Source organism: Nansenia antarctica (assembly GCF_963989245.1).
Source record: "Nansenia antarctica genome assembly, chromosome: 6".
Classification (NCBI taxonomy): Eukaryota; Metazoa; Chordata; class Actinopteri; order Argentiniformes; family Microstomatidae; genus Nansenia; species Nansenia antarctica.
Window position 1 is genome coordinate 6,045,110 of NC_137676.1, and position 72,089 is coordinate 6,117,198.

The window sequence follows — 72,089 nt, forward strand, 5'->3', positions numbered from 1 at the left end:
GTATGTGTTTCATGCACATGGTGTGGCTGTGTGCTTACACCTGTGAAAAATGTGGTCACGGTTTAAAAACGTATTCTCATGTCTTGTGAGATTTCATATTTGGATGTTGGACACTGGTAATCAAACTGATGAGGCATTGATATTTGATATTTTTGTATGCATTATCACCTTTTTTTCTAAACAATTGGTATTCTCAGATGTCAATCAGCTATTTTAACAGAATAGCAGGGAATTCAGTGTCAAACATGTGTGTTAACTGTTTTAAGAGTTGTTTGTTGTGTTGTCGACCAAGTTATGTTTGATTAAAGATATTTGCTTCATGAATTGTATTAGTTGGCTCTTTTTTAAAACCACTATCAAAACTGTGAACATTCCTCTGGATGAGCATTTTGCCATTATGCTCATCCAGTTTCTGCCCAGCAGGTGGCGCTCAAATAATGACTCAGATCAATCTGCAGAAAAGCCTGGAAGTCCATGGATGAGAAATCTGCACTGTCAACAACATTTGTGTTCTCTGAGCTCCAATAAACTCCATTAACCTTAACATTCGCTTCAAAATAAAAGCGCGAGTTAAAACATGAATGAAAAAGTATGGGATCACAATATATATCTTTTTAAATAGTTTGCTGAAATAAAGACAAATCACCCAACAGAAAGCATATGCAATTTTGAAAAAAATAATTTTGATCTTTAAAATGTACATATTGGTGCAATTACATTTTGCACATACCTATTATATTACATTTCAATTAATCTCTGGTACCACTCTACTCAGCAACACTTCTAGAATATACCATCAGACTAGTTTGTGTCTAAAGCGATGTCTTAGCAAATGTTGTTGGCTATTTACTCCAGCCATACACCTCAAAGTGCCCTATTTGCACTTGTAAGGGTAATTTGGATATTAGACGAATTAACAAACAAACCCTTTCCACATAGAAATATATATATATTTAAAGAATACATGAGGATTACATGTCAGTTTCCAGGTATAGTTACATATAATTTGTGATTCCTTTATCCATATTTAGTATTTCTAAATTCTTTAAAAAGTTGAATGTGGGCGCTTTTATTCTAAAGAAATCGTAATTTGCATGTATTTACATTGACCGGAAGTAAGTTTCAGTGGGATTGAGACTGGGTAGAAAAGTAGCCTACAGTGGTAAAGAGGTGCGTGCGTGAACCCTGATTTTCCTGCCACTGTTACCGTTTGTATGACACGAATTACGGGTAAAAAATAAAATACTGGAATCAGGAAAATAGCAATAATGTATTTTAAGCATTTTTCGTGAGTGAGTAAGTGAAACAATGATGGAAAGAGGTAAGTTAAGGTAACACATCTATAAACATGAGTTTTTCATCAATAGAATCGTATAAAAGAATATGTACTATGCAGTCTGATTTACAAGACTACACAAAGTCCCACTGGAAATCAATTAGCTCTTTTATCAGTGTGCACACATGTGGATTCAGGGATGTAGGTTTCTTCTGAACCTTTCTTCCTGCCTTCTTACATTGCACCTTTTCTTGGTATTGTTTTGAGTCTCTCTCTGGGTTAATTCCAGAGAGAGAGAGAGAGAGAGAGAGAGAGAGAGAGAGAGAGAGAGAGAGAGAGAGAGAGAGAGAGAGAGAGAGAGAGAGAGAGAGAGAGAGAGAGAGAGAGAGAGAGAGAGAGAGAGAGAGAGAGAGAGAGAGAGAGAGAGAGAGAGAGAGAGAGAGAGAGAGAGAGAGAGAGAGAGAGAGAGAGAGAGAGAGAGAGAGAGAGAGAGAGAGAGAGAGAGAGAGTGTGTGAGTGAGTTGGAAAATGTGTGAAAAGGTGGTGTGTTTTAGAGCCTCTTTCAATATTAATTATTCAAGACAATGTAAATCAATCAATCAAACACACTTTATTTATATAGCACAAGTCATGCATTGAAGGCAACCCCAAGTGCTGAACATAACAACAATAGTAAATAAAGAACAATACAATAAAACAAGAGGTAGGAGATAAGAAATAGATCAAATAAATACAACACAATAAAACCAGGAATAAAACAAGAAATAGGAGATAAGAAAAAGGTGCAAGTTGAGATAAACACTGGATGAAATCCAGGATAAAAAGGTGTTGTGTGTTTTAAGCTTTCTTTTAAAGATATCCACACTCTCTGCCACTCTCAAGTAACACTTCTACGAAACAAGAAGTTTATCGAGAAGGCAATTATACAGTACATACAGGGTGTGATAAGTGCCAAGACATTTACCTCTGAATGAACTCAACATGCATGCAGCCTCATCTTGATATTGGAGGTTGAAGTTACGTGGTGAAGACCACCGCAAGCCCCAGCACAGGGAAGATTAGGCACTGTAAGGTGTATGGCTGGAGTAAATAGGCAACGACATTGCTATGACATCGCTTTAGATTCAAACTAACCTGATTGACATTGAAATCTTTGAAAAATAGTTCTGTACTGCCTATTATTCAAGGGCAATACTTTTTAATTTGGGTAATTAGGATATACAAACAATTACAAATCCTTCTGAGGCAAATACTATGCCAAATATTATGGTTATGATGATTGATCCCTATTTATCATGTTTAAATTCAAAGTGAAGTTGAACTTGGGAGCTCTTATTTTGAATAAATCCTCATTTACATACATTTACATTTGACCGGAAGTAGTTGGGCGGAGTTCCCCTGTTGGAGCTCAGAGAACACAGATGTCAGGTGTCTGTCAACAACCACGCATGAAATGAAAATGACTGAGCCTAGTAGTGCAAAGTTTAGAATGGTCAAATTCGTGAAAATTGTATCCTTTAGTTTGGCATTTGTTTTATTAGTCTTGTTTATCGTAGCCACTGTAAGGACCCTGTCGTTAGATGTCAATGCAGGACTTCAACTTGCTCGCTGGGAGAAGACGAACAACATTGCGTCTGACATTAATCAACAACGGAGAGAGGAGCTTCTGGCCAATTTCAAAGGTGATATTTCAAACGATTTATTCAATGACAAGTTGTGTAATGTTCACTGAATGAATTGGATATTTACCGCAATGTTTTTTTTTTTTTACCGACGATTGCATTGGGGAGGGCCCGGCGATAGTTATGACAGATCCTGTCAGTACAAGAGATCGACGCTCTTTCATCATCATGGCTCATTATGCAAACTCTAGATAAGCCACTCTATAGTGTACAAGCCTATGAATGATTTGTCAAAATGTGCTTTGGTGCTCACTGGTTTTCCCTTCAACAGAGTCAATACGGATCCCCACTGTGTCAACCACGGAGACGCAACTGAACACCAGCGCACTGCGGGAGTTTGACGCGCTCCTAAGGAAAGGTGCGTCTGCTTGGCCTGTTGCGACATTACATGATGTCGCAAAAATGGGTCACAGTCTGCAGATACAGAAGAATAGGGATTCTTCTGTATCTGCAGACTGTGACCCATTTTTGTGTTTAAAGCTCTTTTCCTGCATCTCTATTTTAACAAGACTCAAGACTAGTCAACACGACTAAATATTGACATCAAATATTTAGCTTGAACATTTTGTTAGCCTTGGGGTGAAACATCCACAGTCAATTCAGTTCAGTTCAATAATGACCTGTAATGTTTACTTGGCAAACCTAACTATTGGGCAAAATCCAAGTCAATAACTAAATATTGACTTTAAAAATGTGGTTAAACTTGAGGCGAGACAGTCCACATGAACTGACTAGACGTTTCACCCCAAGGTTAACAACGTTTTCAAGTCAATATTTAATAATTGACAGCTTCGACTGCTGCCTTTGCGTGCTTTGGTTTAGTTGGATTGGTGTGAATATCTTAAAAGTTGTACGAGGAGTAGCAGGTGGAAGAATTGAGGGCAGCGGTAGCCTAGAGGTTAGAGAGGCCGGCTAGCAATCGGAAGGTCGCTGGTTCGATCCCCACCTCACTTAACCCCTAATTGCTCCAGGGGTGCTGACTATGGCTGACCCTTTGCCTAGAGCAAAAAATACATGGCAACAAACAATTATTATTATTATTATTAATTGGAATAATAATAATAATAATACAACCGTCGAACTTGCTGAAGCAAGGCCCAAAAGCTTGTGATGGCAATACATGAAGTTAAGTGTGCATCTATATAATTTAACCTTTTCCTGTGCTAGCTTTCCCTACAGTGTTCTCCTCAAAGCGGGTCCAGCATGAGATTGTGGCAAACTACAGTCACCTGTTCTGGGTGTCAGGCTCCCAGCCTGCCCTGGCGCCCTACATGCTCCTGGCCCACATCGACGTGGTGCCCGCCTCAGAGAGTGACGGCTGGGAGGCTCCGCCCTTCTCTGCCAAGGAGATCGATGGCTTCATCTATGGCAGAGGGACCATCGACAACAAGCAATCTGTCATGGTTAGGGGGAGGGGCAGAGTAAACTTTACACTGTCATAAGTGACGGCAGCTGCTGAAAGGGGGGGGAACAAGTCGGCAACCGATCCAAATGTTCAGACTTTTATTCAGAACATTTTAAATAAACGTCAACGTTGTTGAAAATCAACGACACACTCGCTAGTCAAGCCAAAATATTGCAATGCAATGGATTCGGTGAGTAATCCCCACCACTACCTAGTTGCTATTTACATTTTTCTGAATAAAAGTCAGAAGATTTGATCGGTTGCAGACTTTCCCCCTTTCACCAGCTGCCATCACATAATGTTTGGTTTTGTGTAAGTGATTTGTTGAATTCATTTTCTTCTTTTTTTGTTAGAATGTCACAATCTAGCTCACACATCTGTTTATTTTTTCACTCTAGGGAATACTTCAGGCACTGGAGTATCTCTTGATGAAAGGTTATGCTCCACGCAGGGGGTTCTACATCGGTCTGGGCCATGATGAAGAGGTATACAGCCGACCACAATCAGAATTTCACATGTTTCCTGTCACATTTGAGGTGGCAATACCAACTGAATTTGGATGTTACTTTAATATGTTTGTACAATATGGCTAGTGTGATGACTAAGTGTGTGTGTCTGTCTGTGTCTGTGTCTGTGTCTGTGTCTGTGTGTGTAGGTAAGTGGCTTCCGGGGGGCCATGAACATAGTCAGGGTGCTGAAGCAGCGTGGGGTGCAGCTGGCGTTCCTCCTGGACGAGGGGCTGGCGGTGCTGGACGGGGTCATCAGCGGTCTGGAGGGGCCTGCAGCTCTGTGAGCCTCCGACACTGCTGCTCTCTCATCATATTCACTTCACCTAATCACTTCCTCTGCAATCACTTCCTCTCCCTAGTATAGTGGTAGTGTTAAGGTTTGTGTGAAACACAAATTGTACACTGATAAAAGTGTTGTTTGTCTGTGTGTGCCTGTGTGTCTGTGCCTGTGTGCCTGTGTCTATGTGTGTGCTTTCTGTATGTCTGTGTCTGTGCCTGTGTCTGTGTCTATGTGTGTGCCTGTGTGTCTGTGTCTGTGTCTATGTGTGTGCTTTCTGTATATCTATGCCTGTGTGTGTCTGTGTCTGTGTGTCTATGCCTGTGTGTGTGTGTGTGTGTGTGTGTTGCAGCATTGGTATCAGTGAGAAGGGGCAGGCCACAGTGAGGCTGAGTGTGTCCACCGCCCCGGGTCACTCCTCCATGCCCCCCCGGGAGAGCAGCATCGGCATCCTAGCTGCGGCCGTCAAACGGTGAGACTGGAACCAAACTCGTCACGGTAAACGGACTGCGCTTACTGTATATAGCGCCTTGTTCCAAAGGCGCTTTACAATGGCCTCTCATTCACCCATTCACACACACATTCACACACCAATGGTTGGCAAGCCACCATGCAAGGTGCCGGCGCCTGGAAGCAATTTGGGGTTCAGTGTCTTGCCCAAGGACACCTCGACACGTGGCCATTCGGGATTCGAACCGCCGAGCTGCCTGACCATGCGATCATTAGACGCCGGCTCTACCTCCTGAGCCACAGCCGCCACCCCTCATCAGGAATCCACAAGATTAAATTATCCTCGATTAAATTAATTAACAAGGTCCACTCGATTTACATAAATTAATTAAATTAATGAATAGATTACGATTTCCCGTAAATTACCTTGACTGAGGTAGCCCGCAGTTTCATAACGAACCGAAAATATTTGTACTTTTCAGAATAACCTAAAAAGATCTCTAACGGTGTGTTTTTTGCGCCGTTGCCTCAGCAAAGCGTCTTTCACTCCCACCCCGCTGCTGTCAGCGCGCACGCTCACACACTTTAGACTACTAGCGCTGCTCGACGCAATATAGAGCTGCTCGCTGGTTTTTCTGTCCACCCACCACAATTCCCACAAAGTCCTGTGGGAAACACTGACTGTAGTTATGGCTTAACAGGTGACAGTCCTCAGGTAAGAGGAGAGAGAGTGCCAGACCAGTTTACTCAACCCTTCTCTGATCACATAACTGTGTTGTCAGGTTGGAGGACAACCCCATGCCTAGGCTGTTTGGCCAGGGGCCAGAGCGCGGGACCTTTGAACACCTAGCCCACAAGGTAAGGCTGTATGTCTGAGCTTCTACAGCTACTGAACATCTAGATGTGTGGAGTACTACTGGGTCAAACTTTGTGTCATTTTTTGATCACCTGCACTTTACTATCCCTCCTCTCTGTTTTGACAGTTTGGCCTCCCCCTCAAGTTTGTCATGTCCAATATGTGGCTGTTCTCTACGCTCCTTGGCAGGTAGTTTCCCCTGATTAGATTTGACTGTGCCCACATGCAGGTTTACACTCCTGTGGAAAGAAGTTGGTATGGCATCTTATGGATGGTTTGTCCTGATGAATGTTCTAGACACTAGCGATTCCTAAGCAACAGTGTTAATATGTTTTTTTGCAGAGTGATGGAAAGGAGACAAGACACGAATGCTTTCGTCAGGACAACAACTGCAGTCACTATGTTTAACTCGGGCGTAAAGGTAGAACATTTTAAACGTTTAAAATAAGTCATAGAAATGTACTTGGTCATGGATAAAAGTTTCTGTCAAGTACAAACATTATTATTATTATTTTTTTTTTTATCTCTTCCCAGTATAACATTATGCCTGCCCAAGCTGATGCTTATGTGAATCTGCGGATCCATTCAGCCCAGTCACTACAAGAGGTGGGGGTTAGCACTTACATGTTCCTGCTAAAGCATAATGCTGGGGCATTTAAATTCCACTCCTACCTGTATTGTACACTAGAATATGACTATACTGAAAATGCATAGTGTGTAGTGTATATCATAAAGCCGCAATGCTAGAATCATCACAGGAAACTGAATTTTCATCAAACTATTCCCAGTGTCGGGGCGCTTAGTGCCGTAGCACACTAATGCGCGTACCATATCATGGCAAGGTTCCTCCTGGTTCAACTCTAATCTCAACATATCCTGCATGTCATCCTCTCTCAACCATCCCTCCTGTCAAATCTCTACTGTCTCTATCCCAACAATGAAGTGGTCACAATGGCGAATGGTGGTGTTTTTCTTAGTGTCTTCACAGGACAGTAATGTTGTGGTGTCCCCTTCAGATCCTGGAGCTGATCCAGGTCACAGTGGCTGACGAGCGGGTAAAGATGGAACTGGTGGACGGGTTCGACCCCCTGCCTGTCAGTTCCTACGACGAAACCTCCTTCGGCTTCCAGATCATCAAGAAGACAGTGCTGGACATGTTCCCACAAGTGACAGTTGCTCCTGGTGAGAAACAGATCAGACAGGGACTGGGAAGGGGATAGTATACCCCCCTACCCCCCCCCCCCCCCCCCTCCCAAAAAAAGAAAAAAAGAGAGGCTCTGTTTACCTACAAAATGGTTCTCGCTTTCAATATGGCATCATGTTAGCATTCTTTGACGATAATTTTGTCCTAATATGATTGTTTTCATGTTCAGGTATCTGCGTTGGGAACACGGACAGCCGCCACTACACTGACCTGACCAAAGATATCTACCGGTTTGCCCCAACCTGGTTCAGACCAGGTGATGCCCAGAGGTACAGTACGGACAACATTAACAACGTTAACATTAACACGGCAACGGAAAATGAGGGTACGGCGCGCGAGTATAGCACAGTGCAGCGAGTCAGGTAATATCAACACCGCCGTCGTCATGATCTCAGCATGGTTTCAGCAGTTTAGATGGTATCCTAACAACAGGATAGATACATGTATCTTTGATGTAGCATGTGACGGTTGGGATTGCTCAGACACAATAAGGGCCCTTTCTTCTGCCAGTCATGAGACTGACTACCTCATGGTCTTATGACTGTGACATGTGACCCGGTTGCACCATAGAGAGAGTCAGTCACCCTTCGACATACAGTGTGCAGGCAGGCTGGGAGAATTATACCCAGGGCCAGGAGGGACCTGAGCAGGAAACCCTGTGTGTGTACCTTAGTTAGGGGTTTACCTGTGTGTGTACCTTAGTTAGAGGTTTCTCCTCTGCTCACTTCGTTCAAGGGAAAGGAGGAAAAAAAAACTCAGTTCTCCAGAATGGCAACAGTGTTTCGCACAGGATGTTGTGAGACTGTGGTGGGTGGACCTCGGACCCTCTAAAGTCTTTAAAGTCTTTCCTCAATGGGGGGGGGGGGTTATTATCGATAGCTCTAAATCATATGGAAGTAGATACAGTATAATCTCAATGATCGTGTCGCTCATGTGTAAAAATTGCAACGCTCGTGTGTACAAGTACTTTATAGGTTTCATTATGAGACTATGGCAGGACAAATTAGATTATGGCGGGCTGCAACAGTCTATGTAATTAATGGGGAACACTGGCAACATTGAACAAATGAGAGGAGGACACCTTACCTGGTAGTGTGGTTTCTCCCTTAACCAATTACTCTCCAAAATCTCTCCACGTGGTCTAGGTTCCACGGCATCAACGAGAGGATTTCCAAGAAGAACTACGAGGAACTCGTGGTGTTTTATTTCAACCTGATCCAAAACTGTGACATCAAGAAGCTTCCGTCCCCGCACGGCACTGACCATGAACTCTAAAGAGAGCATTATGGGTATTGGCAGCACCGCCGCTACATACATGCATGCGCATCACACACTGTGCATAGGGCACCAAGCGCCCAGAGGGGGGCACCAAAACAGCCTAATGGACATCATAACAATCACAATGATGAATTATTTAACTTTAAGATGAACTACAACTACAATAGGCGCCATTAGACCATCATTAGAGCTCCCCCCCCGGCCCGTCCCCATTGATGGAGCATTTTCTTTTGAGATTTTCTCCGAAGGCAACTACTATCCAGTTACGCTTAGGGCACCCAAATGGCCAGCAGCAGCCCTGGGTGTTTGGGGTGGGGTGCGTGGGGTTTGGGGTGCATCCAATCTGGTGATACACTCATTTCAAATCCCTAAATCGACCAGTAGCCCCTAACCCCTATGCACTTGTGGAGATCTGAGAGGATTAGAAAAGTGTTGGCGAGAGGCTAGGGGCCAATTTGGAGTTGAGCGTGTTTTATGGTAACATGTGTACGCTACTGTGAACCGGATGAACAGCAAAACACTGTGATCGCTGGACAATTTTCACTGCGTTGGATTCATGCTGTGCAGGTTGATTTTGGTTTTGCCATAGGAAGCTGCTGGGTTAATTGGTGCAAAATCAATTTGAGTTGAATATGTTTTACTTTGTTACTTTGAACATTCACTTGAAATAGGGGTGATAAAGATAGATGATGATCATAATGATTGATGATGTGTATGTGTGTGCGTGTGAGTGAGAGAGATTATCAATCATTTTGGATTTGTACTGTATCTTATTTTTGCTACACACATTTAGGATAATAAACTTAAGCTTTAGCTGATTTATGACTGGGAAAGTGAACACCAAGAGACATCAATCAAATCTAGGCCAGCTGTTATAACTGAATCAGTTGACAATGCTAGACTTATAGATTAATTGGCTAGCTCACAAGCAATAATTTTAATAATTTTGCCATTTAGCAGACGCTTTTATCCAAAGCGACTTACAATTACGAATTACAGGGACATTCCCCCTGGAGTAACTGAGGGCTAAGTACCTTACTCAAGGGCACACTAGTAGTGGTGTGGCTTCAGGCGGGATTTGAACTCACAACCTTCCGATCGGAAGTCCAACACACTATCCACTAGACCACCACTACCCCACAAGCACTTACCTAAATGTTTGTTGCCATTTTCTTTTTCGTTTCTGCTGTAATTTTCTGTGATATTTTAGTTGCTGTAATTTTTGGTGATATTTTACTGGCGGATCTCTACGAGGTACATGATTTTTTATGAGGTACAATTGTATTTAATTTTGAATTTGGAACATGCTAGTTAATTGAGGTGCAATAGTTGAACTCGACCTAACTGAAATAAAATATTTGTTTCTGTATTTTTCTGTACTGTGCCAACTAAGCTGAATTTATTGATGTGAGAGATTGCTGAACATAATTACGAATAAACAAGATATATGGTAACTGTCATTGACTTATCCTTATTTGTGCATAAATAAATTACTGTAGGTTACATGAAATGTAAAAGATCGAATGAGAGCCACACACTCTTGCTTTGATGCTAATTATTTATTAAACCAATGTTTCAGCAGGAAGCTGCCTTCATCAAAGTTTCAATCCAACATAAAATGTTGGAAATATGTGTTCCACAGTGTGATACAAAGTGATGTAAATGGGGTGGGGGGGGGATAGTGAGCAGGGGGACTAAGCAGGGTATGTACAGTCATGGCCCACAATATTCACACCCCTGCACTTCTGTCAGATAATGCACCACTTCAGAAACAGACAAATGTTGCAATTACAAATGCTTTGGTATTCACATGTTTGATTGGCTTTTTCTTTTCACAGTAAGATGGACAATGACCCAAAACATATGCCAAAGCAACCCATTAGTTTTTTAAGGCAAAGAAGTGGAATATTTTGCAATGGCCAAGTCAATCACGTGATCTCAACCCAATCAAGCATGCATTTCACTTGCTGAAGACAAAACTAAAGGGAGAAAGACCAGCTGCAGTAAAGGCAAAGCACCACAGAGGAGGAAACCCCAAATGTGGTGATGGCCATGGGTTCCAGACTTCAGGTAGACATTGCTTGCAAAGGATTCAAGACAAAGTATTAAAAATGAACATTGTATTTATGATTATGTCAATTTGTCCAATTACATTTGAGCCCCTGAAAATAGGGGACTGTGTATTAAAATGGTGGCTGTTCCTAAACGTTTCATACAATACATACATTCATTCATTCAATTCATTCAAAACCCTTGAATTAAAGCTGAAAGTCTGCCCTTCAATTGCATCTTGATTGTTTCATTTCAAATCCATTGTGGTGGGAAATGGAAATTGTGTCACTGTGCAAACATTTCCAGACCTAATTGTAAAATAATTCTCTGGGAGAAGTTGTGCATTGTCTGACAAAAGAGCAGACGTGGCCATATCTTTGTCCATGACTGTACAGTAGCCTATAGGGATATTATGTATCATGATGCATTCATGATGCCAGTTGCAGCAGTTACAGTTGTCTTGGAAGACTAAGCCAAGGGGGCAGATCTGGACAAAGGTTCTGCCTTCAGCACACTGGTAGAAAGATCCAGGTGCATCTGGTTTCTAGTCCAGTACTACTGGTCCAGTAGTAGGAGGCAGAAGAGGCAGAGCAGGCAGAGGTGGCAGAGGAGGCAGAGGAGGCAGGTCTGGAGGAGAGAAGTATTCAGTTTATTGAGAGTGGCACTTCAGTAGGACAAACACTGGATAAACCAGATTGCCAAACAAAGATGGTTGTATTATGTAAAACTAAGTATTTCCGTTGATATCGGTGCTGTTAGTGTATTTGGTGAAATATAGAATGAAAGGAATTATTGATTTATTTACCAATATCAAGGAGGTATTTAAGATGGTTGGTCAGGGGATAGTCGCCCAGTCCACAGAACTGCCCGGCAAAATCGTCCAGGTCCAGAGTCCAGACGAAAGCTCCTCCAAACTTGTTGTCTTTTAAATAACGGACCTTAGGAAAGGAAGTGAGGGAGTGAGAGGATGAGAGAAAACATGGAGACGGAGAGTCAGTAGAGTCTACTGATGACTTTGATACAGTTGCAACACCTAACAGTAGATTAGATTAGATTCAACTGTATTGTCATTGCAGAGTACAAGTACCAGACAACAAAACGCAGTTTAGCGTCTAACCAGAAGTGTAAATAGTGATATAGTGAAAAACATGTTATCGTAGATATACATGTATATTGTGCAAGGACATGATACTGTAGACAAAATAGGATATGTACAGTTACGAAATGAGAAGTACAGTATAAGTACAGTAGGTAGTAGGTATATATATATATATATATATACAAACACAGTAATTAATCCCTTTATACAAACATGCTAGGATCCGAAACCACTGCATTCTATATCCCTTACTTCTAAGCAATACTGGTACTGTAGGTCTAAATACCTTTGTTGCATAGCTCTCCTCGTTGTCAAATCCAAGCCACTCCTTTGCTTTAGTAGCATAGGGAACCTTCTGATCATCAATCCACTGGACACTGGTTCCTTGGAGGAACGTGCAGATCTAGAAACAAGATGGGCAACATGTTCAGATCAAATGTCATGAAATGAAGTACTGTATGTCACAAGCCTGAATCAATCAATCAATCAATCAGCAATTTTTTAAGCCCGTTTTAAGCTTTCTTTTAAAGATATCCACACTCTCTGCCACCCTCGAGTGGGCCTAGTCTGCCTGAAGTTTTACCTCATAGTAGGACCAGAAGCCAGCCTCCTTGGTGTAGTTGCCGACGGAGGCAGCACCGCTGGTAGGGGCTCCCACCCCACTAGTAGCTTCAGAGGCTAGGCGGAACACACGCCCATATGTAGCAAAGCCCATCCTCAGCTTCTCCACAGGGGCGCCCTGGTCTCGCCAGTACTTCATGGCATAGTCCTGGCAGAAAGATGGAGAGAGAGAGAGAGAGAGAGAGAGAGAGAGAGAGAGAGAGAGAGAGAGAGAGAGAGAGAGAGAGAGAGAGAGAGAGAGACACACACACACACACAGACAGAGAGAGATCTCTTGAATTCGATTTACATAAACATGCAAAACATGCATAAACATGCAATGCTCATATTTTATATGACTTTGAAATGTAGACCACCAGCATGATGTAGAATGTGCAATTTAATCCAAATCAGAAGCTGCTTTCTCACAGTGTTGCTGAGGTCGCTAGTGTCTTGGGACCCTTTGTACAATGGGCTGTTGTGTCCTGTGACAGTCTCCCAGGCACCATGGAAGTTATATGTCATCACACTAATGAAGTCCAGGTATCTAAAATGTCAGGCAGGTTTGGAATGGAATTTAAATGGCCGGCAAGTCCACTGTCACGCAAGCATGTTATGTTACTGGGTCATAAAATGTATTGCATTAAGAATATGAATATGAATACTTTGAAAATGTGTATTTCAGAATCAGAATGGCTTTTATTACATCTTACTGTACAAGTACACAAGAGTATTTAAAAAAATAAATAAATTACCTGCTTATCTCTGCAATTTCATAGCCACCATCGATGTCTCCTTGCCAAGCAGCCACTGCTGCAGTGAGCATTAGTCTGGGGCGGCCAGTGGTCTTGCCCTCAGCCTCATAGGCCTCCAGCAGCTCCTACAGTAGAGAGAGGGGTTTATTACACAAAATAATCACTTTTATTACACCTTACTGTACAAGTACACAAGAGTAAAAATATTTGGCTTTGGCTCCTCAACATTGCAGCATTCAGATACAAAAAATAATAATAACGTAATAATAATAATAATAATAACATAATAATAATAACAATTATGATTATAATCATAATTATAATAATAATAATAATAAGTAACGTAAGTAAGTAAAAAAAGTACACATTGAGAGAGTAATAAAGTGATGGATTTTACAGTGGCTTCAATAGTGCAAAAGATGCTGTGCAGAGTAAGATGATATGACATCAGAGTGTAACAGAGTTGGGAATGTACTGTATGTTGAGTTTTGGTGTGCTTGAGCAGCCCTGGTTGTTGTTGGAGCCCCCTTTGGAGTTTGGGTGTACTGCAGGTCTCCGCGTTCTTTTGTCCTTTTGTTGTTGCCGTACCCCGTGGTCGCGCTAGTATTCCACTACCATCTGAATAGGTATGTCGACGATGTAAAACGCTCCTCGTATTTTATTATTTGTGTGGAGAATCCTGTAATATACGGTGAAAATGTTGGTGTAGTACTGTGCTATTTGTTTTTACATGTATTGTGATGATTTCTGTATAGTTTTATCCACTGATTGTACGTTTGTGAACATTTTGTATTATACCATGTATGTTGGCTAGCATTGTTTCACATTTCAGTTCCCGCATTTTTGTTGCTAGCTCAGATGATATAAAAATGTATTGTATGTTATTTTGAATACGCAGATTTGCAAGAATTACAGACACCAGAGGAACACTTCCATGTCGTCCATACAGGTATGTTGCTCCACATGTTATTTGTAATTGTTATTTGTAATGTTTGAGGGAAATTTGTGTTCTTCTTGTAAACAAGTTATCTGGATGCATACCTGTCAACCCTCCCGTTTTTCCCGGGATTCTCCCGTATTTTACCTTTCTTTCCCGCGGTGCTCCCGTTTAAATATTTCCCCGTAAATCTCCCGTATGTTAGACGTTAGTTGGTGCATGTGCACAATCGTTATATCCATGTCGGAGTCCATCTTGTTTCCTCTCGTTTCTTGTAAAAAATGGCTTGACTTGTTGTAAATTGAGTCCTGTAACAGTTTGTTTCAATCAGCAGAGATAACTTGTTCTGTTACTAATCTGTTACACTAATTGTGGGGGGGGGAGAGAAATTAACATTTCACAACGGGGTGGGGCGTGACATCGATGTTACATACGTGACATCGCCTGTTAAATTTCCACTCAGTGCTATTCACTTATAATTCTAAGCTCACGAACTGACACAGGACAGCTGGCGTCTCTCTGTCACGAGACGCTTGACGGTTCAAACTGACAGTTTGTCAAGTTGTAAATCCCAAATCAGAAAGCGGCTGGTTGGCTCGGCCAAGGGAGCTCGTAGACTAACCGATAGTTACCCCCGTTTTCGTGTTGACAGACTCGGTTTGACAACGCAGCCACTAGTAGTAGTAGTAGTAGCTATTTTGCTAGTGTTCGTAAATTCGGCTGCGTTCGTACATTCGCTCCGAGAGCGCCGAAGCGCACACTGGGTCCGAAGTCATAAAGGGACCGAGCGCTTCGATTGGACGAGAGGCGTTCCACGAGTGCTGGTCAGAGTTCCAGCGCGACTTCACGAGCGTAGTACAGTGAAATATACACTCAAATAAAAATAAATAAAAATAAAACTCCCACCTCAGCAATTCTTTTGCAAAAAGATCAGCATATTTGCCTTCTCTGGCAAAATACGACACCTCTCTTGACTTTTTTATTGTCATTTTGACTTTTGTTTTGTTTTGACATAATTGTCTAATGGCACAGATTTATAAACATAAAGTAAACAAATATTGTTTTCACGTCACTTTACCTGAAACAGGGAGATTCCACAGTGGAAAAGGAATGCAGTCCCTTGACCACAAACCTGGTAACAGCCCTGTGAATTTCCTCCACCCTGTCTTTGGTCAAAGTTCCCTTCTTTGCCAAGGTGAATGGCGTCTGAGTGATTCAGTATATTTCAGAGTGTATATTTCACTGTAATATTATATAATTGTATATTGTGCCTCGGTCAGCAGGAGTTTTATTTTCATTTATTTTAATTTGAGTGTATATTTAACTAATATATATATTGTGCCTCAGCAATAAAAAAGTGAAAAGCTGTTTAATGTTGTCGACCGTGTTATTATATATATATATATATATATATATATATTATATGTCATTTTTAAAAATCAAAAGTACCGAATTAAGTACCGTTTCGGTACCGGTACCGTTTTTAAAGTATCGGTTAGGTACCGGTACCGGATAAAACCCAAACGATACCCAACCCTAATTAAAACATCTCCATGCATGTTTGCGTTTCGGGTGCAAGCTGCCATTTAACATCACAGAAGAAGAAGCTGTTCCCGCCGGATGTTTTGTCAGACCCACAACACAACGCACGTGTAGCAACAACAAGTAATTTGATTGGACAAGAGGCATTCCATGACTGCTGATCAGATTTCCAGAGCGAATTTACGAACGCAGCCGAAACCACTCGCAGACTCGTTTTTTTTCATAACACGAAACTTTACGTTTTAAAGTACCCACTCGATATAATAAACAGCAGTTTACCGATCACAAAATATTATAATTTGTGGATTGGATTTACTATTCTCCTTTGCCATAGGCTACTGGTAAGGGAGACTTTTGTAAATACGTTCGTTTTGGGATGTGTTCGCGTTTGGGGCTGTGTGATCATCTAATTATGTGTAGTTATGTTTCTAGCATGTCGATGTTCTATCAGAATGTTGTGATGTTATCAAAATTAAGAAGATGAATGGCTGAAATGGCGCAAAGTGGGGAAAAACAGATACGACATCTAAATGCTGCAACACTGGAACCACGTTATGAAATACCAGTTAACACAGATATCCTGAATGCTGCAACACTGGAACCACGTTATGAAATACCAGTTAACAGATATTGTGATGTATCGTTGATAAATTGGGGGGGGGGGCAAAATATTGTACGGTTATCAATACGTGAGTTACCTTGCGATTCCCACCCCTAACTTCATCCCTGTGTGTTGTCAGCCACCGTGATTTGTAGAGTGCTAGATCCAGACCATACAAACTGCACAGTTTACAAGCTAATGTTGGGTAAATTCGCTAGAACTGGTTCAGAAGAAGAAATCAGTCCATCGTCACTTACATCGTCGTCGTCGATTAACCTTTTAGGTGGTTTGGTTATCCGATAGTGGAGATTCAAGGGAGTCAATAATGTCATCCACATCCATTGGTTGCACAGAGCTCACCTAATACCTTAGATCTCACACCCCGGTCAAAACTGTTAATGTTAGTATTAATATCGCGCAAAATCATGCAATGCGTACCAAATACTGACATGTCAATCCGGACGGTAATATAATTATCAGAGGACCTCAGGATTTGCTGAAAAACAGTAGGTAATTCCAGCCGGAATAATTACTGGGGTCCCCGGAGTAAATCACTGACATGGTCGGTCCGGACGGGATAAAAATTACCGAATTACCCCAGGTAAAACATATTACAGAGGTCCTCAGGTAATTTATATGCTGTCCGGACAGGGCTATAGAGATAAATAAAAGTAGTTGAAAGAAGTTTGCCTCCTGTTTGACCAACGTTACACATGCAATACACTATACTACAATACAGTACGGTCAGGGTTTGACGCTTACCTTTTCCCCAGGTAGCACTGTGCTACCATGTCAAAAAAATTAGTAGCACACCAAGAATTTCAGTAGCACAATGAAAATTGCGCAATTTTCGTATGACGACAACAAATTATCATAATCATAACATATCAGAATTATCATAACCGGCTCTTGGCCGTAATAAAAATGGAGACTCACACAATGTAAAGGGGAAGTAAGAATATTCATTTATTAATAAATGATTCATGAATAAATAAATAATTAAGCCCAGGCTTTCATATAAAATTCATAAATTCTGAGCAATTAAATGCAAAGAATGTCTGTGGTCCAGCAGTCTTGATAATCTGGTCGCCTGGCCCGCTTAGAGCTATCAAGCCATCTTTCAACCGCTGGACTTGGATCAAACTGCTCAAGCGGAGGCCCCTCCAAACTGATTCGCATTAGGTCTTCTGTGGTAGAAACGGCCAGCCTACTTCTGGTTGCACTTTTAATGCGGTTCTGGGCTGAAAACCCCCTCTCACATTGGGCAGCCGAGATTGGGAGCACCAACATAATTTGGACCAGTTCCAGTATGTTCTAAGGGGAGAACAATTTTCATTTTTAATTAATTTTTAACCCTCACCTCTCACTATTCAAAAACAACATACATACAATAATGGAGATAGAACCTTATAATTCTAATGTCACGATAATGCAAGCCGGTTGATGGACAATAAATCCTTCCTAGTTTCCTTCATCACCAGACTATTAATAATGCGCCGATGAGACACACGTGGTGATGCAATAACGCAGGGATTAAGTAATGCTCTAATAGCCTATATCATTAATCATGTTTTGTTTATGCACTGAAGAGGACACTACTCGTCCTAATGTGTGTAGAGATGCACGTCAATCCTGTGAAATAATGCAGCCATTAGTATGTTGCATATGATTTGTGGCTGTAGTAGAATCTATCCATTAATCCAATCAAACGTCTTTGCATTTGAATAGGTTTTACAAGGCAACATGAGTGACAAGGGTACCGTCTCACCTAAGGAGAAAGAGGGGGCAGAGAAGAGGGGGCGTGGAAGGCCTAGGAAACAACCCCAGGTGAAAAGTTCTGATGTAAGTATCATTCACAGGAACACTTTGAACGTGTAGTTTGCTCTAAATGGGGTAGTGGTGGTCTAGTGGATAGTGAGTTGGACTTGTGATCGGAAGGTTGTGAGTTCAAATCCCGCCTGAAGCCACACCACTACTAGTGTGCCCTTGGGTAAGGCACTTAGCCCTCAGTTACTCCAGGGGGAATGTCCCTGTAATTCGGAATTGTAAGTCGCTTTGGATAAAAACGTCTGCTAAATGGCAAAATTACAATAAACATGAATGTGTTTAAGTGTAGGGCTATCTGGATCTACTTTGCCTTACTTGGTAGTCTTTCTTATAGGGGTCCTTTGTGAGGAGAACCTCCCACAGCTCAGCATAGCTTTTGTCGCTGAAGTTCTCGCTTACGAGTACTTTCAGCCCTTCCCATTCCTGTTGCAGGGCAGGAATATCACACCCCGCTCTGAAGGATAGAAGAGAGCAATTGGGTTAGCACATATGCAACTAGTGTCTCACGTCTGTCAATGCAATGTCTTAAAATGCATTCTTACCCTGTCAGAGGCTCATGGAAATGCCTTGCCAGATCTGCAACGCTCTCATTTCCATAAGTGAGTAGGCTGGCTTGGTCTTTTGGCCAGGCATCAGGGTTGAAGACTTTGAAAGAGTCCAGCGTAGACTTGACGCCCTCATCTGACACCAAACTACCAAACCTAAAAAAGAAGATTTATTGCGATGTCAACACAATCGATTTGTGATTTACCTTGGTGTGATGCTTTTAAAAACAAAAGAGAGCACAGAGCTCCTTTAGTGTTTGTTGCCCATACCTCGCTTTGATAGCATCCATGCTGATGTCAATGGCAGCATCCACATGTCGCTTCAGCTGTGGATGTGTGAGGCCGTTCATGTTCCCCTTCAGGGTCATTCCCTTCAAAAGACACACACACACGCACACACAAAATCTTGGTTGTGACCATAGCAGTATTACACATCATGGTTGTGACAGTGGTGTGCCGTCAGGGCCAGCAAGGCCTTCTCTGCTGGCCTAAACATCATCAGAATATACATTTTATTTTAATATATTTTTTCCACAAATATGTATTAATGATTCCCCATAGTCTATTCTCTTCATTTCATAGCTTTCCTCTTGGTTGCGCTGCTTCCAGTCTCCGATTGAGATTTGGAGGGCTGGCCTTTATGTTAGAGCTTTTATCCAATCAAAATGTGTTGCTAGGGGGCTCCAAAATCTGCCCGCCTGCACGCTAAACGGTGCCGAGGATACGACCTGTAACTTAACGTTGGAACGAGAAAACCTGTGGCGTACCTAGTAAACCTACGTAGATGCGAGCAAAAGCAACAACGGCGCCTGCTGTAAGGCTCAATGATGTCAGCACCCAGCACGTCTTTTGATTGGATACGCACTATTGATACGCACTATTGATATTCACTATTGAGATGCGTAACTATGCCGGTAGACGTGAAACTTTTGAAAGTGCGCAGGGAAACGGAGCTCAACAACGAAAGCTTTCGTTGACTGATCGATAATACTGATCAATTGTGTCCTGTTTTTGGGTAAACAATAACTTTCATTTAGGGGACACGATAAAAGCGCAGAGTCCACAAACAGAGGAAACTACGTTGAGCTTCTTTCTTTTCTGGCTGAAAACAACCCAGATTTACATTACCACCTGTCCACAAACAAAGTGTTTACTGGGACGTCAGGCAAAATACAAAACGACCTGATTTTTGCTATTGCTAAATTGATGGGAGAAGAGATCAAAATGGAGATTAAAAAGGCACCCTTTGTCGCTCTTATGGTGGACGAGACGACAGACGTGGGTAATGTAGCGATCTTAAAGATGTTAGTTTAACACTCTTCATTGTAAATGCGGATTTATTGATTAAAAATGCTTCGGAAATATTAATATAACTCTGTTGTACTTGTCTGACTATGTTAAGGTGATGCAACGCCCGGTTATACTGTGTTTCTGTCTAGTTTCTAGAGCCATGGCGTCATAACGATGGTATTAAGAGGTAGAATAATTCAGGTAAGAATGTGTCGGACATCACTGAAGGCCTAGGTGTGAAATGCACCGCCCGCCACTGGGTTGTGACCATAGCAGTATTTCATCCTCAAACTTTAAATGTTTTCAGTTCAGTAGTTAACTTACCAGGAACAAAACCTTCATATGTTCTTTTGATCTTCTTCCTCTTAGATGGAATTTCTTTGTCTCCGTCCTCTTCCTCCTCCGTTTGGCTCGTGTAATTGTGTTCTTCGCACTCATCACGAGAAGCTACAAGTCAAAAGAGCCACGGCGCAATGCTACAGACAGGGTGCTAAAGACTATACAGGACAGTGGTTATGATGTTTCCTAAACTAAGATCGCCTTGTCTGTAATGTACGGATGTAGTGAATATAATGTGCCATCTTACCGTGGGTTTTTCTAAGCTTCCGTTGATGAAAAAATAGGTATCTTGTCTCTGCTTGAATGTAGCTTAGTTCGCCGTAGTTAGCCGTTAGCTTCGCCAATCATCCCGCGAATTTGAACACAACAATATGTTGACTTGGTTCCTCCTCTTCCGGTCGGTCTTTGTATATATGACGGTAGAAGAATTGCAACAGCGCCACCTGCTGTATTGGAATAATAGCGCAAACAAACGTGGAAAGATCTCTGACGAACTAATAGATTAGATTCACTTTTATTCAACTATATACAACAAAATGCAGTTTAGTATTCAACCAGAAGTGCAGTACTGATATTACATGCATGTTTCATTTACATTTTCACAACTACACGTTCGCTCATATGTGGGGGACGTACGTACCGGTCCAATCAATAGAACGGCTATATTCAGTGGAAATAAGGGCCAGACGGACGGACCTTATTTCGCTGTAAAAAAGACGTCCACAGACGTCTGGTGCGCACTGGGTATGGGCCATTAGGCTCCAGAACCATCGGTTCTCAAGGCTACTTACTTATGTGGTCTTGACTACCTGTCCACTTTCTCACCTGGTTCTTGCTCTCTCTCTCTCTGGTGTGCCGACACCATCCTGCTCTCTCTCCTTCTCTCCCTCCCTACCCTCCTCTCTCCCTTTTGCTGTCAACCAAAAGGCAAACATAACAACCAGAGTATTTATAATCTAATAAGAGGCATAAATTGATCCATATCAATTCATAACATAATTATAATTGAATATTGGATTGCTGTGGGCAATCCAGTCAGATAATCATGTCATTTTGACTTTACTCTCTCACCTGAAAAAAAATCGTATGTCCAACTATAAAAAACAGACATTTCCAATGCTTCAATCAACTGTCCATGTACTGTAAATATGCCATTATGGTATTACCATGAAGCCCAACTCTAGCAGAATAAGAACGATAGTATATCTACTTTAAGTAAAATAATAAAGTGCCTCCAGTTAGCTCTTTAGCTGGCAAGTGTGCAAGGAGACTAGCTCATCTCATCACCTCTGAGCTAGCTAGCTTGCTAGTTCTTTGACACTATTTACACTATGGAACTATAGTCAGACACTTTCTAGTCACGATAATAACGACCAATTTTAACCAACTTTCTCTGTCAGAACACTCAGCAATTATATTTGCTAACGTTTGAACTTGCTTACTTTCAATCTGCAGAGATCACAGCCGGCAAAAACCATGGACACCATGGACACCATGGACACCCAGGAGGAGACTGATGTTATGAAGTCGCCCTCTGCTCCAAAAGGAAAGGGTGGCCGGAAGAGAAAAGCTGACTCTGAGCCCAAGAGTGAGTTTGAGTGAAAGTGTCTTAGAGGCATACAGACTCCTGAATTTAGTTGCTATGCCATAATGCTATGCCATATTGTTCATTGTATTTTTCCTCCAGAATCTACTGCCAATTCCAGGGTCACAAGAAGCTCTGGAAAACAACCTACTATCTTATCAATGTTTTCAAAAGTGTGAGTATTGTTGCCTTCTCAGGATTGTTCTCTTGATATTTCAGGCTCTTGTGTTTTCTGCTCTAGAGCAGCGGTTCCCAACCTGTGGGGGAAAAAAAATGGTTTTATTTACATTTTTTTGTTACAAAAACGTTTTAATTTTAAAAAGATAAAAAATCTTGGATTGAACAGCCTTGATCGTATTGTGTGTTGTGTGCGCCGAAATTTCCATCCGAAAAGAAGAAGTCAGCTCGCTTCTTGATTGGCTACATTCCATCCCGGACTCGCGAGCAGGGTTGCCAAATGGGATAGACATTTTCCACCCTAACCACAGTCTAAAACCGCTAATTCCACCAAAAAAAACAGAGCCCATCTGGCAACCTCGGGAGTCGGGAGTTGCCCACACACATAAGGATGTTTGGTCGTAAATATTGAACACATACAACATTTACGATCTTGGTATTTGATCACCTGCTATATAAAACATCGCCGCTCGGCTTTAATGGTTTAACCGCTATTTTTTTTTTTTTTTTTTGCCACGCTCCCTCTAGTTTTTGGTGAAATTACGTTTGAGCGCTCGTGCGCGTTTCGTGCGCGTGCACGCGAAGAAAAAATTGCGCTGCTGAGTGGGCCGCGAATACTGGAGAGATCTGTAAAGTGGGCCGTGAGTACTAAAAGGTTGGGAACCGCTGCTCTAGAGTAAACTTCTCTCTCTCCCTTACAGTCAAAAGCGCAAGTCTGATGAAGTGAATGGAGATGCTACAAAAGCTGAACCGGAACCAAAAAAAGAGGAGCAGGACTCTGAGGAAGAGGTGAGATGTTCTTGCTGTGTGGGGCCCATCACTCAGATATTGTAACTTAATCTTATGGTGATGAATGCACCTGGTAACAAATAAAACATTTTGTAGGTTCAGGAAGAGAAGCGCCTAAAAGTGGAGTCGGATGAAAAGTAAGAGCTCTACCTTCTCCCATTCAACATGTAATTTCCCTTCTGAATGTGGACTCACTGTCCCCTGTCTATTCTCTTCCCAGGGAGGTCCCAGAGGATTCTACTTGTGAGAAAACTAAGCCAGTGGCTGCAGCTAAGGTAATCCCCATTGCTACCCTCAAGCCAGAACATCATTTGTGACGCTTACGGTGGGTGTGCTGACTGATCTGCAGCTGTGGTTATCAAGTGTATGTGCAGCAATGATTGTACCCACTTAGATAGCCTTTTCCATTTACACCTGTCCTTTCATGTAGACACAATCACAATATGGACAGTATCTGGATACACAATGTTTTAATGCAAGGTTTAAATGGGGTCTCGGTGTCCACCCTGAGGGCGGGGGGGGGGGGGGTACATTAATTGGGTGTAAGGCCCTGCAACAGTCTAGTGTCCTGCTACACAAACGGGAGATGGGGATCCTGCGTTATGAGCCATTGTTGGTTCATGTGACCTGGTTTGCACAAGGTGTAGCCTACTTACAGGTCACATAAAAAGGTAAAGTATGCAGGTTCCCAGAGAGCTGATCTGTGTTGTGGTAAATGGTAATTTATTTATTGTGTTGTCTGTTTCAGAGTGAAAAGCCACGGGGCTTTGCCAGGAACCTTGAACCAGAGAGGATCATCGGTGCAACAGACAGCAGTGGTGAAGTGAGGTTGTTGATGAAATGGTGAGTCTCACATGCACAAATGCCGACCTTGTACTTGTTGTCCCCACTCAAATCACACATTCACTCGTATTGCTTTTGGGAAACCCTGGTACCACTGTGGTGGTACTGTGGTACTGTGGTGATACTGTGGTGATACTGTGGTACTGTGGTACTGTGGTGGTACTGTGGTACTGTGGTACTGTGGTGATACTGTGGTGGTACTGTGGTGATACTGTGGTGGTACCAGGGTTTCCGTTAGAAAAAATTTGTGCCGGTCAACGTGTCCGGGAAGATTTCAATGTGTCGGACAAACGGGAGAAATTCCGGTCATCATATTAGAATATAATATAGGTGTTTGTCGCGGTGATTAGCTCTTGGGACCCAACTCTACATGGCAATACTTGAAATTGGGGGTGTTCATGATTAACAGTTATTAGATTACGTCTAATGATCGCAAGGTCGGCAGATCGTTGGTTCGAACCCCGGCTGGCTACATGTCGAGGTGTCATGGGCAAGACACTGAACCCCAAATTGCTCCCAATGAGCAGGTCAGCACCTTGCATGGTAGCTTGCCACCATTGGTGTATGAATGGGTGAATGAGAGGCCATTGTAAAGCGCTATGGAATAAGGCGCTTTAAGTCAGTCCATTTACCATTTAGATTAACCGTTGACTAGAAATGTAACCGGTTATTCTTATTGATTGATTTGATTAATTTAGTAAAATAACATTGGCAGATGGTGGTGGGTTGATAAAACCAGAGGTGTAAGTTTGATAATAAAATGTTTTGACTTTCTGCTGGGTTTTTCCCTAACTGAAAAAGGGTCTTAGATGGGGGTCAGGGGAGAGTTATGGCTGCTAGGGGGTTTTAGGACGGCTTTTAAGGCCCATTCCCGATTCCCTTCCCTACGGCTCGTTTTGGAGTGCTGCTCACTTTGGAGCCAAGGCCTCTGAACAGAGCCACAAGGCGTAGGTAGTGGTTGAAATCTTTCCCAATTAAATGGGACAACCCTTCAAGACCCTGATGGGTCATCAGTATTGTCATAGAAAAACATTGACGTTAGTGATTCATTCACAATTTAAGTTTTACACTATCAATCGATCAAACATGTCAAATCAAGTCATCAAATAACAAATAACAATGCTTCATTATCAGACCATGACAGAATAACAGTGCTCTGTAGGCTATCAACTGTGCTCCTACCGTGCCAGTCTGCACTGATATAGGACAACCGTGCAACAACTTCGTGGCTTTAGTTAAATTCGGGTGTCATATGCCATCAAAGGGGGGAAATACGACATGGAAATATGTCAAAATGCATGACTATCATGCCCAAATCAGCCGTAAAATATGTAACATTAGGTAGATAACATTAGTAGACACGGAGCGCAGTTTTAGTTTAATAAGTGCAATAGCGTCATATGCCATCAAAGGGGGGAAATGCGACATGAAATGTTAAAATGCACCACTATCATGCACAAAACATGTAACGTCAGATAGATAACATTAGACACAGAGCGCAGATTTATTTTTATGGACTTCTAAAATCCGTTATGACAGGAACGCTGGAGAAACAGCCGCTGTCCATGTTATTAGTCAGCTACATGATATAACCCATCAATAATATGGCATAATAACAACTGTTCGGATTAGATTGCGTGTTTTGGTTCAAGAAGTGCCATAGCTATAGCTTCATGCCATCGAAGGGGGAAAATGCGACATGGAAAAATGGTTGTGCTTGTTATAAAGAAAAGGTCTATAATACATTGAAAGGACATTAAACTAAGATAATAATATGGTTATAATTTTTCAAATCTTTATTAACAAGTAATTACAGAGAAACTAATGACATTTGTGGTTGTCTTCCACGTTGCCTAGAGAGCAAAATCTGATTTCTGATGATTCGCAAGGCATCCTGGGAGGTAGGGCCATGGCTCTGAATGTAGTCTTGTCATGAAAAATCTCCAAACAGAGCCATACTCTAAATGAAAACAAGAATTGGGACACCCCTACACGTGAACGTTCAAAACTGAGCCGAAGGGGTGTAATGGGATTGGCCCTAAATGGTCGATTCTGGTGGCTCGTAATGAATACTGGACATTAATCACAGACAATTTGATTGCCATTAAGTTGGCTGGTATACAGGCTATATGGATTTACATCCATACTATAGAATTACTAAAACTGAATCATAACTCATCCCTGCGTACTCCCTGCCTTTTGAAGTCCTCCTTACTACCGTACTTTTCATAATGCACTTCCAACTTTTGTTTACACTTGTGTGAATCTGCCTTTTTATTAGGGACATTTTCAGAAATGTCTTAAATAAATACGCTTCTGTCCTTGCTAGTTTGTAAGGTTTGGGTTGCCATGGAAATGAGAGCATGACTGACATGATGGAAGTTTATCAAACTTGCTACTAAAGGTCTATAATTAGTATGAGTCCTGAGCTATTCTTTTTCTCCCTCTGCTCTACAGGAAGAACTCAGACGAGGCTGATCTGGTTCCGGCCCGTGAGGCAAACACTCGCTGTCCTCAGTTGGTCATAGCCTTCTATCAGGAGAGGCTCACCTTCGATGAGTAGCACCCCATCACCTGTCAAATGTCCCCGTGGCCCTGTTCCTGTGATCACACCTGCTGTCATAACTAAATAACAAAGGCACTAAAAAAACATCTGGATCCATCGGGTCCAAGTGTCTGAATGCATGAATATACCCTCAAATACAAAAAAAGTATAGAAATTAGCATTGGAAATAAGCGTTTTCAGATGGTTAAAATAAATCTACTTCAACATCCTCTTGGCTAGTGCTCTCTCTCTCTCTCTCTCTCTCTCTCTCTCTCTCTCTCTCTCTCTCTCTCTCTCTCTCTCTCTCTCTCTCTCTCTATATATATATATTACAGTGTTTCCTCCAGGAATTATTACAATGGTGGCGGGTAGCGCTGACCGCGCACAACAACGACGTAATTTCAGCCAAAACTCGAGGATGGCCCAAAAAAATAAAATGTTTTCCTGTACTTCTCCCGTGTGTCTCTTATTGTCTGTGTCTGCATGTTTTTCCAGCATGTAATTCCGTTGTCAATTAAAAAATCGTCTCCCACGACTCTTTCCGGACACGTTGGAATTTTTACCGTAACCCCCGGAGAACCAAAGTTATTAAGCCGCAAAGGGTGCCTCATTTACCGCTGCTGGAGGAAAGTACCGCTTACCGCTGACAGCGGGGAGAGGAAATATTTCTACCCGGGAATTCGCTCCTTGCTGTGTCCACGGTGATAGGAGTGGAGGATCGTAGTTTGTAGACTAGACGCAGCCTAGATGTATTCGACCAATCACAAAACAGCTTTGCAAGCGCGTCGCTTCGCGCTTGTGGGTGTGTCTAGCGCTGTGAAGGTCTGAAAAGCGGCCTAAATCTTTTTTTTTTTTTGGGGTTGAGAAGTCTGAATGGTGGCGGAGGAAATTCCATCGTGGCGGCCCGCCACGATGAAATGCATATAGAGGAAACACTGCATCCCCATCAACTTCAGTTCCAGATCCATCATACAGCTTTGCATCTGATAAACTGGTAACTAGGATTCCATTTTGGGAAAGCTGTGACAAACATTAAAACAACAGCCTACAATTAGATTTGCAATCATAATAGTAAAAGTAATCAGACTAAATCGCAAATTAAAAGCTTACCTTCAGTCAAAAGGTTGTCAAGTGTCAGGTCAATGATCTTGACATATTTTTGTTCACCATTGAACCTCACCTTGATCAGCATCTGGAAGTGGTGATACAAGATTAATTAATTAATTAATTTTGCCATTTAGCAGACGCTTTTAATCCAAAGCTATTTACAATTACGAATTACAGGGACATTCCCCCTGGAGTAAGATAGGCCACAATGGATGAAAAAGCATTACATTTGTATTTCAATCATGACACATTACAAGAGACAACTAACTTCTTCACCAATACTCATTTACTTAGCTATGGTAATGTCACAGTACAATATAATAAAGACAGACTGCAGGGAGAGGAGCGAGCTAGCTAGTTCAGTGTTGCCAGATTGGATTGATTGGCACACGATAACTTAGACAACTCCCCACACAATGCAGTCTTTGCTTTCACTGGAATCTATGAACATTAGCTATGTTAGGCTAGAATAAAGAATACAACAGTCACCCTCCAATTAGCTAGTTTAATGTTGCTCATTTACATCTGCTGTGATGATGCTAACGCTAATCGTTGTAGGATTCCCCGCGCACATGTTAAGTAAACTAGCCATTCAAGCTAATAGCTATGTTAGCCAACTCCCCACACGTGCACGTTGTTAACGTATTTTTACTGGAATCGAGAGACATTACAAAAAAAGACAACACAATCACCCCTCTACACTCTGTTAAGAACGTTAACTTTACCTCTACTGACATCGTCATAAACAACACTACTCAAAAGAATAGACACACCAAGCAAAAGCAAAATAAAGTTCACAAGAAACACTGGAGAGGCTAACCCTAGAACACTATGGGCCGGTTTCAGAGACTAGGTTTAAGCCTAGTCCTGGACTAAATCACACTTTCAATGTAAAATCTCCATTGAAGATGTTTTTTAATCTAGGACTAGGCTTAAGCCTTGTCTGTGAAACCGGCCCTATGTCTGTATAGGAGGCGAGCTAATAGTCCGGACGTTCCCGTCAACAACAGCGGGACTACAGTGGCCCACAGGCCGCGACAGATGATGAGGTAAGGCGTAAAGTCCACTTAAGAACGTTAACTTTACCTCTACTGACATTGTCTAGTTAGACCTTAGCTAACTTGCCTTAATGATCTTCATGTGAACACTCGCACATGACGTTAGCCCTTTGGAAACCAGTATTTTAAGATATAAGATCAGCTGGAGTGTATGGTGAACAACAATATAAAGTTATTCTAAAATGCTGCTTCTATTGAAATGCCAAAGTATCCGTTTAATTAATAGATGATTAGGAGACACTTACCGCATGTTGTTCGACGTCACTCGAAAATGGCATTCAGTGAAATGGCGCTGTGAACATTCTGCTCCGCATGAAGAAACCACCACGTGACTGAAGAAACCACGTGGAACTGATTGACAAATGATGGGCGGCGCTTTCCAGAGTAACACCGTGTCAATTAACTCCTTGAATTATCACCAACACTGGAGGGAATATTACTCTAGCTGTTGTTGTAATAACTCGGAAAGAGTCAATGTATGTTTACACTGCATATTTAACACTGGGGAATTTACTGTGAATCCTGTTACATCTTAATTAGCCTAATTGAAATAGTACCTCGGGAGAGGGTTACACAATCATGAAAATCAGAATGATTTTCTATAAGAATCGCCCTTCATCTACAGAAAGAGGGGGTAACCTACATGCCATAGGCTACTGTACCTTTTCACTATCATCGTCATGTTCTTATTATAGTATAGTATAGTATAGTGGATAGTGTATGTTGTGTCCTGTCTGCACTATCACCCCCTCTCCCTTCTCTCTATCACCCCCTCTCCCTTCTCTCTATCACCCCCCTCTCCCTTCTCTCTATCACCAGTATATGTACAGCACAGTGTTTTATTTGTATAGTATAGTATAGTGGATAGTGTTCATAGCCTTTATTTATGTAAACCAGCTCTTTTCCCTTCTTGTTTTTAGTTTTTTTTTCTTCCTAGCACCAGGGGAGCCCCCCCTCCCAAATTTCGTTGTTTGGTACCTGTACTATATCAATGACAATAAATTGACTTTTTAAATTATTATTATTTATTTATTTATCTAAAAAAAAGCATATTTTGTTAGCAGCTCCATTTAGCTTAATGTGTTGAGGTAAATTGAGCCATAGCTAGCTAGCTAGCACTTTGTCATACACGCACACTGTTTTGCTTTGCAGTTGGAGTGGCTCATTTTACCTGAACACTGATCATCTCAAAAATGTGTGACTGATGTTTCAAAATCTGTAGGGCTTGAACAATTATATTTTATTACATCAATTCAACACACACATATTAAAAACACTCCTTATTAATCATAAAAATAGAAACGCGTTACCATTTCGTGTGCATGATTTCCTATCTTGTGCGTACAGATTGATTATCTCTTGCACACACATATTTAATTTGGGGTCTTATGGGCTCTTTATTTAAATCTTCGTGTGACATTTGCACACGCGCAAACGAATATGCCGTGCTATACAATGTCGACCATTGTCAGTTCTAACATGCAGTAGTCTGACATTTGAACGTTGTCGATCTTGAATGCAACCCATGCCTGCAGGATTCATCATGTAATGGCACGCACCTGCTGCGCTCAGGCAATGGCCAGCCGAGGGGAGGTGTGGACACAAGTGGCCTATCGCAGTTTGGAAGTAGAAGTTGTTCGGGTTATTTGGGACTGTACTCTCAACCTAAGACATCGTGGTAAGGTTGAATGTGGCATATGGTGATGTATAGGGCGCTGTCAGGGAAAAACCTTCCGCTGGGCAAAAGCTACCGGGGGTGCGGCCTAACGCGTCACGACCAGCTGGCACGCGCACGCGTCACGACCTGGCGACTGTGACGTCATTCTAGTGCGCTGTTCATTCTAGTGCGCTGTGGAAACACCTGCTACACGACACACCTGCTACTACAGAGAACTACTAGAGAACTACTACAGATAACCCTATCATTTCCTTTTAATATATATATATATATACACACAATGGCATCCTATACTAGCCACAGTGACATTTTCTTATATCTGTCCAAAGACCAGTTCCAGGAGGATATGTCTGCAGAGAAGAAGCGTGTTCTCCGGAGAGCAGCTGAGAAATACATGCTTCAGGGTAAGATTTGTTAAATTAACCCATAAAGCAATAAAGTAGTGTACTACTGTAAAAAAACAACAACAACAAAAAAACATTATTTAACAAGTCCTGGTCTCTTTTCTCTAATCCTTTTGATGTTGTAGATGGTCGCATGTATTTGAGGCCCAAGAAGGAGGGACAGCCACCAAGGAGGGTCATCATGTCAGACGAGGAAAGGGAGGCAGTGCTGACCGAGGTCCATGACGGTCACTTCGGAAAGAAGCGCATGATTGGCAAGATTAATCAGCGCTTCTTCTGGTTTGGCATTGTGAAGGATTGTGAAGACTGGGCAAGCAAATCTATTATTTCTTTAGTTAGTTTTTATGTTTTACAAACAGTAGCCAGATTGTATTTTACACACAGATAATATTCATTCATTCATTCACATTTCATTTCAACTTGCACTTTACTGTTTGTTTCAAGGTCCGTACCTGCGTGGCTTGCCAGAGGTTTGAGAAGGTGAAGACTGAAGCCCCTGAGCTGAAGAGCATCAAGCCTGTTTCACCGTGGTACATGATTGGTGAGTTCTACACTTTTATATCCCAATTAATTTTTTGGGTTTTGACTTGTTTCCCACCATGCTTTCTTTCAGTATGCTCTTTTAGTGTGAATGTTTTACTTCCGCTTGTCCAATGTTAGAGTATGCCAACACATTTTTCTTGCTAGGTGTGGACCTCATCGGACCGTTCAAGGCCTCATCCAAGAATAGCAATCGCTACTGCCTCACAGCGACAGATTTCTTCACCAAGTGGGTGGAGGCCATTCCTATCCAGGTGTGTTATATCTGTGTTTAGTGTTGTTTTCTCAAATATAATGATCATGACCATGCTTTTTAAAATACTTGAATGTATTGTACTTGAACAGTTCATCACCATGTATCCCAATTTTCATCTTAAAATTAACATTATAAGTATTAATATAATAGTACCATATCCTGTGTGTATACACTGCTAGGACAAGACGGCAGTGGCAACATCCCAGGCCCTGATAGACATCTTCCACACCCATGGTGCGCCGGAGGTCATCCTGACTGACCAGGGCAAAGAGTTCTGCAACAAGGTCATGTACTTGCTAAAACATATGATCTTGTAACAGTTATGGACATACTTGTATGGACAAAACTAATGACTTCTGTCTTACTACTTTTAGGTCAACCAGATTTTGTTTGAGAAGTGGGGGATGAAGCACCGGATTACCTCTGCCTACCATCCCCAGACCAACGGACTGGACGAGCGGACCAATCAAACACTCAAGAGGGCTATCGGGAAATCTCTGGAAGGGCACCAGGAACGGTGGGAGGACAACCTTAAGTTAATCCTTTTCGCACATAACACCAGCGTCCAGGCCTCCACCAAGTACTCGCCCTACCGCCTGATGTACGGTCGGGAGCCACGGCTGTCCTGTGAGGTATGTCAACTCTTGATATTATTGTTCTTATAATATATAATTTGTTTTGCAAATTGATTCTCAATATAAACAAAAAATAAAACACTAACTCTATGCAAATGTATGTATTGCGTATCTCTATTTGCCTCTCATTTCAGATCACAGGCGACCGTCCTTTTGTGGAGATGGACGAGATTAATGAAGACACCGCTGCAGACTATCTCCACGCCAGGGCTGAGAAGGATGAGGAGGTCTTTGACGAGGTGAAAGATATTACACAACTATATACTGAACAACCACCTGAGTGATGCTAAGTAACTGCTAAAGCAATAACAATGCCTCAGCAATATACAGAGCTATACTGCACAACAGAGAATTACAATCTCTGCTGCTTCGCTTTTTCTTCAACGATCAAGGTGCGACTCAACGTGGAGAAGGCCCAGGAGAAACAGCGGGAAAGCTACCGGAAGAGGATCAAGAAGGGAACCAAGCGGTTTGAGATCCTCCCGGGCATGGAGGTCCTGAAGAAGAATGAGAGGAAACGTGGGAGACCTGGTGGCACAATGGACCCAGACTGGCCAACTACGTACCGGTAAATGTTAGACTTTTAAGAATATTCAGAATGAGAGGGTGATGTGTGATGTCCAATTTTGCCATTATTAATACATATTTTCTTCAGGGTGACTGAGGTTGGGGACAACAATTTGGTGCAGTTGGAGACCTTGGATGGCCAACAACTGGGAACCAAAACCCCCTATGCCTCAGTGAAGCCTCTGCGGACGAGTAAGTGTAACATACAGTTCACATTTTAAAGTTAATGTAATGTGAAACTGTATTTTTTTTACCACAAGATGTCATTCTAAAATTGTTTTGTTGATTGACTTAAGGATTCCGAGCCTGCCCGCCCACTCAGAAAGCTGTGTCCCATCCACCGGAGCCAGTGTGTTCTGATGACCCTGAACCGCTAAACTCTGAGCCGGAGTGGGACTCACTTCAGGTACACTTAAAAATCCTAGCTTCATTCATTTTAAATAATCAAAATTCCAATGGCTGAGTACTGTAACATGACAGTCCCTTTAACCCAACATCATTATGTTTTTTAGGCACCATCTCAGCTGCTAGATGTCATCATCACAGATGTTCAGCTGGGGCGGGCCTGTCCAGCTTTACCTAGCAGGTTGGAGGTGCTTAGGCCTTTCGTTCTGGATCCCAATTGTTGGCTGAATGATCTCTCCATTGACCATGCTCAGGCTCTTTTACAGGCTCAACATCCCCATGTAGGAGGCCTCTACGCCACAACGTCCCTCTCCCTCCTCTCCTCCGTGCCTGCATCAACCCAGGGGTTTGTTCAGATTTTAAATGTTTGTTCAAATCACTGGGTTACGGTAAGTAACATCAACTGCGAGGTAGGTACTGTTAACGTTTATGACTCCTCTGGTCACAGGTCGACCGAGGAGTTCATTTCTCAAATAACAGGTCTCCTCTCTTTTTCAGGTCCCAAGGTCCTTCTGCAGTGGCCTGATGTCCAGCAGCAGAGAGGCAGCTCAGACTGTGGGCTGTTTGCTATTGCGAACAGTCTCACATGCTGCAGAGGTGAGGACCCAGCAAGCAAGGAATTTGATCAGTCTGATATGCGTGCGCACCTCTTTTCCTGCTTTCAGGTTGGGCACCTGAAACCATTCCGCAGCTCCATACGGTGTCCACGCACGGCCCAGTCAGTGTACACTATGGACGTTAGTGTGCACTGCATCTGCAGGAGGACCATCCGACCAGAGCTTCAGGTATCCTGCAGGAGGTGTTTCAAGTTGTTCCATTCGTCTTGTGTGTCAATTAATATTATGTTTCCTAATGAATTTGTTTGTACTGCTTGTAAAGTTGTTTTTTAAGTATTTTCCAGATTGTACACAGATAGCCCTGCTACGTCCTCCGTGAGGGCCCGTTCCCCTGTACATAAGTCCCTGTCCAGCCCTGCTACATCCTCCGTGAGGACCACCTCTACCACATCCTCCGTGAGGACCACCTCTACCACATCCTCAGAGAGGACCACCTCTACCACATCCTCCGTGAGGACCACCTCTACCTCCTCCGTGAGGACCACCTCTACCTCAGGCTACTGCAAGTATGAGCCACAATTACATCATTGTTATTTTTAAATGTTCATATTGATTGTTTCATTACTAATACATTAAATGTATGCTCATTCATTCACACAGCACCAAGATGTTTTGGACAAAATTACATCTGGACAGTTACCTTTCATCCCCATCCACCCAGTACACTGGTAAGTCACATTGAATAGGGATTATTTAGAAATGTGTTTACTCACAAAATGTTATTTTGACTGTACATATCTGTGCTTGTTTGTGTGTTTACACTAACAAGATGGTTATTGCTTACCTCAACAGGAGAGCTGATTGGTGTGATGTTACCTAACCCCCCAGATGTTACCCACCAACCCTCCAGATGTTACCCCCAACCCTCCAGATGTTATCCCCTAACCTCCCAGATGTTACCCCAACCCTCCACCACCACCTCAGACACACCACCACCACCTCAGACACACCACCACCACCTCAGACACACCACCACCACCACCTCAGACACACCACCACCACCACCACCTCAGACACACCACCACCACCTCAGACACACCACCAGGATGTGGTAGAGGTGGTCCTCACGGAGGATGTAGCAGGGCTGGACAGGGACTTATGTACAGGGGAACGGGCCCTCACGGAGGACGTAGCAGGGCTATCTGTGTATTTATCTGTTCTATTATTGTTGAATTTGTGAATGATATGTTACTCCCTAACTATTATTATATACCTGATTGTAACCTGTACAGTTCTTTTGCAAACGTTAGCCCCCTGAAGTGTTGTGTATTTATATATAAAGTTTATTCTGTTTTCTGAATCAGTGTGGACTCGTGGTGTGTTTGTTCATCGTCTGACATTGGCACGTTTTATTACAATATCAACTACTATACTAGTCCAAAAGTTACATATGACTGTAGTTATCATAACTGTACATGTCCTACTCTAATGGATCTTGAACGAAACGCGCATTTTTTAAATTAAGTTGAATTGCTGAGTTGCGTTTGCAACTTTATGAGAAAATGATCTGCTGATCAGACCACTCTAACAGGAGTGTTTGTCCGTGAATAACACCGGCTATGCCCGGGGTAGAAACACAAGACTATAGCTGGATAAGGTCTACACGGTCTACACGGTCATTTTAAGCCGTCGACCAGCCCTCTACGACCACGGGAAGTCATGTTAAAAGTGAAGATACTTCTGTTAAACTAAGCTAAGCTAAACATCGCTAATCGCTAACTCCCTCCTGGGCTTAAAGTGACAAGTAATAACGTTGTGAAAAAAACCGTCAGATCAGATAGATATAAGGGTTATTTTGATAAACCGGATACATTTTGTGAATATATATGGTTACTTTCTCGCCTGAAAACATATTAAAACTTCATAAAATGACATATTAACACTTGTAGAGCCAAATTAAAGCTTTTCGCTAATGGCGGCCAAAACGGAGGTTTCAAAAACACTCGCCAGCTGGTCGTGACGCGTGCGCGTGCCAGCTGGTCGTGACGCGTTAGGCCGCACCCCCGGTAGCTTTTGCCCAGCGGAAGGTTTTTCCCTGACAGCGCCTCGAGATCTTCTGTGGTCATCATCACTAGACAAATCAAATGTGTGGTCAATGACAGTTATATTATAAGTGTCTCATGCAATCAATTGACAGGGATGGCATTTGTGATCAGAAGGTCCTCTTTGCTGATATTTTGTTTATATGCTTTCAAACTTTACAAACGAGACATATTTTGTGTAGAACTCAGTTCATGATGTAAAACTGGACCTAGTTTAAGGACATGCACTCAAAGCAAGGCAAAGTTTCTGTCAAGTTTTTGCAATACAAACAGAAAGAAGCTGCCTTTAGGTTATATATCAGTGCAGAGATCCACAAACAGAGCATTTTGACTGGCTTGCATGAATTGGCACATTTCCTTGTGTAGCCTAATCCTCTGTTGTGGTGAGATATTAATGAAATGGCCCTGGTTTTTGTTTGTTGCAAATGTTTGTTTATTGTTTGCTACATTTCATTTCAAATGTTACATGCTACAACAATGACTCTACCTCTATTGAACACATTGAAATGAAAACTGTAATGTTCCACACTAGACTAGTGTGAAGGTGAATGCTACCAAACGGGAGGTGACAGTTTCAGTGTTTCCCAGTTAGAGAATGCTCTTATCAGACAGGTATATTTACATATCACATAATAAAGCCTCAAGAAGTAGTAGCAGAAGTATGTCATATGACTCCCTGTTTGGTGCAGGTGTACCTTAGAGGTGACACTGACATTTAAGCAGGTCATTTGTGCATTCAAAATGAGTTTTGTTAAGCAATTGTCTGTTTGTATTTAAAGTTGGCATAAATGAACACTTTCCAGTTAAGTGAATGAATATTGGATTTGGTATGGTTTGTTGCAAACAACAAAGGGTTGTTGATCCAGTCTTAAGTAAAACAGAATTGAGTCATCCCTTTATTCTAACAATAGGGTTAATTTCCGTTTCCATGTCTTGTGTCACTTCTGCATTCCAACAGAACCATGCGCATGGTCACACACACACACACACACACACACACACACACACACACACACACACACATGTTGATCATGTTTGTAACTCATTGTGAATTCTGCATTCCAACAGAACCATGCGCATGTCCACCCGTCGGGTAGCTTTTCAGCTGGTCGTTGTGGCCTCCACAGTGTTCCTCGTCCTGCTTCTGGTTCTGCAGCATGACAGTTCTGGTTATGCGCCCTGGCTCCAGGACCTGGGCGACGACCAGACCCAGGGGATGGGTGTGGGTGTAGTCAGGGGCGCTTTCATAAACATGGGCTTCCAGATCGGCACCCTTCTACCCATCCCCTCAGGGCGCCTGGCCGTCCCCACAGAGTCCCACTGTCCACCAGGGTTCTACAGCAAAGAGGAGCTCAAGCCTCCCCTGGAGAGGCCCTCTCAGGACCCCGCGGGCCCTGGGGCCTACGGACAGGCCTTTGTGAAGGGCAGACTGACGCCTGCGGAGCAGAAGGAGAAGCAGGATGGGCTGAAGAAAAACTGCTTCAACCAGTTCGCCAGTGACCGCATTTCCCTGCATCGCAGCCTCGGCAATGACACACGCCACCCAGAGTGAGTATAGGGTGGGCATACTTTTTTTTGGGAGTCGGGCAGTCCCACCCTTTATATACAGTGGGTTCGGAAAGTATTCAGACCCCCTTAATTTTTCACACTTTGACATATTGCAGCCATTTTCTAAAATCAATTAATTTAATTTCTTTCCTCGTTCATGCACACACAGCACCCAATATTGTCAGAAAAACACAGACTTGTAGAAATGTTTGCAGATTTATTACAAAATAAACACTGAAATATCACATGGCCATAAGTATTCAGACCCTTTGCTCAGTATTTAGTAGAAGCACCTTTTTGAGCCAATACAGCCATGAGTCTTCTTGGGAATGATCCAACAAGTTTTTCACACCTGGATTTGGGGATCTTTTGCCATTCCTCCTTGCAGATCCTCTCCAGTTCTGTCAGGTTGGATGGGGAAAGTTGGTGGACAGCCATCTTCAGGTCTCTCCAGAGATGCTCAATTGGATTTAAGTCAGGACTCTGGCTCGGCCATTCAAGAACATTCACAGAGTTGTTCTGAAACCACTCCTTCGTTATTTTAGCTGTGTGCTTGGGATCATTGTCTTGTTGGAAGGTGAACCTTCGGCCCATTCTGAGGTCTAACACTCTGGAAATGTTTTTTGTCCAGGATATCCTTGGCTGTACTTGGCTGCATTCATCTTTCCTTCAATTGCAACCAGTCATCAATTGCAACCAGTCATCCTGTCATCATGTCATCATGCTAAAAGTCTAAGTCTAAATTTAACTAATCTAAATTTAAGATCTAAATTTAACTAATCTAATTTACTTTCCCCTCCTCCTTCTTCCCCCTCTCTTCCTCCTCTCTTCCAGCTCTTTCCAGCTGCCATGCAGACCGTGTCAAAGAAGATCGTCCAGTCTCGCACCAACAGCACGCTGGTCGGGGTGTTCACCATCATCCTTGTCTTCATCTCTGCCTTCGTCAACATGGTGAGACTGCTCAGACTGGACACACACACACACACGCACGCGCACACACACACGCACGGTCACACACACACACACACACACACACACACATGCGCGTGCGCACACACACACACAAACCCACACAGATACACACGCACACACGCTCACACACGCACGCTCACACACGCACGCACGCGCACGCACACACACACACACACACACACAGATAAACCTTTTCCATTAATGAATCATGTGTGTGCGTATGTCTTCCTACCATGCAGTTTGCCTGTGACACTGAGAGGCTGGTGGACTGTGTTGCTCGGGAGCTGAACCTGTCCATCGACATGGTGACGCCCTGCCTCATCCGCACCCTGAACGTGAGTGTGGACGGGGGGCTCGAGATCTGCCCCAGCCTGGGCCCCTCCTGCCCCTTCCCTGAGGTGAGTGTGTGCACCTAAGCATGCTTAAATCACTTCATTATATGTTTAACCGTTATTTAACCAGGAGGTCCCTTGAGATTAAAATCTCTTTTTCTTTCTGGGGAGACCTGGCCAAGATAGCACAGCAGTACTAGAAGTACTAGGTTACAAAATTGTAGAATAAAACATAATAAAAACAGACAAGGGACAACAGATACATATTATAAAATCCATTTTAGGAATAGCAATCGCACTCTTCTGTCACACAATTCTTAATCAGAGCTTTGAACTCTCCCAGGGAGATTATTAAGCTGTCGTGTGTTGTGGAGGTTATTCCATGACCAGGGTGCAAATTAAGAGAAAGAGATTATTCAACAGTCAATGATCCTCTCTGTCTATTCTAGTGGGTTTGGTTCCCTGTGATAAGATCAGGGCTTTTCTCATTGCTCAATCTAGTACTGTTAGTTCTTTTGCACTTTGAGACACTTTGAGACACTTCCAACGTTTGTCTTTCTCACTAGCTGACACACAATAAACATTTGAGATACCAGAGTGTCTCACTGACTTGTAGCCTTTATGCTCTACACGTCAATAGCTGATCAATATGAGCTATTGCTGATCAACAGTATCTATCCCTAACCCTATCTATGAATCAATAATCACCACCCCACCTCTCTCTCCCTCTCCCCACATTGAGCCAGTCAGCTAGTCTGCCTGGCGAGAGGGAGAGAGAGAGAGGGAGAGGATTTTCAGATTTTATTCACCCAATTTGGTATCCAATTGAACCCAACCTAGCATCCAATTATCCCCTGCCTATTGCGTAGGATCCGCCGCCCGACCCCGTAGCCGGCAGCCCCAGAGGAGATCGCCAGGCAGACTAGCTGACTGGCTCCTCGAGCCCGACACCGTTATTCCGGCACCCAGGGGGCGGTGTTGCGCGACGGATCCTTGTCCGGAAATAGTCCTATACCGCCCTCGGGAGCGGCCGCTCAATATGCCGCTCCCTGTGTGCCCTGGCCATATCCGGGTCTGGCGAGACCGGGATTCGATCCCAGTCCCCGGTGGGCAGCTTGCACTAGTGGCTAGTGCTTAGACCGCTACACCACCGCGGGGCTTCTGTGTTGTCCTGTTTTTGCCTGTCTTTGCATTTGTATTTGTTTTGTTCATGTATATGTGAAAAAAGCATAAATGCACCTTCTGTAAATGCCAAAGCAAATTCCTACATGTGTCAAGCATAATGGCAATAAACGTTATCTGAATCGGAATCTGAATCTGAATCTGAATCTTACTGCCGCCTGGGAGCGACACGACGGATAATATTATTGGGGTTTGCATTACGCCTTGTCTGTGTTGAGGAAGAGGGAAGGAGAGAGAGAGGGGGGGTGGGGGGGGGGAGAGAGAGAGAGAGGAGGGAGAGAGAGAGGGGGGGGGGGTGGGGGTGGGGGTGGGGGAGAGAAATAATAAAATAAAAAAACAGGCGTCTGGGTTAACGGTTGGTCTCTTTTATGGTGATGGACCTGTGGCCACAAGACTTTGCTATTTCCAATGCTATGGAGGTTCATTTTTTCTTTCTTATTATACGGGGAAAGATTCAAAGTAACATTACAAATGTTAAAATGTGTTGCATTTAGACTGGCCTGACTCAGTTAAAACTGGTTTACTTACAGCTAAAGTTCTTGTTCTGCAGCACAAAAAGACCGAATCACATAACAATACAAAAAGTAAAAGCGGGAACAGTCACAGAACCAAGACAGGAAGTCATAAAAAGCAGAAGTGAGAGTTGTCCCGGTCCAGACAGCTCTGTATTCAAACCCTCAGATCCTGGTCACGTTCGTTCTGTTCAGTGTGTTTGTTGTTCTGCCTGCGCATCTCCTCCCTAGCTTATTAGATGAACTGCTCACCCATGTGTTCCTTCGCAAATAAATAAATTCAATACAGTTCAGACAGTTCTGTCTGAATATTTGTTTAAACCCAATTCCTAACTTTTAAAACTAATTAGGAAAAACGGCATCATGAGCAAACATGTCCAGTTAATGTTTTATTGACATAAACACTTCTTTATAAAATACAGATTGGATAGCATTTATGGTATAGGCACAATATTTATTTAATACAACTCTGGAGCACTGTCTCCAAGGTTGTCGCTGTCAGTAGCTATCGCTATAGCAACTACAAAGCTAAAATATAGCCCATACATAGCATACACACACACACACTTGGCAGCAAAAGACCACTCAGTAACACTGCACCAGATAACAAGAGATAACCATAGGAACGATCCCCTAACAATCTTACAGAGTGACAACTGCTAATTATTTAAACACTATCCCCTGACAAGTAGGTATTATTATTTCATACCAGTAGAGGGAGCCAAAAGCTTGTTTGTATAACACATTCAAAGGCAGTTCGGCTTTATGAAAAAAGCAGCCACAACCTCATATTCAGACAACTGACATGCTATATGGCTCAGTTTGTTCATAATGAAGGGTGGAGGTCATATGCATATGCATCCCAAAAACAGCTCCTCAGTTTATTCATAACACTACTGTATCATAGTAGAAGAACTAACCTTTAAAACAAAGAAGAAACGAAAACCCTCTCCATAAAGTGTGTTTTATCATCATTTTAATCTTGGAGTGTGTGTGTGTGTGTGTGTGTGTGTGTGTGTGTGTGTGTGTGTGTGTGTGTGTGTGTGTGCACCAACATGAGTGTTTGCATGCATGTGGGGGGAGTGTGTGAGTGAAAGAGACACTGCTGGAGAGAGGATTTAGAATAAGCTGAACTCTCGGTCCGTCATCGACATCTCTTTCACAAACCTGAGGAAAAGAAACATGTAAGCAGAGTGAGAGCAGAACACTGGCATCTCAATTTCTATGACAACAGTTGACCAATCAAAAGACAAAGATAGACATGGTGCTCACTTGGTCATCTCGCTGTTTTTGCGGGGGAATCTTGTGACTTGGGACCAGGATTCCTGCATCCTTTCCTGGCCTCCACTGGATATCCTCCACCCATACCGCTGGTTGTCCGTCACGGGCGCTGAGTACAGCTGGTTTGGGGCTACGGAAGAAAAAAATCTGATACAGATCTTGGTACTGATATTTCAAAGTGAGCTTGACTGACTCCCCACCACTATACAGTTACAGTATATTCAAACTGACGTCTTGACTTTCTTTCTTAATGGCACAGTTCAGGTCTGAGAGACCAGCAAAAGACCCGAACTACCCACTGTACATACTTTGTGTTTTGTCCCCCGCCCCCACCTGTGGTGTATGTCCCCACCTGTCCTACCCGCTGTACATACCTTATGTTTTGTTGTATTGTTCTTCCCATGATGGATGTACGTTTATCTTGTAGATAGTAATAGTTATTTGTCTGTATTATCATGTAGATAGTACTAGTTCTTTTCTTATGTCTGTCTTACATGTAACGATGAATTGAAAATCAAGGACCCCAATTGAAATAAGCCAGTGGCTTTCTTGGGTTTTTATCCTTTTAGTTTGACCTTGTATGTAATATGTACTTTCATGTACCTACTTCTGCAAACATTCTAATAAAGTTTTCAATCAATCAATCAAGCATGTCTGTCCAACTCATTCTATTTCCATGCAGTTAAAAAAAAAAAAGCTAAGTCCTCTACTGTTAACTTACATCTGGGTGTCTGAACCCGTTTGAGCATCTCTCTGTACCGCTCCTGGCTTCCTTTGTGTATGTCTGGGCTGTAGGGGATCGGCTGGTTGTAGATGCTGCATGTGTCTGTGCATTTGGGGGGTCCCCTCTGGACTTGAATGGGGGGCAGTGGTCCTGACTGTTTAGTCCAGTTTCTTGAATCAAACTCATCATCTGTAGAGGGAGGTGTAGTAGGCCTACTGTAGACTGAATACTTACAATCATCCATAGCTAGAAATCACTGCACTGATACAATTACAATCGTTTAAAAGTGAGTTAACACAGACGTTATAGGTACAGAAGTAATGGACAGGGCAAACTTCCAAACAACGGGCTAGCTGGCTAACGCGTTAGCTTACTCACTGATACGCAAATAAAAGCGCTCCTCACTTGTCTGGCTAGTGGCTACTACTCACCGCAGGAAGCCGATTCTCTTCTTGGATTCAGTAACATTTGATCTCCAATGGGATTTTGATAGCCCAAATGTGTAATCCCGAAGAAAGCCATCAAGCACCGTTGCCAGCAACAGTCTGGAGCTGTCTGGGATAGCGAGACAACGTGGGCAAACCGCAGGCTACCTTTACCGAAATAAATCACAACTTCTGTTTTATACGAAACCATGGTAACAAGGACCGCCCATGAGTTGAGCGTCTGGACAGCCGTGGTGGGGCCTGGGTCATCCTTGTCATTTGTTTTAGCAGGAATAAACGTTTATTATGGGTGCTGGCTGCAATCATGTAGATTGTAGAAACTATAATGGTAACAAGTTCATCAACGTTTTAGTTTCCAATTTGGGACCATGAGAAATTTCCAACATAAATCCATTTAGGCTTACCACTGGATGTCTACGCAATTACATCGAGATGAATTCAGATTGTAAATGTTTCACAAAGCTTTGGCTGATTATGTGAGTTATACTGCCACGGGTGTCTCAACCTGAAGGGAGAGTGGGAAAGGCAATGTTAAAGTAACATTGCACTTCCCAATATTCCCTAGTGGTGATGGATCTGCTGCACTTTACCTAATAATAAATACAATTGCAAATTTGAAATAGGCCTAAGAAATTATTTTCCTACAAATGCAATAATTGTGATATATTGATTGTTTCACTATATCTTATATGGTTTCACTGAACTACTAGAACAACGTGAACTTGAATGAGTGGGTGTATTATAAACATAGTACTTCAGTCATGGTGTTTAGGAAATAATCAAAAGTTTATTTATCTGTCAATATATTTGGCAGAGAATGCAATAATAAGGCTTTAAGGAGAATCCAAGTGTGGTCATAAAAAGTACACACTAAGGGGGAAGGGGATGGTGGAGAGGGTTTGACAATAGTTAATAAGAAGGATAACGATCATCCTTAGCAGGACTCCTTTTTCTTCCCTCTGTCTTTTCTGTCATTCACTTTCTTGTCAGGCCTGTCCTGGTCTTTGTCTTGATGAATTTAAAGGATCCTCTCAGATTCAGATTCAGATTCAGATTCAGATTCAGATAATGTTTATTGCCATTATGCTTGACACATATAGGAATTTGTTTTGACATTTACAGAAGGTGCATTTATGCTTTTTTCACATATAGGCTACATGAACAAAACAAGTACAAATACAAATGCAAAAACAGGCAAAAACAGGACAACACAGGACAGACAGTGCATGGATAGTGCTGTATATAAAGTGCAGTGCAGAGTTATTCAAGGTCCAGTGCATGTTCAGTCCTGGGCAGGCTTGGAGGCGGGGGGGAGGGGGAAGCCAGAGTCATTTAGCAGCCTGGCGGCTGAGGGGAAGAAACTGAGCCTGTGGCGGGCCTTTAATGGCAATTTAATTTGACTGAAACAACAACAGATATGATATAAAAATACAAAACCACACAATGACAACAACTTCAGGCTTCATAACATGACGATCAACTCTTTTTGACCTGTTTTCAATTAAATTATGTCAATAAGGCCAATTATTAATTGAAGTGCCTGTACTGTAGGCTTACCTTTTTCTGAGCTTTCTCCAGCTCTATGGCCATCATGCCGAGCTGATCTCTCATACGCTCTCTCTCCTTTTCACGTGTTATATTGACACTCACTAGTGCTGATCTGAGGTGACTCTTACTAGTGTAAAAATGGGTTTTAACTCTGTCCAGTGTTAATGTAATTACTCACTAGTGCTGATCTGGGGCGACTCTTATTAGTGTAAAAATTGGTTTTTAACTCTGTCCAGTGTTAATGTAATTACTCACTAGTGTTGATCTGGGGTGACTCTTATTAGTGTAAACATGTGTTTTAACTCTGTCCAGTGTTGTAAATTACAATGTAATTACTATCTCCCTTGTAAATGGAAATCAAAGCACTTGGAATTCACAATACATTCAAGAAAAATGTTTAAAACATTAAAATATGTTCTTAAAATGTTTATTTAAGAACAAACAATTCAAACATAACATTTGACCTATAGGCCTATACAAATCGCACCGACCAATTTAAAAGTAAATAAAATAATCATTTTGGTTTCTATGGACAGACAAAAAATAAATAAAAAGAAAGAATTTGTCCATAGCTTTTAGCCAGGGCTGAAACTCAGGATGTCCACCTTTTACTTAAACTGTTATCAACTTACAGTAGGGGACAATGTAGTCAAAAGAATCCCTTGCTCCATATGACATGAGCAGATCAAAAGGTTTGTGGTACATGATGTCACTCACATTAAATACCTTGCATGGTGGACTTTGCTTCAAAACAACGTTAAATGCATGCATATGATCATCAAAACATATGGTTTCAAGAGCTGACCCAACCAAAAAAACAGTCTCCTCTTTCACAACAATATCCTTAATTTTGTAAAATACTGGCATTTCACTGACAAATTCACCACATAATGACCAAATCAAGACGATATTCTGTACCATGGTACTTCACCCATTTAACTGACAAAACATATGTGTGGGCCCCGCGGTGGTGTAGCGGTCTAAGCACTGGCCACTAGTGCAAGCTGCCCACCGGAGACTGGGATCGTATCCCAGCTCGCCAGATCCGGATATGGCTGGGGCACACACAGGGAGCAGCATATTGGGCGGCCGCTCCCAAGGGCGGTATAGGAGTATTTCCGGACAAGGATCCATCGCGCAACAGCCCCCCCGGGGTGCCGGAATAACAGGTGCTGGGCTCGAGGAGCCAGTCAGCTAGTCTGCCTGGCGGCCTCTTCTGGGACTGCCGGCCACGGGGTCGTGCGGCGGATCCTTCGCAATAGGCATGGGATAATTGGATGCTAGGTTGGGTTCAATTGGCTACCAAATTGGGTGAAAAAGGGATAAAATCAGAAAAAAAATAATAATAATATGTGTGCACTGAGACATTCAACTTGACAGCAATCGGGTCATTGACCCTTGACATCTTTCCTGGACCTATAGTTTATCTATCCTGGCTGAATGTTTCCCAATTATATGCCATGTAATTTTGGTGTTTGTTGGCTAAGGTCATAGTGTAATTCTTAAAACTCTTCAGTTGCTTTTTAAAGAAATAGTGTTTAGCCTCATAGCGCATACACCATGAGTGAAGAATGGGCCCAATATTCCGTATACAACGAGGATAATGTATCATGAAGTGGTGTTTCGGTAAGAGATTTCTATCAGGAAACAAATACTTGAAAAGCCTATGATGTTCAGCTATTAAGTGTTTAAGATAGATAGTCATACCCTCTGTTAGAACAGGAGAAAACACTATATTTACTATCTGTAGTAGTAAGAGAAGCAGCTGATTTTTCTTACAGTTTCTGGGTCGTTTGAAGATAATGTAGCTGCGTCTTTAACTTGACCCTGTATCTCTTCAACAACCTCTTCCATTGAAGATACAAAACTATTTACAGTGTTTTGACCTACACCTGCAGCCTGCAGTTGTGCAATAGCAGATGCACACATTTCATGTACATTCTTGTTACATATTGGTACAACATGGCTACAACTAGAATTGGAAGGCAAATCAACATTACTTGGCTGATTATCAATAGCTGGATTATCTGCATTAGCATCAAAGTTAGCGTTTAACAAAATTGGACAGTCTCCTGCATGTGTCTTGTTCAAATGCTTCCTAAAGCCTGAAAAGGTACCAAATACACGACAACAATCTGCTTGACCACATTTTAGTCTAAGAGTTCTACCAGGGCACATTCCATGTACCAACTTGAGATGCCTCACAAGCAAGTTGGTACTTCCATGAGTAGCATGGCAAACAAAACATATAACAGGCATCAGTGCAGTTTACCTCTAAGTCTAAGGCATTAGTGCAGGAGTTTGGCTCTAAGCTCAGCAACCCTTGGAGTTTCCTTCACCTTACCTATGTCTATGTTGTACACAGTTGTCTGGATAAAGGTGTACATGCTGCGCAGAGATGTATTGTAAGCAGTACAAAAAACGAAGTGAGTCTTGAACAGCTCATCGAAGGCACCAAGAGCACTTGTTGACTTGCACGGCAAGGCTCGCTTGTCCAGGATGATGAAGTACGCATGGATGATGCTCCTCCTGGTCCCCACTGCTAGAAGATATGCTTGTTGGCTCTGGTCAATCGCATCAAGGTGCTGCTGGATACTGGTTCAGTCATGCCAAAACCTGGCACTGCCAAATCCTGGCAGGGCCATCAACGGCCTAATCATTCGAACGCTCTTGCTAATCGTTTGCTAATCGTTCGAACGTTCGACGTGCGTTCCAGACTAGGGCCAATATCTGACCGCCTGTGACGTCATTCTACTGCGCTGTGTTTACTACCGCAGCAGATTAATGTGTGTATCTTAAACTGCAAAGACAAATGTAATCTTCTTGCACTTGAATAGCATTAAGGTTGATGCAGGCTCACTAGTCAGCTATATAATATATAACATTTTATATGAAAACACCTGCTAGCATGCTAATTTCACACGTAATTCGCTCCGCTCCGCTCCCGAGCGAGGGCTGCCCGGGGGGGGAACAGACTGTGTGGAGGGGGGATAGGTCGTGGTAGGGCCGGTCTCCTAGCGGCCCACTAGTAACCCGCGCAGAGCTGATGAACTTGAACTTGTATTTTATTAAATAAAGTGATATATCTTTTTGGTACACTGTGGTCGTGTGAGTGGTATTCTCAGGGTTCTGACATCCGGACCAGACCGGTAAAACAAAGGTGGTGGCAGCGGCTCTCAGCCTATCCAGGTTTAATACCTACCAGATAAACTTTATTACAATAAATTCCATAACTGCATACTACTACGGAGCACGCACACACACACACACACACAGAGGAAATCGCGCAATCAGCAGGAAGAGAGCGCGGAGAGCACCTCGGGTTGGGAGAGCCCTATAAGACCCCGACTATCAAATAAAAGCAGAACGGAATAAACGTTATCAAATACAACGTTATAAAATCCAGGTGTGCAGCACTACAATCCCATATTACGGGGCTTCAGCTGGACAACGGGGCGCTTGCAGCGTGCCTTGGTGACTATTCGGAAAAGTAGAACTTTACGCACGCTGATCAAAGGTACTGTGGTAAACCTACTAGGTGCCATACAGCCACTCTCCGACTCCAGTTTGCGGCGCTCCTAACAACTGAGGAGCGTTCCACGTTCAGCACTGTGTCGACGGGTTTTAATAAGTATTAAAAAGTCTTGGGGCGCTTAGGTGGCGTAGCGGGTTAAGCGTCGACCATGTAACCGCAGGGTCCCCGGTTCGAATTCCGGCCGGGACATATCCTGCATGTAATCCCTCCTCTCTCTCTCACCCCTCCTTCCTGTCTAAATCTTCACTGTATCTGTCAAATAAAAAATGAAAAATATGAGTGGGACTGCCCCACTCAGAAAAAGAAAAAAAAAGAATAATAAAAAAAAAGTCTTATCACGATTTTATGAGGTCTTGAATTTTTTTAGGTATTTTTCTGAATTAGACTGTCCAAATAATTTCAGTCCTAAAAACTTTGAGTAAAATAATGTATTAGTTTTATAAAAAAAACAAAGATGAACCGGAAATTCTATGATAGTGGTCTAGTCTATTGCAAACTAAAACTGTTAAGTTAAAGGTGTCACTGATGTAAACGGTTACAGCTCGAAGTGGCGGTGAGGTCTGGAAAAATATTGACAAGGTCTTTAAAAAGTCTTAGAAAGGTATTGAAATTAACCTCAAGATTCCTGTATATACCCTGATAATGCTTGTGTGTGTTTTGGGTCTGTGTCTGTAGAGCAGCTGAACTTGGCTCAGCTCTGCCACCTAGAGGAGGAGCTGGGTGAGGCGAGGAGACAGACCCAGCCTGAACCAGCAGACACTGAGACAGACCCAGCCTGAACCAGCAGACACTGAGACAGTGAGCCTCTGACTAGGCCTACAGCCTCTGGCTACACTCATACAGCTACGGCCTCATGTTCATGTTTGGGGTTTAAAAAACAAACCAAGCTCTATTTATTGCCTGTTTCAGTTTTCGAAGGTGTTATGTTGTTGATAGTGACGTTTGTGAGCTTGTTGTTTGAATGGTTCAGGTTGAGGCCAAACAAAAATCCTCCTGTTTCCTGTTTGAGAAAAGTGTTTTAGTGAGGATGCAGCTAGAGGCTGTTGGTAATCACTGTGTTATAGTTTGTCTCTTCGCCGTGTCTGTAGAAACAAAGAGGCGGTTGTTTCGTGTTTGCGATTGTTTCTGTTTGATATTGAGCAGTATAGCATTTACATCATTAGTTATTGTCTTATTCGAGGCTGATCAGTTTGTATTACAACAGTTTCGAATACAGTCTTTTGGCTGATTTGTAGTTTCTGTTTATTGTGGTGCGACTTAATGGACAACAATTTGCATGTGTACACACACACACACACACACACACACACACACACACACACAAAGTCAGCTTTGGCTTCATTAAGATTTAATAAAATAGATTTTGTTGCTAGAACATTACATAATAAAATACCGTTTTTTTTTTTTTTTTGAGAATCATTAATTCCCTGTGCAAAATCCCCATTAATTCTGATTGTCTTTTTTACCACCTTTGTTTATAGAACAATTACACAACAAGGCACTTTACTGTATTAAGAGAACATCATCCAGGTGACATTCACCTTGTGAATGTAGTATCAACAACCAACTATTTATATCAATATTTACACATCCCTTATGGAGAATAATTCAAAACCCAATTTGCTCAAGTGTGTTCACCTGGGAGCATTCTGTTTTTGCTTTTGACAACGTGTTGCTGCTTGAGCGAGGCACCTACGTAGTATGGTCTAAACCAGACAGACATACACAGATACCCAGGCTACAAACATTTTGTTCTTACTATACTTGTAAATGCTCTTCCCAGGTGTTTGGTGTACACATGTACAGACAGACAGACAGGTTGACAGCCTGCTGAGGGCGTGCTTAACCCTCTTATGTAAGTAATAATTATGGCCTCGTTCCAACACTGTGAAAACATATATCCTTCCTCCCCTCCTCTCCTCTAAATGTGATAGCAGAACTCACTTGGTCCAGGAAGGAAGGAAGCCAGCAAGGATGGACATTTTACATCCCCCTAATGGTTAAACATTTAAGAGATGTCTTCTACTTCAAGCCCTCTCAGAGTAGGGTTAGGACAAGACAAGGCATCCAATGACTCCTCAATGTGAGTTAAAGGAAAGGCATCCTTCCGTGTTCTGCTGTTCAGTTGGCGATAGTCTACACACATACGGAGGCTGCCATCTTTCTTTTTCACCAGGACAATTGGGGAGGCATATATATAGATATTACTTCCTGAAAGGAAACTGGCATCTTTGCTTCCTGTCCTTTACTATTGGATTAAGTGATTAATCAGATGTGCAGCACACATTGGGCACACCCAGCACACACCTGATTAATCACTTAATCCAATAGTACAAGACAGGAAGCAAAGACGCCCGTTTACTTTCAGGAAGTAGAGGAGCTTCGGCATATAGCCTATTCATGTTTAGGGTGGTGAAGACAATTTTGTCACTGCCGGAGAGAACTGCATCTTGCCATGTAAATTAAGTTCAATTAACCAATATCCAGCATCCCTAGTGGCACAGTGGTGAGGGCATTCTGCTATTAACTGGAGAGTTGCTGGTTTGAGGGCTGCGAATGCCACTGATCATTTGAACTGGTGACTGTAGGGGAGCCAGTTCACTTCTCTAGTCACTGCCGTTATCCCAAAATTGGACCCCATAGCCCACTAATAGTTACTAATGGCACTCACACTTTCTCTGGTGTAGCCGTGTGGGAACCTCATACCCATCCCCAACTCAAACTTCCTGATGGCACTGACACACTTTTTTGGTGTATTAAATATGGTGACTACTACTTACTAATTCTAAATAACTGATTCTATTTCATATTTTAGTGTGGTGGAGACTCTACTGTCATGACCCTAGATAACAGTGTCTTGCAAGAGGAAGAGGGGGCTCAGGAGCCTTTGCCAGCTATTCAGCTCTCCAAAAACAACAAGGATCTGCTCCCACACAAGACCAAGAAGTCAGGGTAGGTCACTCACACCGCATCCTACTAACACCCCACAACTAACACCCCAAGTCACATTACTTGACACTACAGAAACAACAATTTTTGGGGATGATGACTTTAAACAAGGTGCCTTTTGAAAAATGCATCAGCAAATATCTCCACCCCTGCCTTCATTCTATTGAACAAAACCCAAAGTGGTTGTTGCTACATTAGATCATCCGGAGAGAGGTTTCACCTAGAAATTTAAACCGTAACTCATGTGTTTTCAGATTCTAAAGGCCTGAAACATTTTAGGGCTGAACTTGATCCCAACCTCCCCCTAGATTATGTAATCTAGAAAAACTATCGGGGAGTTTCAGCCCCATAGTTTTTTTTGTGTGTTACAGACCATGTCATAGATCCATCACTCTCTGGTTGTAGAGAATTACAAGAATCACAATGAAAAATACTTCTGATAGTACTTGTGTCAACATGGCTTATTGCTCCTTTAATGGGAAGATGACTGACAGTATTGTGTCCTGGCTCTGCAGTAAGAAGAAAGGGGTGAAGAACAGTTCTATGCTCGCCTCCCAGAGGGCGAAGGCGTGTAAACCCATGTCTGTCCAGGAGATGGTACAGCTCAGGGAAGACATTCTCAAGGTCCCCTGCGAAAAGCTGAGCCAAGTGATAAAAATTGTCCAGTTCGAGGAACACTCAATGGAGTACTCCAAACCCGAGGAGTTTGATTTGGTGATTGAAGAGCTCAAGCCCTCCACACAGCGGAAGCTGCAGAGATACATCTCCTTCCTCCACAAAAAGAAGATCTCTGGTGAGTGAACCGGTCAGCATGAGTACTGTCCTCGGTTCCTGGTTTGTTTTTATTTTGCCCTTGGTGTGTCTATGTATGTGTTTATATGTTTATTTTGTCCTTATTTAGTAACAAAAATGGATAATTGAGACAACCATTTATTGTTTTTTTTATCCCGTACAGTTGCAGAGCTACAGCAGCACCACCCGTCTCCTGCTGCCTCCACAGCTGCACCGGGCACTGCTCTGGAGTCCTCGCAGATCTGTGAGAACAGCTCCAACTCGCTGCCGCAAGATGGATCAGATGACCATTTGGACAATTGTGATGACATCTCTGTGACATCCACCAGCCTCCAAACTCCATGGACGCCAGCTACAGTCAAGCCGTCCACCAGCATCCAACCTGATGGATCAGACAGTTGTGATGACATGGATAATGATTTGGACTTGTCCGATGCTGACACTTTTAATGACAAAACATATGTTCCATCTCATGATGAAAGTTCACATGACAGTGATTGGGAGGAGGACAGAGGACAGCCACCACGTCAAATTGTCAGTGCAAAGAGCACCCCTGTGCAAAAAGCACCCCCGTGTGCAAAAAGCACCCCCGTGTCCATTCCCGCTGTGAGCAAAAAAGCAGATGGCTCTCGATGTTACAACAAAAAGCAATTCTGTCTGTTTTGTAAGTCGGCTGTCGTAAAAATTGCAAGGCACTTGGAGTGTGCTCACAGCAAGGAGCCTGAGGTTGCAAAGGCGTTCAGTTTTCCAAAGGCTTCAAATCAAAGGCGGTTGCATTTAGAACAACTACGGAACAGAGGTAACTATGCACACAATGCAGACGTTTTGGAAACAGGCATAGGGACTCTAGTCGCATGTAAGCAGCCAAAAGAAGACACCAGAGGGCAGAATTATATGCACTGTGTCCACTGCAAAGGCTTATTTACGAAAAGAGCACTGTGGAGACACAAATGCAACTTCAAGCCAAACAGTGACAAAAAAGGAAGAAACAGAGTTCAAGCCCTCTGTGGCTTTGCCGAACCCTCCCCCCATGGGGTGTCCGAGGATGTCTGGAAGCTTGTAACCAAAATGAACCAGGACAACATTGCAGACACAGTCAAAGGAGACTGGTGCATTATGGAGTTCGCAAAGTACCTCTACAACAAGCACGGATCTGAACCTGGAAAACATGAATACATGCGCCAGAAGTTAAGGGAGCTGGGTCGACTTGTTCTGTATGGTAGTGAGGTCACACCACTGAGGACCATAAAAGAATATGTCATGCCAGGAAACTTCTACCTCACAGTCGAGGCAGTGAAACACACTTCACAAACCAAGACAAGAAAAGGAAAATCTCTATCACTTCCACTGAAACTTGGCAATAGCCTGAACAGAATGTCTATGCTCCTGGAGAGTGATGCGCTCATCAAACAGGACAAAAAGGCAGCGGAAGAGGCATGCAGCTTTCGAAGGATCTACGACACAAAATGGAATGAGTGTGTGTCCAGAGAATGTTTGAAGACCCTGAGTGAGGCAAAGTGGAATGCTCCTCTTCTCCTGCCCTTAACGGAGGATGTCAAAAAGTTGCATGATTACCTGGAAATGAAGCAGCAGCAGTACACAAAGAGAGAAGAGAGAGAGAGAGAGGGAGAGAAGTCAGATGCAATAATTCAGCTTGTGCCTTTACACCTTTAGAGTTCATTCTGTTTCTCTTCTGGGAGACAGTTCTGTTGGTTAGTATATACTTATATATATACTTACACTTGTCAAAATGCCACCGAAAAAAGCTGAAGTGAAGCCAGATGAAGAGTACGTTTCACTAACGCAGGTATCAGAACTACTGCATCAACAAAAGGAGATGTTCTCCGCTGTTACGGCAGCAGCAGGAAAACTTCCAAGGCTTCGTGAAACTTCTCATGGACTCGACAAACACCAAAATGGAGGTAATAACCAGGGAGATACAGGACATTAAAACAAGCCTGCAGTTCACACAAAAAGACGTGGACGACAGAAAAGCTGACAACGCTAAACATACGGAACACTGCAATTCAATGCAGTCAGATATATTTAAAATGTGCGACAGTCTGCTGGCTGTCACTGACAAGACGGAATACCTGGAAGGACAATCCAGGAGAAACAATCTGGTCGTCGATGGGATTATGGAGTCACCGGGAGAGATGTGGGCAGAGACAGAGGAAAATGTGAAGAAGGTTGTGGCGGAAAAGTTACAGCTACAACGGGAGATCGAGGTGGAGATTAGGCAGGTGTGTGGGAACAGTTGATCGTCCACTTTCTCACGGTCAAAGTGTCAAAGTCACGTCACGTCTTTTTTTTAAATGACAATTGTGTCAGTGGCAGTGGCAGTCGTGAGGAGCGTAGCTAGCTAGCCAGCAATCTGAATCAATCAGTGATTATATATCATATCTAGGTAAATATCTGACTTTGTTTAATCGTGGCTAGGGGAGACATTTCACGATGTCAAATCTTTCAAGAGCACTTGACTACTCGTCACCCGTCTCACCCGATCTCAAAGCTCCACGAAAGCCTGTCAGCAATCTGAATCAATCAGTGATTATATATCATATCTAGGTAAATATCTGACTACTCGTCACCCGTCTCACACGATCTCAAAGCTCCACGAAAGGTGCAGCTATAATACGAGGTGCAGCTATAATAACAATTGCAACGCCCGGTTATACTGCGTTTCTGTCTAAATGTATAGTTTCTAGAGACATGGTGTCATAATGATGGTATTAAGAGGTGGAATAATTCAGGTAGGACATCACTGAAGGCCTAGGTGTGAAATGCACCGCCCGCCACTGCAATTAAGTAAACTCGCACCGCCAACAAAATGTCAAGGAGAGGACGTAAACAAAAGGGAAGGATGACAGACACAGATTTGCTCCTTGAGAACATTAACAAAGTCACTTCTGACTCCGGGGACAGTGATGATGCTAACAGCAAAATGGCTAGCTCTACCGTGACTAACAAACCGAGTGCCACTACACCTGATGCCCAGGCGGAGCCCTCTCTGGCTAGCATCCTTGCAGCTATCCAGAAAGTAGAAGGGGACATCAACATGAGGTTCAATGCACTGGACACTAAACTACATGCAGTCACAACTTCACTAACTGACCATACTATTACGTAATACGTATATACGTATTGATGACCTGGAGGAGAGTGGCAACGACTACGAGACACGCATTGCGGCCCTAGAAACACTTTGCAACGAGCTGGTTAAAACCAACAACACCATGAAGACCAAACTGATTGACCTCGAAGGCCGTTCTAGGCGCTGTAACATAAACATCACTGGCCTACCGGAGAAAGTGGAGGACGGCAGACCAACAGAGTTCATTGACTCAGGATTCTTACCTAAACTCCTAGGACTGCACAACTTCCCAGGTGGACTGAAAGTGGAACGAGCGCACCGCCTAGGTAAGCCATCATCCACTAGACCAAAGCATCATGATCAAAGCTAAAATCCACCACTCCCAGGAGAAGGAGAAGATCCTGAAGCTCGCCCGTCAACAAGCCCCGCTGTCCTCCAACGGAGCACGGATCAGCCTGTACCCAGACTTCTCTAAGCCTGAAGTGAACGAGCAACGCAGAGCCTTCGACGGAGCAAGAGAGAAGCTGAGAAAGGCTGGGATGATAAAACACGGCTGATCCCTCTCCCTGCGAGATTGATCCTCACCCACATCTAACCCTAACCCTCACCCACGCAAACGAACAGAAGAGATTCCAGACACCCGAGGAGGCCGAGTAACAATACATTTTCAGTTACTGGCCACAGAAGTCAGGTCCTGAGCTCTTCATCTTAGTATTTCTGAAGAGGTATGCATTTGAGATTGATGTGAAGAGAGTGGCTAGAGAAGCTATGGTCTCATTCATCTGTTTAGTCAAATCACAAGTATCAAATCGTAGGTAAAAAAACATTTAATTAATTAGCCAGATGTTTATCTGAATTAAAACCATTGAGAGTGCCCCCCCCCCCCCCCCCCCTGTTGCCCTTGACCTCTGACTCCCATTCCCCCAGAAGAAGCAGAAGGAGGTAGAAGCGAATTGGGGGAGATGGATGACGACCTGCTGGATGTGGAGCTGGGCCTGGGCCTGGGCTGTGTTCTGGACCTGTCCCAGTCCAGCAGCAGCAGTGAGGAGGAGGAGCAGCTGATCTCCCTGCAGGAGATGCTGGACCGCAGCATCAAGCCTCCAGATAAGGACGCCTCCTCCACCGAGCCCACTGTACCTGTGCTGTCCAGCGGCTACTCCCAGCCTGTAAGCACTGATATGTGGTTTTCCACCATCTTTGCCTTGAGTGTGTGTTAGTTTAGATCTTCATTTGTCATTTCCTGTTATCCCCTGCAGCCTGGAGTCGCATCCAACACCAAGCCCCTCAACTACAAGAACACCCTAGAACAGATGTTGATGGAAAAAAAGAGCTATCAGAGGTATATATTTAATCTACATTACCTACGGTACTCAGAATTTCTCTGTAGAAACAGTGAGTGTCTATCAATTTTGCTCTGTCCTTTTCCATGTTTCACAGCTTTTCCATTATCCAGTATCTCGGAATGTGCACACATGTCCGTTTTGCAAGGAGATTGCAGATGCTACGAGCTCACCACCAGACCTGCCTTGACAGAATGAATAATGAGGTAAGACTCCTACACAAATAATAGTGAAATGTGGATCGGTAAACATATTGGTTTGTTACAACTTCAAAGAGAAGTGAATGCATTGTCTGGCAAGCTTAAGCTAGCTTCACTGGACTCTAGCTACTGTAGCTAATGTTCGCTAACATAGCTAGCACTACCACAATTGACAGCTAAGGAGATAACTTTAGCAAACTCGTCTGCAAGTTAGACGCAAAGTCATCTGGCACTTTAGAGGCTGTTAAAACGAAATATGTAATTTTAATGAATGAATAAGGGACGGTGTTCACGTAACGGCAGTGGCGTTTTAAAAATGGTTTCCGATGAGGAGAGACGTCGAGACCGGGAGGTGCTCGCCATTCCGACATAGACATCTAACGGTCGGAATGGCGGTACTTGTGTCGGACTGGCGGCACGGCACCTAACCGCGGAGTTGTGTACATGGTGCTGCATGTGTTCATGTGACCTCTCAGACCCTACTGTCCAGATTCTCATCAAACTTAATAGGACCATGATGTACCTCGCTATGGTTTTGACCATGTTTAATAGTACGGGTGTGTCCATGAATTTTACACATGTATCCATGTACAAAGAAATAAATCCATAACCGTTGAGGAAAATCCCCAACTGAAAAACAATTGAATTTCGTACCTTTTAACATTACATCAGCTACAAGCAGAACCATAAGTAATGTAATTATTTCCATGAATTATTTTAAACATAAAATCTTATCTGTGCAGGGTTTTAACCAAGAAGAAGATAAATGTCAACCTGTTCCTGACTCAGAAGGTTCAGAGGAAGAGAATACACACAGGAGAGAAACCATACCAGTGCTCCCAGTGTGGGAAGAGTTTCAATCGGTCAGAAAACCACAGAATTTAGGGTGCTCTTAAACTTTCTATGTTACTTCTCATATATCACATAAACACTAGAATAAGAAGCCCACATCAAGTGTTCAAAGTTCAAACTAGTGGGTGTGGGGCTGCTTTATATCGGCAGGAGCATCACTAGGATACAGGGTTTTTTCCCTGTCAGGTCACTCTAGGATCTAACCGTTACCAACATACACCTGGTAGTAGACTCCACACCAGTATGCCATCTCCATTCTCCCAAGCACTATTCCTGCTTTTAGTGAAAGAATCGGGACGTTTTTAGATCAATTAAAAAATCTAAAACGTGTCCAGATTCAGGAATGTTCCTGTGCCATATTGGATTTACAAAGTACAAAGTTCAGGTTAATAGTTGAAATGGGTTTGTATATATGTTTGCACTTGAACTTCAATCTTGTTATTACTCCAAAGATAACTTGAACGTAGGGTATTTTACCGGTCTTGTAAACAATTTGTGTTGCTGAAAGACTATGTGTGTACGCTTGATATCACAACAACAAAGTGCTAGGCTACACCTCATAATGGTGTGAAGTATACTATTTCCAATCAGTTGTTTATCAAATGCAGTTGATTGTAAATCTATAAACAATCTGTGACGTGACCGTGTGCATTCTGCTCAGTTCTTGCGGCACTATCTTCAGACATAAACGCATAACTCTTTGCCTTCTTTGTTGGAATTTCAACCAAAAAGCAGGTTGATGTTGTTGGGGATAACTAATTGGGCCGGTTTCACAGACAAGGCTTAAGCCTAAAGGCTTAAGATGGGGGGTCCCATCTGAGGTTTTACCCCGACTTAAGCTCCGCACTGGCGAGGAAACGCACCGCTTACAACGGCGTCAAACAGACACTCTACCAGAAGGGAGTCCGGTTCCGTCTGATGCACCCCGCACGTCTGGTGGTAACCTTCGAGTCACAAACTTTCACATTCGACTCACCTGAAGAAGCCCAGGAGTTTTACAAACGCCGGGTAGATAAGGAGTGATGTCTGGAGGCATTCGTATTGAGTAAAAGGACCCATGCATGCGTGTTTGGCGAACGGGACTTAACACAGTCTCGCTATTACTGTCTGAAATGGGACCCCGCTGCCAGGTACATTATTATTTTCCCTGCCTTTTTTTCCTGCAATGTGCACGTTGGAAATCGTTTGGTTTGAACGGGTTTGTTGTTGTTTCGAGTCATTCTGGCTGTACACATCAGCAGTGTAGTGGTATATTGTTCTTTTCCCTGCCTTTTTTTCTGCGGTGTACGCGCTGGGATTCGTTTGGTTTAAAGTTGTTTACGTGTTAATGTTCGCCTTTGGACTGACACTAACGAAACAACTATTACCCCAACATGTAAATTTACATTTGTTATTGTGCTGGGTCATTTATCTTATTTTATGTAGTGGTATTATGGATGTATAGTATATGGAAGGCTACATTGTATTGTAGTAATTATATTATTGCTATGTTTAATACTGCCTATATATACAGATCTGTTTCTATTATTTTATTCGTTTTCCCTCTTTCGACATATTTACTATATGTTTTTGTAGTGATGTTACTACCTATACAAATTGATCGGGAGTTCCTCGAGTGAAAATAGGGTTAATGGGAATAGGCCTACACTCGCGGAAGACCAATGAAGATTTGGTGAGCCTGCAGTTTGCCTCAATTGGGGAGGCAAACATAGGCAACGTTTGTTATTTTTTTCTATGTTGTATTGTTATCTAGGGTAATCTGGGATTTTGTTTGGGTTAATAGGGTATTGGGTGTGTGCATCCCTGGTCATTTTTGCAGTTTTAATTGTTTGTTTTCAACATTTTACTATACATTTATAAGTGGAGGTACCTTTTTACTTGCTATACGTGTTTTTTCCAGTAAGTGCTGGGCTGTGATATGGCAGAACATATATTTCTTTATATGTATTACCAACAAATTTCATAGATTATGAACAGGACACAGAATAGTAGTCAGACTGCAGGGGGGGCGAATACAAGATTTATTTCATGGAATGTTAAAGGTTTGAATGGACCTGTTAAACGGACCAGAATATTTGCACATCTTAAACTTTTAAAGTGGGAAATTGCTTTCTTACAAGAAACACATTTGATGGTTAGAGATCATAGTAGACTTAAAAAATCAGGGGTTGGCCAAATCTTTCATTCAGACTTTAATTCTAGATCACGTGGCACAGCGATCCTAATCCACAAGAAAACACTATTCAACGCCACTGATATTATATCTGACCCACACGGCCGTTTTATCATTGTCTCAGGGTCCCTCTACCATAAACCTGTAGTTTTGGTCAATGTGTATGCACCCAATTGGGACGACGAGAAATTCATGGAAAAGGTCATTTCATCTATACCTGACCTAAACTCACGCTGCCTTATTTTTGGTGGCGATCTAAACTGCATGATTAATCCTTCCTTAGACCGTTCCAACCCAAAATCAAAGAAACCCTCCAAGATGGCTAAAATGTTGTCAGCGTTCATGGACCAAATTGGATGTGTCGATCCATGGCGCTTCCAATTCCCTCACGATAAAAAATTCTCTTTTTTTTCACACGTCCACCATTCGTATAGCAGAATTGATTACTTCTTTATAGACAGAACACTACTTCCCTTTGTCAAAAACGTAGAATATTCAACCATAATTGAATCTGACCATGCCCCAGTACTATTGGATCTGTCCTTCCCACTTAACTTCTCTGACCGCGCTCCATGGAGACTTGATACCACACTACTAACAGATAAAGAATTCTGCCAAATGATTTCAACTGCCATAGACAATTTCTTGGAAACCAATAGGGACGACACTGTTTCTCCCTCCCTGCTCTGGCAGACCCTTAAAGTAGTAATAAGGGGGGACATTATTGCATACACATCTAGGCTGAACAAAGCTAGGAGGCAAGAACAGGAGCAACTTCTCAACTCAATGATTGACATAGATCATCAATACTCTGACTCTCCCACCCCGGAGCTTTACAAAAATAAGCTGAATCTCAAAGCCAAATACGAGTTATTAACATCCGATAAGACAGAACGTATGTTGCTGAAATCACGAGGCTTTGTTTATGAGCATGGGGAAAAGGCTGGTAGAATGTTAGCGCATCAATTAAAATGTAAATCCTCTGACCAACAGATTCCACAAATTAAAAGAGAAAATGGGGAGCTTACAACTGACCCCCTCGAAATCAATGAGACTTTTAGGGCATTTTATTCCAAATTGTACACTTCTGAGGCACCCAATGATGATACCAATATGCAACATTTCTTCACAAATTTAAATGCCCCTGTTATTAACCCTGTTCATAAAGCAGAACTTGAACTACCCTTCCAAGACACCGACATTTATAATGCAATCACAGCTATGCAAAGTAGTAAGGCCCCGGGCCCTGATGGATACCCCATCGAATTCTACAAAATATTCTCAACCAAATTAACTCCGCTCATCTTAGAAATGTTCAATGACTCAATGGATAATGAGGCCCTGCCACAGACGCTAACAGAGGCATTCATAACCCTTTTACCGAAACCAGGGAAAGACAGAACGGAGTGTGGTTCACATCGCCCCATCTCGCTGCTCAACAGCGATGTCAAGATATTAGCTAAAGCACTCGCCCGGCGTCTAGAGTCCGTCACAGACGAGGTGATCTCCCCTGATCAAACTGGCTTCATGCTGGGCCGCCACTCATTCTCTAACATACGAAACCTTCTAAATGTCGTACATTCTCCTACGTCCGAGGAGGTACCTGAGGTGGTTCTCCCTGGATGCGGAGAAGGCTTTTGACAGAGTGGAGTGGGCGTACTTATTTGAATGTCTGAAAGCTTTTGGCTTTGGACCCACTTTTATTGCATGGATCAGACTACTATACTCATCTCCTAAGGCATCGGTAGTTACGAACGGGAAACGCTCCACATTTTTCTCATTGTCGAGAGGGACACGCCAGGGGTGCCCGCTGAGCCCACTCCTATTCTCATTCGCCATCGAACCTCTGTCTATCATGTTAAAATCTTCTCCAATAATAAATGGAATTTCTAGATGGGGGAAGGAACACAAGGTGGCGCTATATGCCGACGACTTACTGTTGTATGTATCTGACCCGGTGCAATGCATTTCCCATATAGTTCAGATGCTGCATAGATTTGGTAGCTTTTCGGGATACAAGATCAACCTCACTAAGAGCGAATGTTTTCCAGTGAACAACCTAGCTCTCGCAATCCCACAATGTGACTTGCCCTTCCATTTGTCTAAATCTGGCTTCAAATATTTGGGAATTAATATTACACGGTCCTTCTCTAAACTACATGAAAAAAACTTCACGCCCCTTGTTAATAAATTAAAAGATGATTTACAGAAATGGAGGTCCATTAATTTATCACTTGCAGGGAAGATCAACTGTATTAAGATGAACGTTCTACCCCGATTCCTCTACCTTTTCCAATGTCTCCCTATATTCCTCCCAAAGTCCTTCTTCTCGTCCATAGATAAGTCCATATCATCTTTCATTTGGGGGGGTAAAGTCCCTAGAATACAGAAAAGACTTCTACAGCGACATCGGTCCCAGGGCGGACTGGGCCTACCAAATTTGCTTTATTATCACTGGGCTGCCAATATTCAGAAAATCATATACTGGGTCCATTCACCACAGCCGTCTTGGTGCGAAATAGAAAATGATTCATGTCTTTCAACATCCCTCTCCGCCTTGATTACCTCCAAACTCCCTCTATCTGCCCCACACTACACCTCTAACCCTGTTGTTGTTAATACATTACGAATATGGTCACAATTTCGACGCCACTTTGGTTTAAAAGATTTCTCCAACCTAGCCCCTATCTGCAATAACCACCTTTTTGTCCCCGCCAGAATAGACAATGCTTTCGCCTTATGGAAAAGACTCTGTCTCTCCAAATTTAAAGATCTCTATACTGAGGGCGTCTTCTCGACCTTTAATCACCTCTCTCAAAAATTCAACCTTCCCCGCTCAAGTTATTTTCGATACCTCCAGGTCCGACATTTCATTAAAAGTTTGGATCCAAACTTCCCAAATGCACCACAACCTTCTGCTATAGATGATATCCTCCAAATTCCTCCCAATCTAAAAGGCCTAATTTCAAGTATTTACTCTAGCATATCATCCCTCGGAGACACTTCCCTCCACAAAATTAAAGAGAAATGGCAGGAGGAGCTAGGGGACGTAATACCCGATGACTCCTGGACTGAGGCTCTGACGAGAGTTAACGGGAGCACATCATGTGCTAGACTAGGCGTAATCCAATTTAAGGTCCTGCACCGAATTCACCTTTCCAAATCTAGGCTAGCCAGAATCTATCCTGACGTGGATGAGAATTGTAGCAGATGTCATAACGCTCCGGCAACGCTAACACACATGTTTTGGTCATGTCCCTTATTATTTGATTATTGGTCAGCAGTTTTCAGGACCCTCTCACAGGCACTAGATCTGAACCTGCAACCTAACGCCTACTCAGCTATCTTTGGCATAGCGCCAACTGACCAACAGATTATTAACAAGCATAAAGACATTGTGGCATTTGCCACTCTACTTGCTCGACGGAGGATTTTGCTTTGTTGGAAATCCCCCAAACCACCGAATTCCTCCTTATGGTTGACTGACCTTATGCTTCACTTGAAACTTGAAAAGATTAAATATACACTTAGGGGGTCCAAAGACCGCTTTTATTTCACCTGGAACCCAATAATATCCTATTTCAACAAACTAAAAACCCTCCCTGACAATGCAAGTGCGCTGGATGCTGAGTGATGACATATGTTGTGAATCTATTTATCAGGATAAACCCCTAGAGATACATCATCTCGTTCTAGAGAGGGACATCATCTCGTTCTAGAGAGGGACATTACAATCATAACAGACATGGTATCACAGACCAACACGACCATCTCATCTATCCTCACTTACAAATGAATTGCACTTTATTTCTCTTTATCTCTTTGATTACTTACCTGTACTGTCTTCATTACCCATCACCACTGTTATTATTATTATTATTATTTATTGTTGTTTATTTATGTCCTTCGTCCTGGGATGCACCACTTGGGATTTTGTGGGGTGGGGGGGGGGGGGGGGTTGGGACATGTTTGTGTTTTGTGTAAAAACAAACCAAAACTGAAAAGTATTATTTTTGTATATCTGTAACATCTCAATAAAAAGAAAGTAAAAAAAAAAAAAAAAAACTTCCCCCATGTGGTTGATGCAGTGAAAGGTGTGACTGGTTTCCAAGTAGAAACACACCTTTATGAAACGCCCTCTTTGGCTCTCAAGTTAGGCCACAACCTAAAAAAAATTGCAGATATCATGGAGTGTGATGCAATGATGTCAGGGAAGAAGGACATCATTCAGAATGTCAAGAGTTTTCGACACATCTTTAACACCAGGTGGAATGAATGTGTGTCAGCTAGTGCCCTCAGACAACTCAGTGAGGCGAAGTGGAACAGACCTCAGCTCCTCCCTTTCGCTGAAGATGTCAAGAAGATGCACATGTATCTTGATGAGCAAAGGAGAGAAACCTAAAGCAAACTTCAAGAGAAGCCCAACAGCAAGAATTGGTCAAATCTGTACCCCTGAGGCTGGTTTGTCTGACAATGCCCCACCAGGATATGAAAAGTCAGTTCTGCAATAAAAGTTATTAAAACTAGATATTTCAAGTGATTTTTATGATTGTAAAATCAAAAGCAAATTTTAGCAGTTTAAACCATGTCTCTAGAACATTTAGAAAGTACCGTCCCCATCATTCACCTCCTAGTCATGAAACCCATCATGTGATAAAAACAAGTATGTGTGTGTGTTGGGGTAGGACAGCATTCATCAATCAGATTAGCACCTCTTAACACCATTTTTTTTCAGGATCAGCAAAAACCTTCTGCAATCCATTGCCCAGTCCTACAAGGAGAATGGTGCAGTACCACGCCAGAGGAAGAAACGTGAGCGAACAAACAAAAACTTCCTCAACACTGAAGACATCAAAAGAGTGGTGGCGTTCATCATGAATTTTGCAGAAGACCACGCCATTGTCCTCCCTGGCAGGCACCCTGGTCACAGAGACTTGAGTGCAAAGCTGCTGCCAACTAATGTCACCAAAGCCTCTGTTTGGCGTCTCTACAAAGTTGCTGTGGAAAAGCTTGGTATGTGTAAAAGTTGTGTATAACACTCATGTTCTGAAGTGTAATAGAAAAATGAAATGCTTTTGTAATGAACGGTAATGTATTTAATCTCCTACTCATAAAAATGATGTATTTGCAGGCGAGCGTGTTGTTGGAAAGGGCAGCTTCCAAACACTGTGGAAGTCATTGCTGCCACAGATAACCAGCACCAAACCCCGCACAGATCTGTGCTGGCAGTGCCAGAAAAACAACTATCAGCTGCGGCGAACTGCCAATCTGCCTGACGAGGTGAAATCAGCCAAGATGAAAAAGCAGCAACAGCATCTTGACCTTGTTGCGAAGGACCGTTCTCTATACCAGCGCATGAATGCTGCCTGTGCCAGGACCTGTCAAGATTTGGATCTGTCTCTAGGCACCTCCAGGCCTGCAAGCAAGCAGATCACAATGCACTACAGTTTTGATTTTGCACAACAGGTGAGAATAAGTTCATCCTATGACACTTCTGATTTGGTGTACCAAAACACACTACTACTGCCTAAGTAGGCAGATGTTGATTTTTTATGTATCTAATCTCTCCTTCTCTCTTAGGTGCACTTTCCTACTGACCCTCATCAGCCTGGGCCCATGTATGTTTTGACTCCACACAAGTGTGGCCTTTTTGGTGTCTCGTGTGAAGGCATGCCTAAGCAAGTGAATTACCTAATTGATGAAGGGATGTCATCGAGTAAAGGCAGCAATGCCGTCATCAATTACATAAATCACTTCTTCAATAACTATGGAGTCGGAGAAACAAACATCGACCTTCATTGTGATAACTGCAGTGGGCAAAGGGCAAAATAAGAACAATTATGTGCTATGGTACTGTGCCTGGCGTACTATTCACAAGCTTCACCTGAAGCTGGGCCTCCACTTCCTGATTGCAGGCCACACAAAGTTTGGCCCTGACTGGTGCTTTGGACTGATCAAGCAGTGCTTCCGAAAGACAAGAGTGGACACTAGGGGTGTAACGATACATCGATTCACATCGATGCATCGATTCATTGACTAACGATCTGATTACATCGACGCAATGTAAAAACATCGACCTATATAGTCATCTTAAAGATACACCTTTATTTTGAAATGGCACATTCTGCATGACTGTCACCATTTCCGTGCAGCGCGCGACTAGCAGCGGCAAACTACAAAGTCAAAGTGCGCTGCACACTGTGCAGGTCAAGTCATGGCGAGTAGCAGGGATAACGACGGCGAAATTCGCTCTCCTCTCGGTAATAAGTCGGCGGTCTGGAAATATTTCGGATTCCGCAGCAAAGACGGCTCTACAGACAAAACACTCATCATATGCAAACAATGCCAGTGCGAGTTGAAATACTCGGGAAACACTACAAACTTGGCCGCGCACCTAAAGAAAAAACACAATATTGACCCGCATGCTAGTGCTAACGCTAGCTCCAGCGTTACCGTGCCAGAAGCCTGCACACCAGCTTTGAGCACTTTCTTTCAGCAAAAACTGAACAACAACTCCAAAAGAGCGACGAGTATCACAAGTGCCATTTCATATTTTATTTGCAAAGATATGAGACCTTACTGTGTTGTCGAGAATGATGGCTTTCGTGAACTACTGCACACTCTGGAGCCGAAATACAAAATACCATCAAGACAGCACTTCAGTGAAACGTGCATACCGAGACTGTACACTCAAGTAAAAGACGAAGTTAAACGTGAGTTATTGCATGCAGACAGAGTCGCTATCACTACAGATGGGTGGACGTCATGTACAACACAAGCCTACGTAACTGTAACCTGCCATCATATTGACAACGACTGGCAAATGAAGAATTATGTTCTGCAGACACGGATTTTGGACGACGCACACACAGGAGTAAATCTTGGCACAGGTTTTTTCTCCCATGATTAATTTGACTGGTAAATTATTTCTATTGAAAAACATGTGGAGTTCTTTTTTTTTTTTTACCACAAGATGTCATTCTAAAATTGTTTTGTTGATTGACTTAAGGATTCCGAGCCAGCCCGCCCACTCAGAAAGCTGTGTCCCATACACCGGAGCCAGTGTTCTGATGACCCTGAACCGCTAAGCTCTGAGCCGGAGTGGGACTCACTTCAGGTACACTTAAAAATCCTAGCTTCATTCATTTTAAATAATCAATATTCCAATGGCTGAATACTGTAACGTCGGTCCCTATACCGTCGACCGCGTCATTAATGATTCTGCGGTGCGTTTGAACCTCCCGGCCGCTCTCAAGGTCCACCCTGTGTTCCACGTGTCCCTCCTCAAACCCTTCTCCACCAGCCCCCTGTCACCCCCTGCTCCAGCTCCCTGTGTGGTCGGTGGACCGTCTACTCGCCGTCCGCCGTAGGGGACGGGGGTTCCAGTATCTGGTGGACTGGGTGGGCTACGGCCCCGAAGACCGGAGTTGGGTGCCCCCGTCCTATCTCGCTGATCCTGCTCTGCTGGACGAGTTCTACCGGGCCCACTCGGAAGCTCCAGGGCGGTCGTCCGGTGCCTCCCGTCAGGGGGGGGTACTGTTGTGGATCCCGCTTCGGCTCCACTCGTTTCCACCTCGGCACCGCTCGTTGAGACCAATCAGGCCCAATCTGAGACAGCTGCGCCGGCTCCAGCAGGTGTTTACAATCTAAGGAGGAGAGACCTGCATAAAAGGCCCCACAACCTGCCATCTGATGCTTGATCAATCTGATCCCCAGTGGTTAGTCGTCTCGCTCCCTCGTTTGTCTCCAGTGTGTTATAGTTCTGAAATTACTTACTAATTATTTTCACCGTTGTTTGTTCTCCCCCACCAGTCCACTCCTGCCTGCCTGCCTAACGACTACTCCTCCTGCCTAAGCCCCTGCCTGCCTAACGACTACTCCTCCTGCCGAAGCCCCTGCCTGCCTAACAACTACTCCTCCTGCCTAAGCCCCTGCCTGCCTGCCGACTACCCCCTCCTGCCTATAGCCCCTGCCTGCCTGCCGACTACCCCCTCCTGCCTAAGTACCCCTGCCTGCCTGCCGACTACTCCCCCTGCCTGACCCCCGCTTGCCCTACGACCATTCTCAGCCTAACCCCTTTTAATAAATATTATTATTATTACCCTAGTCTCTGTGTCTGTCTTTTCTGGGGTACTGCCACATTTGACCGCTTGATTCAGGCCGTAACAGCATCGTGGCCGTAACAGCATCGTGGCCGTAACAGCGCAGCTACTAGTGTCGGGAACACCGTGCATTATCGAGCAGACGACACAAAAGGAAACACTTCTTCGTGAAGTGGCGGAGAGAACACACGACTTGTTTGTTCAGTGCAAAAATTATATCCTTTATAACCCTTTGCCACGTTATAACAAGACGTTCATCTCACAGTCGTCAACATGAACAGTCGCATTTCTCAACGCTCCTGCTGCTGCCTCAACAACAATGCAACGGCGAGGATTATTCCACACTTTCTTCTATTCCTTCTGTGGATTACGGATTTATACATTAAATCACCACAGAACTTACATCTTATGGAGAAGGAGACAAACTTTATTGGAAAAGATGAAACCCATAGCGACTTTTATCTCCACGCCGCTAAGAAGTATTTAAACTTCGGAGCGGCAACTATTCACACGACGCTGACTGCTAACCTGACGCGGAAGAACAAGCCCCCGACAGGTAGAATGGACCGAAGGACCATGATCTTTCTCTATCTACTTCTCTCGGGAGACATTCAACTGAATCCCGGTCCAGTTACAACCAGGCAAGCTACACGTTTGGCCAGAGAACAGCTGTGCTTTTCCCAGGCAACTGTTGCTAGCGACGCCATTGTCGTCACACCGGCACCGGCAGCGGACTTCCTGGATACAAACGAGGCTAACAAAACAGAGGGGAGCTATGCTAACAACATTAGCCCCCCACCTAGCTTCCACCAGCTATCCAGTGAACACAGAGGAGTCACCACCACCACCGCCGCCTCAGACGAGACCGAGGACCCCCAGCCCCCTCACACAACCCCCATTGATGTCCCATCTCCAACCACCGAGACCTGGGGAGACTACGGCTACTTCCCGGCCTTCAATGTAGTTTTCATGGCTCGTTTCACCGAGTCCTGGAGGCAGCTCACGGCCGGTAGAAACACCATCAACGACGTCCCCCTCCCCCACCCGGCGACGACCCCCCCTCCCCCCTCCCTCCCCCACCCGGCGACGACCCCCCCTCCCCCCATCCTCCCCCACCCGGCGACGACCCCCCCTCCCCCACCACCCGGAGACTCTCTACCGAAACCGTGGAACAATGGACAACCCCCCCCATCCCCCAATCCTCACCCCCCTACCTGGTCTACACTCTGAGCAAACGTAATGTTATTATGTCGCCCCCCCCCCCCTCCCCCCCGCCTAAATCTACTGGTGTTTTTGTACCCCCCCCCCCACCATGACCACACACTGTACATACTTGTTGTTTTGTCCCCCCGCCCGAACTACCCATTGTACATATTATATGTCTGTCCCCCTGCCCGAACTACCCACTGTACATACTTTGTGTTTTGTCCCCCGCCCCCACCTGTGGTGTATGTCCCCACCTGTCCTACCCGCTGTACATACCTTATGTTTTGTTGTATTGTTCTTCCCATGTTGGATGTATGTTTATCTTGTAGATAGTACTAGTTATTTGTCTGTATTATCTTGTAGATAGTACTAGTTTTTTGTCTGTCTTACATGTAACGATTAATTGAGTATCAAGGACCCCAATTGAAATAAGCCAGTGGCTTTCTTGGGTTTTTATCCTGTTAGTTGACCTTGTATGTAATATGTACTTTCATGTACCTACTTCTGCAAATCTTCTAATAAAGTTTTCAATCAATCAATCAATTAAGGTCATAGGCAAATGTGGCCTTCGCTACAGGGGAGATGAAGAGGCAGGTTACAGCCTAGAAAACGTTGCTGTTAATCATGGCAACGTCCTAGAGTTGATTCTACTCTTGAGTAAATATGACTTGTGCCTCCAACAGCATGTTAACACTTGCATAGAAAGCAGCAAGAAGCATCATGAAACTGGTGCAAAAGGCAGAGGTGCTCTAATAACCAGGGTTCGAGTTATGTGGGAGCCAATGGGAGCTGAGCTCCCATAGAGAAGGTCTGAGCTCCCATGAAAGCAGTAAAATCAAAAATCTGTGGGGGTCGCTAATAATACATTACCACAACTATTATTTGATCAAAATGTCAATGTAATGAATATTATTTAATTTATATTATAAATATTGTAAAATAAACAAGTTTTTCAAAAGAACTACGCGCACCATTAATCTCCTGTGAATGACAGTATGCCTTTGACTGCCTGCACTTCACCACCAAGACACTATGGGGCGCAGTAGAATACTGTGCAACAGCAAAATATGATCGTTGAGCGCTTGCGAACGTGCAGACACTATTATTGAAAAGCAAACATTCATTCATTAGCTATACAGGAGTATATACATACAGTAGCTACCATGCCGCCCAAAAAAAGGCCACTGCTGCCGACCGGGTCATCAAGCCTAGAAAACTTCGGGTTTTTATCAAAGAAACTTGCTATGACACCTAACGTTAGCCCTGCTGCTGCTACTACTGCTGCTACTACTGTTACTGCTACTACTTCTGCTACTACTGAGGACTCTGCTACCAGGCCTGAACGCGCAACACCCACACACAGTTCAGAAGAGGGGCAGAATGAAGAGAACTGGGGAGAAGATCAGTGGAGATCCTGGAAAAAAAGAAACCCCTGGCTATTTGCAAATGAGGATGGCCTTGGATGCCTTGCCTGTAAAGAGGCAAAGACTCTTTTACTTTCAGAGAAAAAGTGGGGAGTGCATTTGGCGGATGCCTGGATCAATGGGACAGTAAGTAGCCCCGTTCAAAAGCAGTTGCGGAAAAATATTTATATACACCGCGACAGTCATGCTCATAAACGAGCTGTTGAAATAGCAGAGCTTAAACAAAAGGAAGTGCTTCCTAAGAAAGTAGCAGCACTCACTTCCATTATGTACAAGGAGACAGCAAGTTCGTTCAGGGCAGCCTATACTGTCGCTAAAGAAAGGATGCCATATACAAAACTGAATCCAATCATGAAGCTTAATGAGATGAATGGCGCGACAGTCGGCCCTACTCGCTTCGTTGTGAGTACAGAAGTAATGTCGCAGCGATTGTTTAAATTGGTTACTTGTGAAAAATAGGTTAATCTATTCACTCCTTGTATTTACCAGGAATATTCTTGTTACAAAGACTCCTTCAATTCTGTATAATAATTTATCCATAAGTCTCGACAGACATGACTACTCAACCAGACATGCTTCTGCACGAGGTTTTACACTTCCAAAAGTGAGGTTGAATGCAATGAAACGAACTGTCATGTTCCGAGGTATGCAGGAATGGAACTCTTCCCAGACATGTTACACAGGAGAATAGTAAAATCCGTTTCAAAATCTTAGTAAAACAACACCTGGCAAATAGAGAAATTGACATTCCCTAATGTATATTAAAGGTGTATGTAAATGAAAATGTTTGTTTTTAGTTTAGTTTTAGTTTTTAGTTTAGTTTTAGTTGAGTTTAGGTTAGTTTGACTTTAGTTTAGTTTTAGTTCTTTTCTTTCCATTTTCTTTTAATTATACTCTGTTGTCTGTTCTTTGTAATCATTTGTTTGTATTTGTGTTATTGATTTCATTTGTATTGTTACTTTTGTGGACCCCAGGAAGACTAGCTGTCACCATGGTGGCAGCTAATGGGGATCCTAATAATAAATAATAAACTAAACTCACCGATCAGATCATTCATGTGCACAGATTGTAGAGCACATTGCACAGGAGATGAAAAAGAAATTCATTTCTAATGTCAAATCACTTCATTTGAGTATTAGCATAACAATAGATGAAAGCACAATTCATGGACGAGCGTACATGATTATTAATGTCAGATGCGATGTCACTGGAAATGGAGATGTGGACAATGTGTTTTTTGACATAGTTGAACTTGACCAGGGCACAGATGCCGAGTCCCTGTGCAATGCACTGAAAAACAGCCTTCGATCAGCGGGAATGGATAACGAATTTCTTCGGAAAAACCTAATTAGCATAGCCACAGACGGGGCGGCCGTGCTAACAGGGAGAGTGAATGGACTAATAGCTAGACTGAAACGGGACTTCCCTCGGCTGCAGGCAGTTCACTGTCTCGCGCATCGGTTAGAATTAGCGGTGAATGACTCATTGAAGGAGGTGACAGGCTGTAATCATTTAGAGTTTTTCCTCTCAAAACTCTATGCTCTTTACCACCAGTCCTCGAAAAATGCAAGGGAATTACAGGAAGCAGCTGCGGAACTGAACCTGCAGATACTGAAAATAGGGAAAGTGTTCACAATAAGATGGGTGTCCAGCAGTTTCAACACTGTCAAAGCTGTGCTGAAGGATTTTCCAGTGTTAGCACATCACTTCAAATCAGCTAGTGAAGATGGCTCACGTTCCGGTATGGAGAAGGCCAAGTACACTGGTTTACATAAGCATCTGACATCCACTGGATTTCTCTCTGATTTAGACAATGAAAGACGTGTTACGTGAACTACAAAGTCTCTCCCTGAAACTACAGAAACGCGACACATCCCTGATTGATGCAAGCCGCCACATTCACCAAACGATCGAGGTGCTCTCTGCCATGAAGGACCAGGGAGGGAAAATAGAAATTAAAGTCAAAATGGCCATAACCAGCGGTCAGTTCAAAGAGGTTGCTCTCACCGAAACGCAACGTAAAATAAATAAGTCCCAATTTTACCAGTCAATTATTGATAATCTCACCAAGCGTCTCCCTGATAGTGAGCTGGTAAGCATGTTGA

General features: G+C 43.1%; 3 protein-coding genes and 1 long non-coding RNA gene across 4 annotated transcripts; 1 reads left to right on the forward strand and 3 right to left on the reverse strand.

Annotated features, from left to right (window-relative positions):
* Positions 1-2,694: 2,694 nt before the first annotated feature.
* On the forward strand, positions 2,695-9,593 carry pm20d1.2 (peptidase M20 domain containing 1, tandem duplicate 2). Its single transcript, XM_080533250.1, has 13 exons — positions 2,695-2,958; positions 3,230-3,316; positions 4,126-4,361; positions 4,762-4,848; positions 5,019-5,152; positions 5,502-5,621; positions 6,382-6,457; positions 6,583-6,644; positions 6,798-6,876; positions 6,990-7,061; positions 7,472-7,637; positions 7,829-7,928; positions 8,805-9,593. The coding sequence occupies exons 1-13, from the start codon at positions 2,730-2,732 to the stop codon at positions 8,932-8,934; spliced, it is 1,578 nt and encodes a 525-aa protein (XP_080389376.1). The 5' UTR covers positions 2,695-2,729; the 3' UTR covers positions 8,935-9,593.
* Positions 9,594-9,732: 139 nt separating this feature from the next.
* On the reverse strand, positions 9,733-10,388 carry LOC308159459. Its single transcript, XR_013937480.1, has 2 exons — positions 10,074-10,388; positions 9,733-9,858 (listed from the first exon to the last, which is right to left on the reverse strand). It is a non-coding gene; the product is annotated as an uncharacterized lncRNA (long non-coding RNA).
* Positions 10,389-11,786: 1,398 nt separating this feature from the next.
* Positions 11,787-19,263, reverse strand: LOC308159726 (acidic mammalian chitinase-like; the record flags this gene model as incomplete). Its single annotated transcript, XM_080533541.1, has 8 exons — positions 11,787-11,927; positions 12,375-12,491; positions 12,672-12,857; positions 13,118-13,235; positions 13,444-13,568; positions 18,666-18,804; positions 18,893-19,051; positions 19,166-19,263. The coding sequence occupies 8 exons, from the start codon at positions 19,261-19,263 to the stop codon at positions 11,787-11,789; spliced, it is 1,083 nt and encodes a 360-aa protein (XP_080389667.1).
* A 22,173-nt stretch (positions 19,264-41,436) lies between these two features.
* On the reverse strand, positions 41,437-42,845 carry LOC308159893 (sperm microtubule inner protein 11-like; the record flags this gene model as incomplete). The annotated part of the gene is made up of 4 exons (XM_080533720.1): positions 41,437-41,485; positions 41,591-41,729; positions 42,321-42,512; positions 42,755-42,845. 4 exons carry the CDS (start codon positions 42,843-42,845, stop codon positions 41,437-41,439), a joined length of 471 nt encoding a protein of 156 aa, XP_080389846.1.
* Between the last annotated feature and the right edge of the window lie 29,244 nt (positions 42,846-72,089).

What these genes read in the sequence shown, in the direction of transcription:
- pm20d1.2 (XM_080533250.1), top strand. Translation starts at nt 2,730, where the DNA reads ATGAAAATGACTGAGCCTAGTAGTGCAAAGTTTAGAATGGTCAAATTC. An exon ending in ACAACAAGCAATCTGTCATG is followed by an intron (nt 4,362 to 4,761) that starts GTTAGGGGGAGG and finishes TTTTCACTCTAG; the next exon opens with GGAATACTTCAGGCACTGGA. An exon ending in TTGAACACCTAGCCCACAAG is followed by an intron (nt 6,458 to 6,582) that starts GTAAGGCTGTAT and finishes CTGTTTTGACAG; the next exon opens with TTTGGCCTCCCCCTCAAGTT.